The sequence below is a fragment of the Miscanthus floridulus genome, chromosome 2 (assembly GCF_019320115.1).
Source record: "Miscanthus floridulus cultivar M001 chromosome 2, ASM1932011v1, whole genome shotgun sequence".
NCBI lineage: Eukaryota > Viridiplantae > Streptophyta > Magnoliopsida > Poales > Poaceae > Miscanthus > Miscanthus floridulus.
The window spans coordinates 71,303,387-71,373,654 of record NC_089581.1 but is presented as its reverse complement, the minus strand read 5'-3'; the positions used below and the strand labels follow the sequence as shown (position 1 = coordinate 71,373,654).

The window sequence follows — 70,268 nt, the reverse complement described above, 5'->3', positions numbered from 1 at the left end:
TCCTTGTCCGGTCACCATTTTTCCTTTCCACCATTTATATTTTCCAAGTGATAATAATACAGTAATATATTTTCTATCTCTCGTGAGTGATAGACAATCACTCGACTTCTACCAGAGTCCTATAGCATAGCAATCTACCCGATCCTATCATACTAGTAAGACTCATAGGATAAAGATATATATATATATATGCAAGTGGGTTTCATTCAACTCCTTAAAACTTAATGCACAAATATAATTTAAACTGCAGAAAAGTAGGGGTTATGCATCGGGGCTTGCCTGGGTAAAATATAACCAAAAAGTTAGTATCTGCATCTTCAGATCATCCACCATCAACCAAATAGAAAGCTCCCAAGAATTCCTACAAGTTTATATTTTTATAATATTAAGTATCCTAAATTAATTATATAGCTCCCAAGAATATTATCCAACTATGTGAACAAAACATACTAGTAGATATATTATGATTTTAGGAACTCAACAAAACTAGTTTCACTATTTTTGGACAACTACACAATTTTATATTGATTTTACTAGTTTATTTCCTAAAACTATTTTAGCAATTACTTTACGAACTAAAGCGCCTGCGGCCAGCAGATCGGCCCGACGGCCCGCAAGCATGCGCACGGCCCAACGTGGAACGGTGCATGTGGTCTAGATGGCGTAGCACCAGGCCGGCCCAGGCGATGCACGGCCGACGGCCCAGGTGCGGGCGTGAACGGCGGCCCAGGTGGGGCACACGGCCAGCGGCCCAGACGCGCAGGCGATGGACATCCCACAGGTAGCCGTAGCCCAGTCAGACAGGCGCACGGCCAGTGGCCTAGGCACGGGCAGGCGCAAGACCGGCCCAAGCGGGCGCGGTAGGCTGACCCAGCTAGGGAAGCCCAGGGCGCCGTTACAATTTTGCAAAAATGTCCATAGTCTTCTACCTATTTGGTGCGCTACTATTCCTACGAGTCACTGACTTCGCATTGAGAACCCTAAAAAATCCTCTATTACAATTTTCCCACCTCCTCACCTTCTTCACAAGCAGAGCAGGAGCAGAGGGGCACGAGACGGCGTGACCGGTCAAATCCTGGCCACCAGCGCACCCGCCGGTGGGGGAAAACGGCGTGGAGCAGCGGCGGACCACGGTGTGGCCAGGCGCTGTGGCACGGGCATCAAGGAGCAGCGGCTCCAGCACGGGACTAGGGCATGGGCATGCGGGAGGGTGACGCTCCAGGCGTGGCGGCTGCACATGCACACGGGGAGGAAGGTGCGGGGTAGCGGCGGGCTGTGGAGGGGTAGCACCATGTCTTTGGTCCAGCACATCCATAGGGCGGGCGATGGCGAGGTGCGGCAGGGGGCGAAGCCACGCGCGGGTTTGGTGAGAGGAAGGATAGTGGCGTGGTGCTGCGGCAGCGCGGCACCGATGCTCGCACGACATGAGGCGTGGCCACAGTGGGGACTCATGAAGCGGGGAAGAGGAGGGGCGCCGGTGACTGTGGCACGGGTGCACAGGTTGCTCGGCAGGTGATGGGAGGAGACACGGGAAGGCAATCTTGCGGAGCCGCTAGTCCAGTGTGGACCAGGGCGGGGCATGGGTAAGCATGGGATAGGGGAGGTGGCGTGGTGCTGCGACCGACACGGCCGTAGATGCTGGTAGTCGCGGAGCTCAACGCGTGATGATGGCGGTTTGCTGCGGCCCAAACGCGTCGTGGGGCAGTTGGCCCACGCTGAGCCAAGGGACACGTGCGCTCACGAGGGGGAAAAGGAGAGGTGACTGGTGGGCAGCGCTAGTGCTACGTGGAGGAATGGAAGCAGCTACGGAGTGTGAGGAGGTGCCGTGGCGCATCCAGCACGAGAGCAAAAAAAGGGAAAATAATGAGGAAACAGCACGCATGCCAGAGCACGGACGTAGGGACATGGAAGGACGGCGCAGCGTGGCCATCAGCTGCATGCCTACATGCACATGGAATGTAAAAGGACATGGCAAGGGCAGGGGCAAAACCACGTGCGGCAACGTGAACAACGGCAACAAACGATAAGACAGTGAGGGAGGGAAAACAAGGAGTGGTTCGGCAAATGCAGATAGAAGCAATCAAACCAGAGAGAGAAGCAAAAGGGAAGGCTAGCGAGCATGGATGTGGATACATGAGGAGACTTTGCAATTGCAGAGAAACACATAGCCATGATGAGAACGAGACAGTGATCAATAGCAATGTCAGGCGAGTACGCTGCACGCCATGCTAGAAAAATAAATGAAGCAGCTAAGCAGCTGTGCTAGCTCATGTCTGTTACGTAAATGTAAACATGTCACTGGACCAGAGCTTTTCAACTGAGCGTGCTTATCAAAATAAACACGTGAGTATATATATATATACATTGTTCTATTTATTAATGGATTTTATTCTATTTATAAAAGTTGCTTTTCATGCTTAATCTAACAGAACAAACCATTTGCTTTTCATGATTTAACTAGGGTGTTTATTTGAGTCCACAAAACTAAGTCACATAGGATTCACTTATCACATCAAGTACGTTATAAATAAAAAATTTGAGAAACTCGTTTCAAAATTTTGACTTAGGCCTAAATCGCGGTGCTAAATGAGATCGTAACACCAGGGGTGTTACACTCCCGGTCAGAAAAGTGGGTCAGAGTCAGAAGCAAGTGTTGTCCCCTCCTTGGCTAGGCCTTCCGGTCGGAGACTAGATCGCTCTTTCGACCTATCGTTAGATATCTGGGCCGGCCCAGGAGTCACGCGTCTTTGTAATGCTGTCTGTTGGGCCGAGTTTTTGCTGGGAAGCGGGCCCATCGGGGACCCTGGGTTTATGAACCTGACATTATTGTTGCTCTTCTTGGTCATCCTTATGGTCTTCATGACTCCTATGCTTTGGTTGTCTTAATGGATTTCTAGGGTCATCATGAGACTTAGGAGAAAGAGCATAAAAGGGATCATTGGAGTCAAGAATGGGTTGAAAGATGGGTTTAGATGAGACAAGTAATGTGGACATAGAAGGGGAGAGGATAGGAATGGCTTCTAGATGGCTTAGCTCTCCTTCTATGGCATTACTTGACATGCCACCCTTGAATTCTTCCCAATGTTCTATATGGGAATAAGGACACTTTCTAAGAGATCCCTTCTTGAGAGGATTTAAATTATATTCACTTGAAGGTCTCTTGTGGAACTAGAAGTTTAAGTTTTTCTCAAAATCAGCATAAAAATCATCCTCACAAGAAATTTTAAAAGGTTGAATTTCTTCTTCTTTTGGATGATTTGGATTCTAGGGTATTGATGGTTCGGGATTGATAGCTAAATCTTGGGATTGGAGTGGTTGTGATTTGGCTATCAAAACTTCCTTTTCTTGTTCAGGAGATGATTCCTTCTCTTCATCGAGGAGTTTATTATGATTGCTAGTGGAAAGGTCCTAATGGCTAGAGGGGGGGTGAATAGCCTAATAAAATTTCTACAACAACACTTAACAAAGTAGTTAGACAATTATGAGGCGAAGCAAGTGTTGCGCTAGCCTACTCAAAAAGCAAGCCACCTACCACAATTCTAGTTTAGATAGTGTCTATTTACACAAAGGCTATGACACTACTCTATGTTAGTGTGTTCTCAAAGGCTAACTAAAGAGCCACACCAACCAAGCAAGCAAGCTCTCACAACTAGGTACACTAAAGTGCTTGACAACTAGTTTGCGGTAATGTAATGAGAGTGATCAAGAAGGTTATACCGCCGTGTAGATGAAGGAACCAATCAATCACAAGGATGAATAACAATGAAGACCAATCACCTCGGAATCAATGATGAACATAATGATTTTTACCGAGGTTCACTTGCTTGCCGGCAAGCTAGTCCTCGTTGTGGCGATTCACTCACTTGGAGGTTCACACGCTAATTGGCTTCACACGCCAAACCCTCAATAGGGTGCCGCACAACCAACACAAGATGAGGATCACACAAGCCACGAGCAATCCACTAGAGTACCTTTTGGCTCTCCACCGGGGAAAGGTCAAGAACCCTTCACAATCACCACGATCGGAGCTGGAGACAATCACCAACCTCCGCTCGACGATCTTCGCTGCTCCAAGCCGTCTAGGTGGCGGCAACCACCACGAGTAACAAGCAAATCCCACAGCGAAACACAAACACCAAGTGCCTCTAGATGCAATCACTCAAGCAATGCACTTGGATTCACTCCCAATCTCACAAAGATGATGAATCAATGATGGAGATGAGTGGGAGGGCTTTGGCTAAGCTCACAAGGTTGCTATGTCAATGAAAATTGCCAAAGGTATGAGCTTCAACCGGCCATGGGGCTTAAATAGAAGCCCCCACGAAATAGAGCTGTTGTACCCCTTCACTGGGCACAACATGGGCTGACCGGACGCTCCGGTCATGTTGACCGGATGCTGGACCTCAGTGTCCGGTCGCCCAACGATAGCCACGTGTCGCAACTTTAACGGTAACTTGAGGTGACTAGACACTGCACTATAACTGACCGAACGCTGAGCTACCAACGTCCGGTCGTTTCCAGTAAGGTTCCAGAAACGCCTTTTGCCCACCGGACACGTCTGGGCAAGCACGACCGGCCCATGCCATCGTCCGATCAGAGACCCTAGCCTCTGAGTGTTGTCCAACAATAGGACTGGACTCACCTCGCCAGCGTCCAGTCAGTCCATGACCCAGCGTCCAGTCGATTGACCGACACTGGCATCTACGCTGCCACACTTGACCGGACGCGCCGGTTCTTCTAAGACCAGCGTCCGGTCACTTAGTGACCAGCAAGACTAACTCCTTTTCACCTCAAACTTCTTCACCCTTGCTCAAATGTGCCAACTACCAAGTGTAACACGTTGTGCACATGTGTTAGCATATTTTCACAAACATTTTCAAGGGTGTTAGCATTCCACTAGATCCTAAATGCATATGCAATGAGTTAGAGCATCTAGTGGCACTTTGATAACCGCATTTCGATACGAGTTTCACCCCTCTTAATAGTATGGCTATCAAACCTAAATGTGATCACACTCACTAAGTGTCTTGATCACCAAAACAAAATAGCTCCTACGGTTTATACCATTGCCTTGAGATTTTTGTTTTTCTCTTTCTTCTTTCCAAGTCCAAGCACTTTATCATCACCATGGCATCATTATCATGCTATGATCTTCATTTGCTTCACCACTTGGAATGTGCTACCTATCTCATGATCACTTGATAAACTAGGTTAGCACTTAGGGTTTCATCAATTCACCAAAACCAAACTAGAGCTTTCAATCTCCCCCTTTTTGGTAATTGATGACAACCCTTATACAAAGATATGAAATAAAATTCAATTGAATCCATGTTGCTTGTCCAAGCATATTTACCATGTGTAAAATAATATGGACAAGTTTCATGTACCCTAAATGGTAGCAATTGCTCCCCCTACATATGTGCCAAGAGTTTGGATTGTAGCTTGCACATATGCTTAGATAGGAAAAGTAGGAGACAATGTCTACCAAATGATGCTAAGGTATAAAAGATGGACCTTTGAAGCGTGATACCAATCGGAGTGCACCGTTATACCATCCTTACCATCATGGTTAGTTCTATACCACTTGGAAACATACTTTGAAAAGATACCAATTATAAAAGTTTACTTGGAAATGAAAGTTATCTAGTGATTTCATTTCATCATACAATCTTACAACTAGCATACATCACACAAGCATGGATATTTTAAATTTAGAACTTGTGCCATGCAAGCAAACATATGAAATGCACATTCAAATGCACCATACAAGTTTATGAGCTTGCTCCCCCTACTTGTGTGCTCAAAATTTTAATTCCTTTGTCATATTTCTCCCCTTATGTCAAGTTCTCCCCCTATCACTTGTATCTTTATCTCTCTCCCCTTTCACTTGTCTTTGTGCACTATTTCTCCCCCTTTGTCACTTATGTCTTTGTTTCACTTATATCTTTGTTTCTCTCCCCCTTTGTCATCAATGACCACAAAGACTTCAAACATAGATAGTACCACTTGTAGGGTCGAGATTAGCAATGTCAATCAATGGAGTGAGGATCATTTTTTAAATTTGGTCCAATCTAGATCATTTACCAAAGATATTTAACTCAATTTGATCTAAGGACAAGCTTCTTCACACCTCCAAATAAGGGTTATCTTGTACCATGTTGAGTTAAATACTTAGAGTTTATTTTCTAGATTAAACACTAGGTTTACAAGCCCACAAACATGTCATATGCTATCACTAGATCAAGTCAAGCATAGAAGCAATAGTGATACCATATAAACATCAAATTCATTTGATTTTCATGAATGAGCCTAATAAACTGGAACCACTTGAAAGGTCCTAATGAGATTGAAAATGTGACTAGATGCACTAAACATGTCCTTAGCAAGGATGTATGTCATGCCAATCAACTTTTACCTTGAATAGCTCGAAGGAGAGGCATGTCATATTAGTGGGGGGTGCATCAACACATATTTGAGTAATCCAATATGTTCAACTCATTCCTTAGCTTGCAAAACCTTTTCTCATCCAATGGCTTGGTGAATATGTCGGCAAGTTGATCTTTGGTGCCTACACTCTCAATGCAAATGTCCCCTTTTTGTTGGTGATCTTTTATGAAATGGTGGTGGACATCAATATGCTTTGTTCTTGCATGTTGAATCGGATTGTTGGTTAGTTTGATTGCACTCTCATTGTCACATAGCAATGGCACTTTCTTGAACTTGATTCCAAAGTCACTCAAAGTGGCCTTCATCCAAAATATTTGTGCACAATAACTACCGGCGGATATGTATTCGTCTTTGGCGGTTGATAATGCAACACTATTTTACTTCTTTGATGACCATGAAACAAGTGATCTTCCTAATAATTGACATGTGCCCGAGGTGCTCTTCCTTTCAACCTTGCATCCCGCATAATCCGAGTCGGAGTAACCAACTAGCTCAAACTTGCTCCTTTGGGATACCACAAACCAACATTTGGTGTATGCTTCAATTACCTCAATATTCTCTTTGTAGCATTTAAATGACTTTCTCTTGGTGAGGCTTGAAATCTTGCACACATGCATACACTAAACAAGACATCTAGCCTTGATGCGGTCATATAGAGTAGGCTTCCAATCATAGACTGATACAACTTTTGATCCACCATGTTTTCACTTGCATCACTATCCAAGTTGCCATTGGTTCCCATTGGTGTGCTAATGACTTTGCTATCAATCATGCCAAACTTCTTGATCATGTCCTTGATGTACTTGCCTTGACTTACAAATGTACCATTCTTCAATTGCTTGATTTGAAGACCAAGGAAGTAACTCAACTCTCCAATCATGGACATCTCAAACTCATTAGCCATCATTTTTCCAAACTCATCACAAAAATCTTGATTAGTTGATCCAAATATGATGTCATCAACATATATTTGCAACACAAATAGATCTTTTCCAATCTTCTTGATGAAAAGAGTGGTGTCAACCTTGCCCATTGTGAACCCTTTAGAGAGTAGGAAGTCCCTCAATCTCTCATACCATGCTCTAGGTGCTTGCTTCAAACCATATAAAGCTTTCTTTAACTTATACACATGGTTGGGCTTCTTATCATCTTCAAAACCGGGAGGTTGCTCAACATATACTTCTTCATTGATGTAGCCATTGAGAAATGCACTCTTGACATCCATTTGATAGAGCTTTATGTTGTGGGCACAAGCATAGGCTAGCAAGATTCTAATTGCTTCCAATCTAGCAACCGGGGCATATGTTTCTCCAAAGTCAAGACCTTCAACTTGTGTATAGCCTTGTGCTACCAATCTTGCTTTGTTCCTTACAACTATCCCATCTTGATCTTGCTTGTTTCTAAAGACCCATTTGGTTCCAATCACATTGTGTCCCTTTGGTCTTTCTATCAACTCCCATACTTGATTTCTTGTGAAGTTATTCAATTCTTCATACATAGCATTCACCCAATCAATATCCTTCAATGCTTCATCTATCTTCTTTGGTTCAATAGATGATACAAATGAGAAGTGTTCACAAAATGATGCTACTCTTGATCTTGTTTGTACACCTCTTGAAATATCCCCAATGATAGTGTCTAATGGATGATCCCTTGCAACATTGGTTGGTTGGAGGATTTGAACTTGATTGCTTGTGCTTGCTTGATCATTGGATTGAGATGATGTACTATCCACTTGATCTTGTTCATTGTCATGAGATCCACTTGTACTAACTTGATTTGTATCATCTTGCACATTTGAGTTAGAGAACACTTGCACTTGATCATCTTCATCATCATTCACTTGCCTAGGCCTTAATTCACCAATATCCATGTTCTTTATGGCATTTGAAAGTTGAATGCCTCTAACATCTTTGAAGCTCTCATTCTCTACTTGTGAACCCTTGGTTTCATCAAATTCAATATCATAACTTCCTCAAGAGTACCACTATCCAAATTCCAAACTCTATATGCTTTGCTTGTAGTGGAATAACCAAGTAGGAATCCTTCATCACATTTCTTTTCAAACTTGCCCAATCTAGTCCCTTTCTTCAAGATATAGCATTTGCAACCAAAGACCCAAAAATATGCAATGTTGGGCTTTCTACCATTTAAGAGCTCATATGGTGTCTTCTCTTTCAATCGGTGACAATAGAGGCGGTTGCTACAATAGCAAGCTGTGTTGATAGCTTCAGCCCAAAAAGTTGAGTCACATTGTACTCACTAAGCATAGACCTTGCCATATCAATGAGTATTCTATTCTTCCTCTCAACAAGGCCATTTGATTGTGGAGTGTACTTGGCCGAGAATTGATGTCTAATTCCAAATTCATCACATAACTCATCAATTCTAGTGTTCTTGAACTCACTACCATTGTCACTTCTAACTCTCTTGATGGTTGTTTCAAACTCATTGTGAATGCCTTTGACAAATGATTTGAATGTTGCAAATACATCACTTTTGTCCACTAGAAAGAATACCCATGTGTATCTAGTGTAGTCATCCACTATCATAAAGCCATATTTATTTCCACCGATACTAGTGTATTATGTTGGCCCAAACAAATCCATGTGCAATAACTCAAATGCTTTACTAGTGCTCATCATGCTTTTCTTAGGATGGGTGTTTCCAACTTGTTTGCTGGCTTGACAACAGCTACAAAGTTTATCCTTCTCAAACACAACATCTTTCAAGCCTCTAACCAAGTCATGCTTAACCAATCTATTCAATTGTTTCATTCCAACATGACCAAGCCTTCTATGCCATAACCAACCCATGCTAGACTTAGTGAACAAGCATGTAGATAATCTAGCTTCACTAGCATTGAAATCAACCAAGTATAGATTCTCATATCTAAAGCCTTTGAAGATCAAGTTAGAGCTATCTACACTTATGATCTCTACATCATCTACTCCAAATATGCATTTGAATCCAAGATCACACAATTGAGCCACGGATAGCAAATTGAAGTTCAAGCTCTCTACTAGCAACACATTTGATATGCTCATGTCATTGGATATTGCAATCTTACCAAGCCCTTTGACCTTGCCTTTGCTATTGTCACCAAATGTGATACTATCATAACCATCATTGCCATTGGTGTTGATTGAGTTGAACATTCTTGCATCACCGGTCATGTGTCGAGTGCACCCACTATCAAGAACCCAATGCCTTCCTTTGGCTTTGTAATTGACCTACAAAAGAAGATCAATTCCTTTTAGGTACCCAAACTTGCTTGGGTCCTTGAAGGTTAGTCACTAAGCTCTTTGGTACCCAAATGACTTTCTTCTTTGAGCTCATCCATGGTTTACCAATGAACTTAGCCTTCACACCATTTGTACCCTTAGTAAGCATATAGCATGAATCAAGCTTTATGAAGGATACATTAGCATTTTTGCTTTTGTTTTTGCATTCATGCTCCTTATGACCCACTTGCTTGCAACTAGTGCAAAATCGACTATTGTTCTTCACAAAACTAGTCTTGTGAGGAGCAAAGGCCGCTTTGCCTTTCTTGGGGGTATAGCCCAATCCCTCTTTGTAGAGAGAGGCTATTTGGCTACCCAAGCACATAAGCAAGCGGTCCTCACCACCATAGGCCTTAGCCAAGGTGTGAGTGAGCTTATTGACCTTCTTCTTGAGGTTCTCATTCTCAACCACTAGTGAGGCATCACAAGTGAGACCATCACTACTAGATGAGGTAGAAGTGGAAGTGCTACAAGAAGGGTTAGTGGGAGGAATAATGATAGGAATAGATAGTGATGTATCAATTAAATCACAAGTTAAACCTACATTGCAAGTTTCAACATGCTTCTTCTTATGTTGTTCATTAGGCAAAGAAGAATGAACTTTTTCAAGCTTCTTGTGAGCTTTGCCAAGCTTCTTATGGGCTTCCTCTAGCCTCTCATGAGTTGCTTTGAGCTCATTAAGGGCTTGCTTAAGGGCTTTTACCTCCTTATTCAAGCTCTTGCATTCCCTTCTCTTAATGTCAAAATGTTCTTTAGCATCTTCTAGCATGTCAAATAATTCATCTTTGGTAGGCTCATCATCATCACTATCACTATCATTTTCATTTTCATGTTCATTTTCATCATTACAAGATTGTACCTTAGTGGCCTTAGCCATGAAGCAAGATGGAGATTTGAAGAGAGAAGGCTTCTCATTGATTGCAATGCTTTAGCTAAGGTGTGAGTGAGCTTATTGTAACATCCCGGCCCAGGGCTTAACAGGATTAATAGGATACTCATACCAATAAGTTGCAACTTCTTTTTAGGAAGCCCATCTCTTAAGAACTCCAAGGTTAAGCGTGCTTGGCCTGGAGCGATGGGTGACTGACCAGGAAGTTCTTCCCGGGGGTGCACGAGTGAGGACAAAGTGCGCAGAAAAGACCTGTGTTGGTCTGTGAGGGCAGTCTATGTCCTAGGGAAGCCGCCAGATGTAAGCGGGCCCGGCCTCGGAGAGGCGGGACGTTACAGAATGGTATCAGAGCCGACTCTCATGGTTTCACGAGCGCGTGTGTCGCAGTTGCGCAGGCATGGTGCGCATGGCTGGTGTGGATCCGACGTGGTCACACAGCATGGCACATGCGCTGGCTCTGGACACATGGACGTGGCCAAGAGAGGATGCTCCTGGCTTGGGATTGATCGATGAGGACATCGATCTCTTAAGGGGGTGAGGATATAACATCCCAACCCAGGGCTTAACAGGATTAATAGGATACTCATACCAATAAGTTGCAACTTCTTTTTAGGAAGCCCATCTCTTAAGAACTCCAAGGTTAAGCGTGCTTGGCCTGGAGCGATGGGTGACTGACCAGAAAGTTCTTCCCGGGGGCGCACGAGTGAGGACAAAGTGCGCAGAAAAGACTTGTGTTGGTCTATGAGGACAGTCTATGTCCTAGGGAAGCTACCAGATGTAAGCGGGCCCGGCCTCGGAGAGGCGGGACGTTACACTTATTGACCTCCTTCTTGAGATTCTCATTCTCAACCACTAGTGAGGTGTCACAAGTGAGACCATCACTACTAGATGAGGTAGAAGTGGAGGTGCTACAAGAAGGGTTAGTAGGAGCAACAATGATAGGCATAGATAGTGATTCATCAATTATATCACAAGTTAAACCTACATTGCAAGTTTCAACATGCTTCTCTTTATTTTGCTCATCAAGCAAAGATGAATGAGCCTTTTCAAGCTTTTTGTGAGCTTTGCCAAGCTTCTCATGGGCTTCCTCTAGCCTCTCATGAGATGCATTGAGCTCATTAAAGGCTTGCTTAAGGTCCTTTAGTTCCTTACGCAAGCTTTTGCATTCCCTTCTCTTGATGTCAAAGTGTTCTTTAGCATCTTCTAGCATGTCAAATAATTCATCTTTAGTAGGTTCATCAATATCACTATCACTATCACTTTCATGTTCATTTTCATCATCATGTTCTTCATCACTTTCATCATCACAAGATTGTACCTTAGTGGCCTTAGCCATGAAGCATGATGAAGATTCGAAGAGAGAAGGCTTCTCATTGATAGCAATGCTTGCAAGAACCTTCTTCTTGGTGGTCTTGTTATTATCACTATCATCATCATCATCACTTGAGGAAGCATCACTATCCCAAGTGACTACATATGATCCACCCTTCTTCTTCTTGAATGCCATCATGTCCTTCTCCTCTTTCTTTTCCTTCTTGTCCTTCTTCTTGTTCTTCTTGTTGTCATCATCATTATCGCTATTGTATGGGCATTGAGCAACAAGATGATTTTTGCTTCCACACTTGAAGCATCTTCTTGACTCTTCTTTGTTCTTGGATGAAGACTTCCTTCTTCACCATGAACTTGTCAAATCTCTTGACAAAAAGAGCCATCTTCTCATCATCATCATCATCATCATCCCAAGATTCATCTTCTTCACTTGATGTTTCTTGCTTAGCTTTGCCCTTGGATGATGTGGCTTTGAATGCCATGCTCTTCTTCTTGTCATCCTTCTTGTCATCTTTCTTCTCCTTCTTTTCTTCCTTCTCATCATCATCTCTATAAATATCATCGGTCATTATATCTCCCAATACTTGGTTTGGTGTTATGGTGTCCAAACCACTTCTTACTAGAATGGTGACCAATGTGCCAAATCTTGAAGGTAAGCATCTCAAGAACTTATGGAAGAAGTCCTTGTCCTTCACCTCTTCTCCAAGTGCTTTGAGATCATTGACAAGCACTTGAAGCCTATGGAACATCTTCGGCACACTCTTATCCTCCTTCATCTTGAAGCTTGCACACTTCTCTTTGAGGATATATGCCTTAGCACCCTTTATGGCTTGAGTGCCCTCAAATGATTCTTCCAACTTCTTCCATGCTTCATGTGCCATCTCAATATTCTTGATTTGCTCAAATGTTCTTTCATCAATTGCATCATGAATAGCACTTAGAGCAATGTCATTGTTTTGGAGAAGCACTTCTTCGGCCGTGGTGGGATTCTCTAGATCACCAATCTCAATTTTGGTTTCTACCACCTTCCACACCTTTCTATTGATTGACTTGATGTGTGTGGTCATCTTTGACTTCCAATAAGGATAATTTGTGCTATCAAATTGGGGTGGCTTCTTGGTGTTGTTGATTTGAGTTATTTTTACACCGAAGGTTGTTAAGCTTCAAATCACAGTGACCTCAGCTCTAATACCAATTGAAAGGTCCTAATGGCTAGAGGGGGGGTGAATAGCCTAATAAAATTTCTACAACAACACTTAACAAAGTAGTTAGACAATTATGAGGCGAAGCAAGTATTGCGCTAGCCTACTCAAAAAGCAAGCCACCTACCACAATTCTAGTTTAGATAGTGTCTGTTTACACAAAGGCTATGACACTACTCTATGTTAGTGTTCTCTCAAAGGCTAACTAAAGAGCCACACCAACCAACCAAGCAAGCTCTCACAACTAGGTACACTAAAGAGCTTGACAACTAGTTTGTGGTAATGTAATGAGAGTGATCAAGAAGGTTCACTTGCTTGCCGACAAGCTAGTCCTCGTTGTGGCGATTCACTCACTTGGAGGTTCACGCGCTAATTGGCTTCACACACCAAACCCTCAATAGGGTGCCGCACAACCAACACAAGATGAGGATCACACAAGCCATGAGCTATCCACTAGAGTACCTTTTGGCTCTCCGCCGGGGAAAGGTCAAGAACCCCTCACAATCACCACGATCGGAGCCGGAGACAATCACCAACCTCCGCTTGATGATCTTTGCTGCTCCAAGCCATCTAGGTGGCGGCAACCACCAAGAGTAACAAGCGAACCCCACAGCGAAACACAAACACCAAGTGCCTCTAGATGCAATCACTCAAGCAATGCACTTGGATTCACTCCCAATCTCACAAAGATGATGAATCAATGATGGAGATGAGTGGGAGGGCTTTGGCTAAGCTCACAAGGTTGCTATGTCAATGAAAATTGCCCAAGGTATGAGCTTCAACCGGCCATGGGGCTTAAATAGAAGCCCCCATGAAATAGAGTCGTTGTACCCCTTCACTGGGCACAACACGGGCTGACCAGACGCTCCGGTCATGTTGACCGGACGCTGGACCTCAGCATTCGGTCGCCCAACGACAGCCACGTGTCCCGACTTTAACAGTAACTTGAGGTGACCAGACGCTACGCTATAACTGACCGGACACTGAGCCACCAACGTCCGGTTGTTTCTAGTAAGGTTCTAGAAACACCTTTTGCCCACCGAACGCGTCTAGTCAAGCACGACTGGACCCTGCCATTGTCCGGTCAGAGACAATAGCCTCTGAGTGCTGTCCAACAATAGGACCGGACTCACCTCGCCAGCGTCCGGTCAGTCCATGACCCAGTGTTTGGTCGATTGACTGACACTAGCATCTACGCTGCCACACTTGACCAGACACGCCGGTTCTTCTGAGACCAGCGTCCGGTCACTTAGTGACCAGCAAGACTAACTCCTTTTTAGCTCTAACTTCTTCACCCTTGCTCAAATGTGCCAACTACCAAGTGTAACACCTTGTGCACATGTGTTAGCATATTTTCACAAACATTTTCAAGGGTGTTAGCATTCCACTAGATCCTAAATGCATATGCAATGAGTTAGAGCATCCATCTTATCACTAGTGCAGCTCCAGTCTTTGTTGAGTTGGTTGATTACGAGTGCAGAGTCACTGTATGCCATGAGGCATTTGACGCCAAGCTCTACATCTATACTGTAACACCTCTGGTGTTTTGACCTAGCACTAAAACGTGACATGTCATCATATGCATTGCAAAGCATTCATAAAGTAGAAAATTTTGAATGCATACACAAAATAAGATTTATTTCATAAGTTGTTATTTTATGTGTGATGTGATTCAAACCCCTAAATAAAGATCATGACCACCAGGGTCAAATTTCATGTGATCATGTGAGGCCATGTGTCATTTGACTCAAATAACCCTAATGGGCCATGTTACTGGTCAAAAATCAAAGTTAAAGTAAAAAGGTAAACAAATCAAATTTTAATTCAAATTCAAATCGTAAAAGTCCTTTTTGCCCCTTTTGACTAATTCAAAATCCATTTGAAATTTGGGGTTGAGGCAAAAAGCAAAGTTGAAGATTATTTTATAAGGATCAACTTTGGTATTCAAAGTTTTTAAAGTTTACATATAAAATTTGGAGTAATTTTGAAATGATTCAAATACTCAAATGCACCCCAAATTCAAATTTCAAAATGGAGGCAGAATTTGAAAATGTTCCTTGAAGCAAAGTTGTAGAGTTTGAAAAGTTGAGCACCTTTCATTTTTGGAGATTTTCAACTTCTTTAGAAAAATTGAGAGTAATTTACAAAATTAACGTAGTGGCAATTCTGTAAATACTTCAAAAATCAAAATCAGCCGAGCGCCACCTCTCTGCTTGCCGCCGGCGTCACGCAGTTGTCGCCGCTGATCGATTTGCACCGCTTCCTCGCGCGTTGACATGCAGCAAGCTCCGTGGCGAGCTCGTGCGTGAGCTGTTGACGCCGGGCGCGTTCTCCCCGGCTATAAATAGGAGCACCGCCGCCGTCGCTCTCCGTTTTCCCCTCTGCTCTGCTCCGCCGCCAGTCAGCTCCGCCGCTCGCCATAGCCACCGTCGAACCACGTCCGTCGTGCCCAGCTATGCCAACACGATCGCCTCGGCCTTGCGCTCCTCTTTGGCTTGCTCACGTCGCTTGTGTTGGCCGGAATCGCCCGGCGCAACGCGTTCTTCCCCGAGACCGGCCAGAGCTCCGCCACCATCGACCTCGCCGTGGCCAGGACGTTCCAGTCCGTCTCCGTCTTCACCAAGCACACCGGCATGATCGTGGTGAGCTCCTGAGCGTGATGCTCGCTTCGTGTTAGTCTCTACTGCTTCGTTGCTGGGGTTACGTCGTGCACCATCGTGCCCACGCTGCCATGGCCGGCGTGGAGCTTCCTCCGGTGTGCCTGCTGCCGTTTTGAGGGCTAGGTTAGATTCACTGCACGTTGTAGATCATGTAGGTGCGGTCTGCCTCGTGGGAGCGTCACCGCCAGCGTGTTTTGGCCGACCGATGATGGCAGCGCCGACGTATGCCTTGTCTGTGTCACTGACAGCGGGGTCGGGTTGTCAGTGAGAAAGAAAGAGAAGAACAGTAAGGTTTTGATATTTTCTGAATTTTGAATAGTGCTAAAACTTTGGGAATTTGTAGGAAAATAATCATAACTCCAAAAATTCTGAAAAATTTTGTGTAGCTTCTGTACATATTCTAGTATGGTTGAAAAATATGAAACTTGAAATTTGAAAAAAAATTTAATGTTCAAATATTCAGTCCATTAATTGATAAATGCAATTTCCATGATTTTTGTAGGCCACTGTATAATTCCAAAAATTATGAAATTTGTTTTGGTACACTAATTTGTCATGAGGAAGCTTACATAAAATTTTGAGGTCATTTAGAACAAGTTCATTTTTGGGCTTATTTCCAAATTAATTCAAAAATAAATAAAAGCAAACCCTAAATGTTTGATTAGTGTTTAATCTTGTTTTGATCATGTTTTGTGATTAGTAGGGTTTCAAGATCAGTTTGGTCAAGTCACATGTGTGGTTCTTGACTGTAGAATTGCAAGTTGGTTTTGTTGGCTTGCAACTGTACCGTGAAAAAACGGTTGTATTCGAAGTGTTGTTATATTTCATGTACCATGACAGCATCATGTTTATATTATCATCATGTTAAAGCATATGTTATCATTTCATGTAGAACCCGAGAGTGAAACGATTCTAGTTGAGCAAGTTCTGGAAGAATCCCCGGTTGTCACGGGATTCGATAATTGTGGTACTGATCCGGAACCTGAGATCGTCAACGAAGGCAAGCCCCAGTTTATGCATTAAACCCTTACCTTGTTACTTTGAAAAGTTTATCACATATGTTACTTATTGCATTAAGTTGATTAATTCAAATGTTACCTACTTGATGCATTGCCTACCTTGTTAATTGTTTACCATCCTTGAAGATGTTTTCATTTACAAAGGCGTAGAATGCTTAGTATGCTTTATGATAGGCTTTCAAAATAAAAGTTTTGATATAATCAAAGATGGCATACTAGCCAAAGAAAGAAAGAAGGTTGAATGAACTAGAGACTAGTCGGGTGACTTATCTTGAATATTGGGTAATGTTGCCGACTATGTTGCTTAAAGGCCACTCATTGTGGATCTTCTAAATGAGACACTTTGTAGTACTGGTCACATACTCCGGTAAGCCTACTTTAGCTAATCCGATACTAAGACGAATGCCCATGCATTGGGAGTGGAGAGATGGTGGGAGTAGCGTGTACCCTCGTGGCTGGAATGTGGCCGGATTTGAGGTGTGTTGTGCTCTTGGGTGGCGTGGAGATGGCTTAGTATAGGAGGATCCGGTAGCGAGGTTGATGTATGCAAGATTAAGTTCTACATATGTCATGTGATAAGGAATCCCCAGCTGGGACTTGAATCAATTCGAATTGCCGGTGCTCCGCGGATATGGAGACTCGATTCATTACAGAAGCAATGCAAGACTGGTGAATTACTAAAATATGAGAAAAGAATGGAATGAGAAGGATTGGAATATGGGAAATGTACATTTAGTTGAGATAATGAACTAAAAGGACTTAGGGGTAAAACTTGAAAATAGGATAAGAATAGTAAGCTTTTAGCAAAGAACTTTTGAATCTTGCTACATCCTTACCTTGCCCCAACCCCTGCATCTCTAAAAGTCTTACACCCCTTTATGTCGAGTTAGTCTTGTTGAGTACTTTTGTACTCAGGGTTTGTTAACCCTTGTTGCAGGTGAGTTGCATGCGCAGGCTTGTTTTGGTCCCTGCTACATGTCTGTGTTTGAAGTCAATGACGATGAGGAGTGATGAATGGCCTTTGGACAAGGCACTAGTTTGTATGATAAATAAATTTAATGTAATATTATCCCGCTACTATGGTTGTATGACACTTATGGTATTGTAAGTTTGAAAACAACTGGTTTGTAAACTATGTTATCTTAAGACTTCCGCTATCTTTTACTCTGATGTATATATTTGAATAAACTGTTGTAATCTGCAATGTCTGTGATTGGGATCCTGTTTGAAAAGAGAATTGTGGATGATTCGGGTTTCCTGAGGACACCCGATAGACCTATTGAGTTGTTGGGAACTTGTGAACGCTATCCGAGGTCTGTTAAGACAATGATAGGTGCACGTGGGCCCGATTTCTTAGGAGGTTCTGCCACATATACGATGACCGTGTAGTGCCGCCTTATATTCTGTGGCATTATTGGATGCCCAAAAGTGGATCCGAAGGACATAGCGAAGCTTGTCCCTGGATGGAGAGATGAAGTATACACCTGCCCTGGCACCGTTGAGGTTTAGGGATCTATCAAAATACATGGTTTAGTGCTCGGGGTGGTCGATCGAGATAGGAGTCTGCATATCCGTCGACACGGCGATGAAATCAGTGAGCGCCTATGACTTGATCATCTAGCGTAACCTAAACTCTATGGTGTAGATGCTGAGCTCAACCACCCATTTAATGATGCATCTGTTGGCTTCCTTGTTGTGGAGGATGTCACCGAGTGGGTACTCAGTAACTACTGCTATGGGATAAGCTTTGAAGTAATGACAGAGCTTCTGGGATGTGATCAGGATGGCGTATAGTAGCTTCTGGACCTAAGGATAGCGAGTCTTACTCATTTAGGACCTTGCTGATGAAGTAGACCGGGTGTTAGACTTTGTATGCGTGTTTGGCCTCTTCGTGCTCGATGACGATGGCCATGCTGACCACCCAATTGGTCGCCACGATGTAGACTAGAAGGGTTTCGCTAGTTTGGGGTGTGGTCATGATCAAAGGTGAGGTGAGAAACCACTTGAGCTCAGCGAATGCTTTGTTAGCGTCCTCTGATCAGATGAACTTTTCTTGAGCCTTGAGTAGCATAAAGAAGGGGAGTCCCTTTTCACCCAGACGAGATAAGAAATGACTTAAAGCCGCCATGCCCCCCGTTAGCTTCTAGACGTCCTTAACGCAAGTCAATGGTTTCATCTTGGTCATCGCCTCTATCTTCTCTGGATTGGCTTTGATGCCACGGTGGCTAATGATGTTGCCTAGTAGCATACCAGATGGGACACCAAAAATACACTTAGTGGGATTCAACTTCCATCGATGCACCTTCAGGGCTTTGAAGGTTTCGATGAGGTCAGAGATGAGGGTATTGGCAGTCTTTGACTTAACCACCACATCATTAATGTAGGCCTCAATGTTCTTTCCGATCTGGTCCTTAAGGCAACGCTAGATGGCTCTTTGCTATGTAGCACCAGCATTCTTGAGCCTAAAGGACATGGTGGTATAGCAATAGGCGCCAAAGGGCGTGATGAACGACGTCTTGATCTAGTCTTCTTCCTTCAAGGAGATCTGGTGATAACCAGAGTAACAATCTAAAAAGCACAGGAGCTCACAACCGGTTGTGGAATCTATGACCTCGTCAATACGAGGTAAGCTGAAGGGGTCTTTAGGGCAGTGTTTGTTGAGATCGGTGCAATCAACGCACATTCTCCATTCTTTATTCTTCTATCTTACAAGAAATGGGTTGGCTAACTACTCTTGATGATACACCTCTTTAATAAAATCGGCAGCTAGGAGCCATGTTATTTCTACCCTAATAGCCTCCTTTCTATCCTACGCAAATCGTCGAAGCTTCTGTTTGATCGGCTTGGCAGTCGTCGAGACGTTTAAGGAGTGCTCGATCAGCTCCTAAGGTACGCTAGGCATGTCTACAGGTTTCCATGCGAACACATCGATGAGCTCCCTCAGGAAGCTAATGAGCATGTCTTCTATTTAGGATCGAGGTTGGCCCCGATCCCAGCAGTCTTGTTCCGATCACCAAGGACAAGGACCACTTCCTTCACCTCCTTGGACTTGGTTGATGCTCAGGTGGCCTCCATTATGGGGATCTCCAGCTCCTCCGGTGGTATCTGTTGTGAAGTAGTGAGGCAGTCCTACATGCAGATGGAGATGTCCGTAGCCTCGGCTAGTGCGAAGCTTTCCTTCTTGCAGGCGTAGGTGATGTCAAGGTTAGCATGCAAGGAGAGGATCCCCTGCTCCATCGGCATCTTCAACACCAGGTACATGTAGTGTAGCACATCCATGAACTTGGCGAGGGCTGGTCAGACAAGTATGACATGGTACGCTATGTTGAAGTCAGCAACTACAAAGTTGACGTAGTCAGTTCGGAAGTGCTTGGCGGTGCCGAACTGCACCGGCAGAGTGATCTGCCCCCAAGGTTGGGATGCCTTCCTAGGAATCATGCCCTAGAATGGAGAGTCCATGGGGGTGAGGTCTTCCTTCTTGAGCCCTAGCTTAGCTTGGGATCTGGTGAACAGGATGTTGAGGGCGCTCCATTCGTCGATGAGGACCTTCTAGAAATGCACGCCCTTAATGATAGGATCCATGATGAGAGAGAAACACCCTAGGTATAGGATATCTACTGTAACACCCTCTGTGTTACACTATAAATCTATTGCTAAAACATATCATGAGCATCATGGTTATGTGTTAATGCATGTGATTTAGTATGTAGATCAATTTTTGTCACTCGAAACGATCATCGGAAATGCGAAACGAAAGCTACATTTCAATGTCACGTTATATCACTTAGGGTTTTAAACAAATTTTTATTGAACAAAAATGCTATAGAACACATAGACAAAACTTTAATAAAGTTTGTAGTACAAACTTCGTAGGTGATGATGAAATACCTGTGATCGAGAAATGAATTCCTTAGCTAGCATAGTTGGTAGCTTGGAAATCGAAGTTGACGTGAATCCGAGCAAGACTTAGTCAAATTTCTTAAGTCAAAAGATGGTTCAACAAGGCCAAGTTTAGCAATTTTTGTAGGAGATTTGGGTTAAGTAATGGTGGGGTATTAGGCCTTGTTTCAGTAGTTTAACATCCCCTCTTGAGGATGCCTGAACTGACGAGTTTGATTTTTGGGGTGCTTTATAATGCGTGCATGGCATGTTTCTAGTCAGTGTCAGCGTCTGGATGCGGTCACTGCGCTCCGCAGCCATCATCACCTGCACGCGCACATGTCTCTACATCGCGTCGTCACCTCGCGTGCACCCACATCACTTGCGTCGCGTTGCCGCTGCCGTTGCTGCGCACGCCTACAGCACCGGCACATGGTCGTGTCATCGTCGGCTTGCCAGTTAAGGCGCTGCGGCCGCCCAAGCCGTGTGGACTCTGTACGTGCACGTGTAGCCCCCTATGTGACCTTGTCCTCTTCTATTGAAGTGGCAAGCATTGCGCTCCCCAGTCACCTCTGCCTTTAATGGTGTCGCACCGAAGTCACTGAGCCGTGCCTGGGCCAGCACGCAGCGCTGGTCAAATCCATGCAATTGAGTGCGTCTGATGGTTGAGTGGGATCCTAGCTACGCGCTGAGCTCGGCCACTGTTGCAATCGTACCATGTTGAGGCCCAATTTGAAGCTTCCCTCGCCATCTTAAGACCCCATGGCAGTGCCCGTTCAATTCACCTCGCACCATCCACCTTTGTTCAATCAATTGGCACTGTGTCTTTGCCCTATTCCCCTCCATCCTGTGCGCACCCAATTTCCACCACCACTGCCTTCCCGGTGCTGCTGGCTCGATCGTGCCACCACCGCCGTCGCAAAGCTTTCCATGTGCACGTGGCCAGACGCACCTGGTCTGTCCCCGGTCAAGCCACCACGTCTGGTAGGTTTTGGGTGAGTTGCTGATGCCCATTCTTGAGTTTGTTCACGTCGTCTATGCTTTGGCTCATGGGAACGTGGCCACCATCGTAGGGAGGAGTTCACCGCCATGGAGGGAGCTCGGGACAATGTCTACGTTCACCACTTCACTGCCCATTGCTTCAAGTTTGCACCTAGGTGAGCATCGGCTCGCTATTGGGGGCGGGGAGGGGCTAGTCTGGTCGACGTGACTGCCCGGTGCCAGCGCCGCCACGTCAGTGCGTGCGTGGGTGCCCGAGGGTATGGCCATGGTAAAGAAGGAAAGGGGGAGGGTCGTAATTGTAAGATAGTTGACTAAAGGAATAGTGTTATGGACCTCGGTTGGATTCAATATTAGAGCGAGGACATTTTAGCAAATGTACCGGCACGCGTGGGCCTCCCTATCGTGGGCCATCGTCACGCGGTTGGGCTGTGTCCACATGGGTCGTGCTGGTGGGTCGCGTGCGCGCACGATGTACGGGAGTGGGCCGCGCCGCTCGCTCGCGGGCCACATAGTGGATTTCAGTTTTTCATTTTCTAGTGAATTAGTAAAGGGTTATTCAATTTAGTTTTGAGCTAAACTTTGAAAAATTATAGTAAATTCTGTAGATGTCCAAAAATAGTGAAACAAAATTTGTTAGGTTCACAAAAATGCTATCTATCTGTTGGTGTAGTTAGTTTATAGTTATCTATGATAATGATAGATTCATTAATTCATTTAGAAGAGCTTAGTATTATTTAGCTTAATATTTGTAGGAATTTTTGTGGCAAATTGGTGATAGCTTTAGCCATGAAATTTTTGCTCACTGTAATTTTTGTAGCCCTTGAGTAGACTGATATATAGGGTAGCTAATACTCCTTGTTTTAGTATATATATAGTAAATCGGTATTAAGAGTAAGAATACCTTTAGTTGCTAAGATAGTACATGTCATGTTTCATACTTGTTAGTGGTAACAATAGGTAACTTAGCACCTTAGTCGGTAGAACTAGCTTGGTAGCTTGATAGGTGTGTTCGTATTTTAAGAGTTGTTGTTGTCGTATTACTAAGTGTTGCATCATCATTTCATGCATGTAGATAACGAGTTGGTAGAGTTTGTTCCTGCGGGCGAATAGGAGTTCAAGGAGATCATTGAGGAGTACAAGGAGATTCTCGTACAGGAGGGAGCCCTAGAGCAGTTTGTTGCTGACTCTATTGACACACTGCCTGCCCAAGGCAAGCCCCGGTGCATAACCCCTATTTCGAATGATCATTGAATGTGTATATATATATATGATGTGCATTTACGTTATAGACATTTCATGGAAACTACATGCATAAATATACTTACCTATGAGTCCTACTAGTATTGGTCGAGTAGCTGTTATGCTCAGGATTCAGTAGCGTGAGTAACCTGCTGTTACTCACAATAGGTGATTATTATCCCTCATGATAAAATGGTGGAAAGGAAAATGAAGACCGTGTAGGAATATGGTTTGGGTATTGGTGGGTGTAAGAGGTTGTGTCCTGTGGCCAACAGGGCATAGCTTGGTTACACTTTTTCCCTGTCTGTGTCGGTTAAGGACCGGCAGTTGTATTGGGTTCCAGGCAAGTCACAGACTTATTATCCTGAGCACTTACTTGGGTATGGGCGCAGGGAAGCCTTGTTGCTCTCTTGTCGTGGGTTTCGTCTCTTTCTGGACCGACTGATTGGAGGTGGGGATGGTGGAGGTCTAAGCACCGCACCGAGTCTAGGACTCAGGAGTGGGGGCTTGGACTCCAAGTTTGGATGGGGACCTAGATCCCGTGATAGGAGAGTGATGGGTTGGTCCTGCTTGTGCCTGGGGTACAAGCGGGGCGTGTGTTTCGGGATACCTAGCTAGGCACATTGATTCGTGAATTGTCGGGCAATCTAGTACGGCTTGTCTATAGTCTAGCACCGTAGTAAGAACTGAAAGATGAAAGGTGATGAAATGGAACTGTTTGTTCAACTCTTGCTTGAAAGTAAAACAGGTGCTTACATAGAATGGCTAGCTAATGAAATAATTATTACTACTAATAATACCATAAATAAGGATTCACTATTAGTATTGCTTTCTGCTAAAAGGAAACCAGCAAACCATAAAGCTTATCATATCCGTTGGAGTTAGGAAATTATTTCTAGTAGTCGGATAAGTCTTGCGAGTACACTGTGTACTCAGGGTTTATTTACCCCTGTTGCAGGTACTGCTTAAGGAGTAGTCGTTGTGTGAAGGATTCTTCTGGTGGGCACAAACGGATCCTTGTTTATTATCGATAGATGTTTATTTTATTCTGTTGTTTAATATTCCGCACTCTGAATTTGGTAATGTAATAATACATTTCTAAGAACTCTGGATGTATGAAATGGACTAAGTATTGTAACTCATTCTCAATATTGGATCCTATAGGAAAAATATGGATTATTTGGGCTCTCCCTTAGGGTGTGCTCGACGGAACCCGCCAGAGGTAGCCTGCTTTTGAGGTGCTTAGTGTCTGGTGGAAGACGAGCGCCTTCGAGGGTGTGTTATTTCGAGCGATTCTGCCACATCTGCCCACTGGTTGGCCCTGGAGAAGGTGATCGGGTGCTCCGACCAGCTCAGGTACTTTGGATCCGTGACTTTGTCGTCGTAGGAGGCGATCGACGTGATCTACCGGGCGGTGAGCTTCTGTTCCCGCCTATTCTCGGAGGTGGCCCTCCCACCAAAGATGGAGGCAACAGTCTTGGTGGCATCCTGGTAGACAGGGCCTACATCCTTCTCCCGTCCTCCGCCTTGGCCATCGTCTGTTTCATTGTCGTTGCATCGTGGCCTCTTTGCATCCTCCACATGGAAAGCCCTATTTAGGCCTTTACACTCTCCCATGGTATGCTTGGCGCCCTTATAGATAGGGCATGGACCATCTAGGAGCTTGGCGTAGTCAGCGTCGTAGGTGCGCTTAGCGCGAGGAGTGTTAACGGCATTTACTGAGTTTTTAGGCCTATGGCAGCGGTTCTGTCTGCCTCTCAAGCTCTCCAGGCGATCATCACGCCGGTGCTCGCGATCATCAGAGCGACGATCATGCTTGTCGTGGCGGTGATCGCGATCATCGTAGCGCTTTTCTTCATGATAGTCGTCATGATAGTGTTGGGGTGATCAGAGCGGGCTACCCTTTCGGCTTCCTCGGTGTTGGCGTAGCTATTTGCAATCTATAGCAGCTTGTCGATGGTCGTAGGCCTCTTGCGGTATAACTTTCCATGAAGTTGCTCGTGATGGAGCCCCTTGGTGAATGCGGCGATGGCCTCACCGTCGCTGATGTTGGGGATTAAGTTCCTTTTCTCTGAGAAGCACCTGATGAAACCGCGCAGGGGTTCCCCAGAGGTTTGACGAACCTTCTCTAGATCATACTTGGTGCCCAGTTGCTCACACGTAGCCATGTAGTTCTCGGTGAAGACCTTCTTGAGGTCATCCCAAGATCGGATGGAGTCTACCTGTAGGCTAAGGAGCCAGTTGTTCACAGATTGGTTGAGCATGACGGGCAAATATATTGCCATCACATCTTCACTTCCTCCTACGGACCTTACGACGATCATGTAGAGCGTTAGCCATTGCGCGGGGTTAGCCTTGCCGTCGTTGGTGTCCACCCCTAAGATCTTGAAGCCTACGGGCCATCGGATAGCCCGGAGCCTTACCATGAAGGGGCGAAGTCCAGAGGTGTTGGCAACGGGTGGTGCTTGGGCTGCACCGGGTGCTCCATGTTCGGCATCATATTGCTGCTGGCATTCCATCTCCATGTCGTGGCGCGCGGACCTACTGTTCTCGATGCGGTCACAGATGTCGATGTTGGCGTTGATGTGTTCACGAACGTCATACATTGTGGTTGCCCCCTCGGTTGCCTGGTGGATGAGGAGGGCATCCACCTTGGTCCGGATGTCCTTCATAGTTGCCCCTAGATCCTCTATAGAGGTAGGGGCCACCAGCTTTGGGTCAAGGGCGCTCAGAGCCCTGATGTTGACTTCCTCTATCGTGGTAGGAGCTACGGGAGCGACGGCTGTGAGTCGACACAGTTGAGAGTCGACACAGTTGAGTAAAGCGGAGCGGGGTGCCAGATGTCGTTGACTTGAACTTGAGCCGCTTTGACATGCGCTTGGATCTTCTCGACTTTCGGAGTCCATGGGAGCTTCTCTAGCTCGTTGAAAATGACAGCGAGATTGGCGCTTAGCGTCTTCTGTACCGGCTAGTTGCCTACCATGTCGAACTCATCCTCTAGATTGCGGCGCGCGTGGTGTAGGGCGTTAGGATCCCTGTCAGCTCCGTGGGTGGCTTCTTCATCTCGAAGATGTTGACGATCGACGTTCTTCGCCAGGCGAGCATTGCCCTCTTCGACGGTTTCGCTGTCCTTGGTGATGTTGTCGTGGCTGATATGAAAGATCTTGCCCCCGAATCCTGGAGGAAAAGGGGGGCAGCTAGAGACGGTCTCGGTGGTGCCCTCAGAGTATGTGTCAGGGCTCTCATCCAAGATGTTGTGGAGAGAATCATCCGGTACTTGACAAATAGCCACCATGTTGACCATAGGCGCAGGCTAATCGGCCGTAGGCAGATCAATCTTGTAGAGGTCGTCGACGCGGTCACGCTCGGAGTGGTTGATGAAAAGGTGGTGGACGGTGTTTTGGTCCGCAGATCCCGCACCCACCAGCCCAAAAGGATAGGGCCTCAGCATATTCTCCATCGGGGCTTCGTAGTCGGCTAGGCGTAGGCCGGTCGTTGGGAGTGGTCGACATCGCACCATACGCCCTTCTGGAGTTGCCGTGATCACTAGATCTGAATCTTGTCACCCGGATAATGTGGCCGAGCAGATTGCTCGGTCGTAGTGGCTCGGCGACCTTGGAGCGCAGGAGTTTCGCTGCTCGCAGTTAACCGATTTAAGACCGAGTCCACGAGGAGCTGACATTCTGCTAAGCGGTCTGTAACCCGATCGATAGATGCGATCAAATCGTCATTGCTGATGGATCTCCTAACCCAGCGACAGGGCACCGAGATCGGAGATATTGTTGAAGACGCTGGCATGATCGGCGCAGGGTGATTCTGCACCACCTCCACAATTTCCTCGACGCCATTGGCGCCGATGATCCAGTTCATAGATCTGACCGTAAAGGTTTGGCCTGACTTCGGAAGGATCGTGGAGCTCGGGAAGCGGACCATCTAGTTTGCCATGGAATCAGCACGCACACCCCCTACCTGGAGCGCCACTATCGACGAAATATGATCGGCAGTCTACCGAGAGGTATGCCTATGGTAGTAAATGAACAGGTGGAGGTGCGCGTGATGGGAACTAGATGGTGACACAGAACGTAGAGACAACAATTTAGGTAGATTTGGGCCATCAGCTTGACGTAATACCCTACGTCATGTGTCTTTAGTGGATTGTATTATGAGATGAGATGAAAACGAGAGGGTCCCTACCCGCCTTATATAGCTCGGGGGTAGGGTTACAGGTTAGTTAAATTTATCCTAATCGGTTTACATGATAGGAATTACAAATATTGCGGTATCCTAGCATATCCGAACGGATTTCCCTTGATCGCCAAGGATCTTCACGTAGCCTTGCGAGGCACGCTAACCTGTGTCGTGCTCCGCGTGACGTAATCTTGTGGCCTAGGTCTCCCCTAGCGGCTCGGCCCATGTGCAGCCCTGTGGGTATCCGGGGTTATACCCCCCACACTAATCCAAAGCTCAAGATGATTCAAGTGAAACCCACGTGGACATTAACATAAACAAGTCAAAAAATCGTATTGCATAACCGCTAGGAGATAATACAAATTGAACACTTATTATAAAAGGTGAGCTAAGATACAATGCAAATAGAACACTTATTATAAGGTGAGACATTAGTTACTCTGTTCTTTTTTTCCTCAAACACACATGCCAAAACCTATATATGAAGATGTCGTTTATTTCTGTAGGATGGAAGAAAACTGCTAACATTTAGAATGACACGCCACTTTGGAATGACGATTCCAATGCACATGCCCACTTGTCCTGTTAGCTTCGTTGAAATGCCAGGCTAAAAGATATGATAAGTTCAAGCGAGTAGGGCCATAAAAAGCAAAGTATTTACTCTCTGGCAAACTGCAAAAGCAAAGTTTTACAATGCACATGCTCACTATTGGGTTTTTCTTATTCTTAGTTCCAACCATTATATGGAAATTACACTCGAAAATGACAGAACTAGGAGGGTAGCACAACCACAGCCACTTTTACGCATCGGACTGGAATCCTTAGGGAGGGGAGAGGTGGATGGATGCATACGGAGTTCTGATTTCGTCCCTGTTTGCACACTATAGTATTATAGGTGGTATTAAGAAACTACAGTTTTGGTATTTATAGATGTGCAAAACCATAGTTTAGAAAAAAAGAAGAAGTCTAGAGTTGAGCAACTCCAAAAGACCACAGTTTTAGTGATACTATAATTTTTAAAACCATAAATTTTATTACATCCAAACACTTCATTTGTGCTCCAAAACCAAAATATTTACAAAACGTATTTTTTCTTCTAAATTCTAAAAATACTTTGCATCCCTGCATGTCCATCTTGCATTACTCGATTTTTGAATCATCATCTTCAAACAGGACAGCCTCGTCTGCCTGGGACAGCTATGATTGACCGCATCATCCTCTCACAAAGAGATAAAAAAAAGAGCACGCATCAAGGACAAGGCCAGCAGTTGGCACGATTATGCCTCGACCCTAAGGCCTTCCTAGGATTTTGAATTTTTTTTAACAGTATTGTAGCTGGAATATTTCGAGCGGTCAACGGAGCAAATGTGCATGCCTTGCTCTCACAGGAATTGTAGTCCACAACTGCAGGCTATACTACCACATGATTCTGAACAATATATCTTCAAACACCTGTCCCGCGATTGAGATGTGAATCTAACACAGACCTTGAGGTCACGATTCAGTCACTGTCTCGAGAGGAGAAAATCCTCTTCAGAGCATGGGGTAGCTCCAGCACAATGTCTGCGTATGCTGAAACACAGAATAGGGAGGGGGCAAATAGATCAGAACAGAGTTCAGCACAAAGCTATGTATGCTGTAAGGCAAGGTGGCAGGAAGCAACCTTCTGGTAGACACAAGGTCTTGAGTGCTTCCTCGGCGTATGAAAGGTGAAAAGGTACCGGTTGAGTGGCTTGAGCACTGCTGCTTCTTGTGGATATTCTCTTGGCCGAGCGAAGTGGCCAAGCCAAGACCCTTGCTTGACTCGGCAGGGTCTGCAGTAGATCCGAATATCGGATACTGATCGTAACCTTGCTGCTTATAAGTGGCAAACAGATCAATCTCTACAAAATGTGCAACATGCCACTTACGCATATAGCAACTTATAATCAGTATGCAATAAACATGCATGCTGCAAGATAACAAAAAATAAATAAATGGCTGCACTAGGTGTACATATTCGACGAGTGAGTGTACAAGCAACATAACAGAACTTATTGATGCAGATCCTAGCATTAGCAGTAATTAAATATTATCCTTACCACTCAAAATCCTCCAATACAAACTCTATCATATTGTAAGGAAGACTATGGAACAGCTCGCCAATTTGGTTCCCGTAGAGCTCCTTGATAAGACGAACCTTGAACATGAAATAGAAATTAGCAATCTACTGTCAAAGGCTGTATGGCCCATCTGTCTCCAGCTTCCACACTTGACGCTAGCTACAATCTTTACAGCTATAAATGCCTCAACAGTTGATTGGCCAAATGGTAGAAGCTACAAGGCAATGTCATGGCGCATATTCTCATATCAATTATTTTCTAATACTCAGGGTTTCAATATCAGACTGGAGCAGAACCAAAGTCAACCAGTAGCACAGATTGGTCAGTTTCTAGATGAGGTCATATATGAGCAAAATTTAAGACATGTCATAAAGTTACTAAATGCACATATATGCAAAACAGAAACAGCAAAAAAGAAAAAAAAAGTCCTAATATACATAAAATGCTCCCAACTATGGAGAAAAGAGATATCATATTGTAACTCCTTTTCTGAAAATGATAACTGCAATGTGCACAGCTCCTGCCATGCGCTGCTCTGGCTGACTGAGAGTTTGCAGCAAGACATTAGACTAGAGGGTTCAACTTAGGCAAAGACAAATGAACAAGAAGTGCTAGAACTAGAGTTGTCTCAAGCATTTTAGATTGGGATGAATACACCTAACTAGAGATCTTTGCAACAAAAAGTTAATTGATCATCTGTGATGACATCTTTGATGGTTTGGTTTCGTGATTATAAACCTTTTCACTTGTTACAAACCTAACTTCTGAAAATAACAATATGAAACATCATGGCTATGTTTGACTATATAATTAGTAAAAGCCACTATTGACCATCTTCTAAATGATAAATTGGAGGAATATACAGAAACATATTAAATCTTCAAACTCAGTTGAGCAACATGGAGACCATCAGATCAGATTCATTATGTCTCACCTAAACTAGACCAATGTTTAAAAACAAGATAACTGCAAGTCAAGTGCTGTAGCAGAGGTGAACAATAATTATGTTAAACTAATTTCTAGCATTACATAATAGAAGATAAGGTAATTTGAATTATAAAAAACACAGATAAGTTGTGTAGTGACTCCTACTAGCTGATACTGACCTGCTCTCTCCTGTCAATATAAGCCTGTAAAATTTCTTCAAGATGATCAATGAATTTCTACAAGGAAAAACAACTATGTTAGCATATGGAACTTTGTATTTAATTCATATGGTAATAGCAGAGCTGTGCGAAAACTTACAATGGAATTAGATGACAAGAGATCACTTTCTAATTCACGTATGGGCAGAAAGAAAGGTAAGGTGTGTTCAACCACAATCATCTTTTCCAGGAATGACTTGCTTTCCAAAACACAATGAAAAATTTCACAAGGCTCTCCTGCAAAATAGAATGACTGTGTTTATATACTACAGAAAATCACGTGTTTAGAGATTTGGGCGTATCATATCATGTCTTTTCATCCTTTTAAAGCTAAACTACCGCACTTAGCTTGTATTATCAATTATTATTCACAATACTATAGGTCTGCATAGTGCAAAAGATTATGTTATTGTTTATAGTAAACTATTTGTATGGGGTTTCCAAACTGCTATGTACAACAGGAATAAAGTTTTGAATAGGAGAAAAACCAAATATTTGTGTGAAAATGCAATAAAAAAAAAGTTATAGGTAATCACCAGCAAAGAATGTCTCATACTGTATGCCAATCCTCGCTCCATCCAAGCAATAGATAACCTATTAAAGAGAAGATATTTACTTTATTTGACAGATTAAGAAAAACTAAATCTAGCATGGATAGTCTTTACCAATGACAAGACTCATTCTGGAAAACAATAATAGCATGATGGTGCCCCAAAACAATGCATTTATGATAATTCATAAGGGCATCATAACCATATTTGAGGTGGAGTAAGGAAGCTGAAAGTTCCACAAGTTCTAGATACAAAAACAAAATTTCAGCTCATGAATCACCACTTTCCACACCAGCCAACACAAGCACTGGTTACTGGTTAGTATATATACTATATTGTGATGACAAGGAATCATATGATATGCCACTTCAACCCAATCCCAACTAATCCACATATCAGTCAACACCAAAGTCAAAAGGAACAATTAGTGCAAGAGGAAATAAAGGTTAACCAGGCAAATCAACAAGGAGAAAAAAAATCCTACCAAAGCAGCACCAACCTCAGCATACATGCTAACCAGATACAAAACTATATTAGAAAAGGCAATGATCTGGGGAGCAAATGCTACCTTATTTCTAATCCTATATGTAGTCCTTGATTGAAATGGAAGATCTGCTGGAACATTTACTTGATTGGCCATGGTCTTCCTATCAGCCTCCATATGGACCTGGTCTACGAAACAGAGCAAACTTAACAAAAACTCATAAATCACAGAACAAATAGTCTGTCTCATGTAACAAGAAAATTAAGGGTGCTGAACACACATTAAATACCTTCTCACGGATGGTTGCCAGTAAACCATCATTCCACTCATCATCATCTATTGAAATCTCTACAGAATGCCAAAAGAATGTGTCGACAATTCTCCAAGAGAACAATATGATTCACAGCACAACAATTTTGTGATGCTGGCATTAGAACGTTAAATGCTACATATAGTCAAAACCAAGTACAAGATTATTCCACCTCTTCAGAGATTACAAGAAACTTCAAGAAACAAACGACATATATTATCGACTTCTCCTACTGAGCTACCTTTTGGTAGTAATATCTTTTGATACATTGAACCTGTGTAGAGGTCATTCCACCAGAGCTCAGACTAAACTGAAACCTGCGACAAACATGACAAATATACCCTGGCCCTGTCCACCATAATGTGTTGCTAACACTTCCCTACACCCAGAAACACAGCTACACCTAACCAACAAAATTATGTTCAGAATTAACTTGAAGAGTTGTAACACTTGCTTGCAATGTTATATTCAGGCACTACTTCAAATACCTTTTAGCTTTATGAATGGATGGAAAACACAATTTTGTATTCCTACATAGAGAATTTATGTTATAGTTCTTGATCTCTGTAGTCTGTACCTGTGATCTACAGATCAAATCTGGCTAACTGAAGGATCCAAACCATCTAAAGAAAGTTATCAATTGGAGTACATTGACACAGTTTGTTCAACAGATCATGCTTTCCATTTATAACAGAAAGATGATTCTGTTCATCCAACAGCCTGCACCACTTCAGTTGTAGTAAACAACTCTCAAATAGTTAATTCAGAACAGTGGCAACGTGCCTCCCAAACCCAGAAACATTCAAAATGATATCATATGTAGTGCACAGTAAAAAAAAAAATCTAACAGTCTGTCCTGTTGACTGATAAAAGTTAAAAACTGATCAGCACCAAAGGGATGTACTGTCAGAACTTAATTAGCCAAACAAGAAAAGACTTAAGATTCAATTGCAGTGTCAGCACATGAGAGTTCAAACTTGAAACGCATGCCGGTGGTTATAACTAAACAGATATTCAACACACGATTGACAGATGTCTTTCCCCAAACTGTCCAGGATTTGTGTAGGTTAGCAGGTAATTCATCTATTTAACACTTACTCTCAGAACTAAATTAACCAATTTGTTTTGGAAACAATACGAAGCATAGTTAATAGCTTGGTCTTGCCATAAGTTCGAGGAGACCATTAAATATGCGGAAGAGTATTATTACTAGTTCACCCATGCCCTACATCCATATCTCTGTGCATATATATAAATAATAACATATATGAATTGACAAGCTTACTTATATAACTAGGTAACAAAGATCCATTCCAATGTATACCTTCGGTTTGAGCAGCACGTGCAGCCTCAAATTCTTTCTGTAGGCGCTCAAAAATCAGCTTATCAGAATCCCTAAAGTAAAAAAAAAACTTATGAAGTAGAATAGTAGTTTTACAAAGCATGAAATTGCTCAGAGAATGAGCAGTGAGTATAAAAACAAGCAGCAAAGGAAACAAGATGAAGGAAAAAATATATCCAGTAAAAACTACCCACAGCCAACTTTCAGAAGATTGTCCAGAATATTGCTAGATGTACATTAATATAAATATCCTCCAAACGTCAGAGTTTAGAGGGTATGCGTTTTGAGTTAAGAGTAGCGCACACTAGTACTCGTCTGACAGGACAAAGAATTTAGACTCTATTCTAGTAGTAGAAGCAAAGAATCTATATGGATTAAAGAAATATAGCTCAACCGAAACTTTTTCTCAAAACACCTGCCACGTGACATGTTCAAATATCAAACAGGAAGTAGTGGGAGCTTTCTGCAGAAAATCACATTCCTTGGGCTAAATGCCAATAATGTTAGAAGCATTAACCAAGGAAAAACAATTACCAACAAACAATAGCATTAGCATAGCAGCATTATAAATCAAACCAGGCTTATTTATATAACATAACTACAGTAGTGTTCTTTTTTATACGAAGATTTTGGATCACGAACTTCTTGAAATGAGCCAATAACACACTTCAGTACAGAAGACAACCCTATAATCCGAAGAAAGATGCCAAATCCATTTACATAAATTTAATACAGATGGTTCTACCAACCACTATAATTCATTTTTTATTACTTTTCCTGTTTCAATTGAGCACCATCGCAAGAGGTACACAGTTAGGAACAGATATAGAAAAATACAGTTGGATTCAGGTTTGCATTGGCTGTTAACAGTGAAGGAACAAAGCATAGATGAAATGGGAACAGAAGAGCTTAACAAGTAGCTCACAGTTTGCAAATTAGTTCTCAATTTGAAGAGTAACAAGAATCCCACTATCGTAAATTGTTACATGCCAAAGTACCTAAACAATAATTATCTTAAACAGTGAGCTGGTCTGCATCCATGGGAAGCTTTTGCAAAGTTAAAGGAGTACCGTGAAAGGCGCTCTTTCAGATCTTCATGCCTTTTGAGGATGTTTGACACTGCAAAACAAAATGATAAAAAAAATGAGTTAAGGCAGCACCTCTTGCATGATTTATGGCATTCCTATAGAATTATTAAGCATGTGAGGGGTAGAAAGTCCCCTTCATCACGACACAAAATAACGTTCGTTGGGACAGGAAAAAAAAAGTTCTTACGCCTTGCGCGTGTGGCCTCAAGTTTTGCATCGTCATCCCTTGCATAAGTCTGCGGTAAATAGAAGGATAGGCGGAAAACCTCTTAAAATCTCACAGAACATATTGAAAGAGTACTACAAAGAAACAGACAGGTAAATGACAACATACAAACAATCCTCAGATTGCCACATCAATTGAGTTCTAACAGAGGAATGAAAAATAAATAATTTAACACTGATATACATTCATATCTGTGCATGAAGTACACATACATTTCTGTACTGACTGTACAAGAACTAATAAAATCAATTTAGTTGCACTTCAAAGCACAAATTGATTTCCATAGCAATAGGTGTTAGTTAAACACCAGGAACTGCAGGCTGTTGCTGATATTGGCAAATCAGCAAAATTGAGTCCGGCACTGTAGCTCACAATAAGGCAGACCGCACTATAGTCAGACTCATGGTTTTTCTATGGTAAAAAGGCATCCTAAAAGTCCAATATAGAGCCTGAGTGGTCGAAAAGAAAATGCAAAACTAAAATACAACCATCGTATGGTTCACAATGAATGTAGGTACAGACTGTTCTTGCTCAACTCATCACGAAAACTACAGTATCTATCTGACGAACTCACGGCAAAGATAATGCGATTTCATTAAAAAAAATCTGGGCCGTTCAAATTTAGGTGGTCGACCTCACCTCCGTGGGGGCCATGATGAATCTGAGCGCCCGCGGCTGGGCGACAAGTTGCCCCTGCAGTAGGGGCCCCGAGACGGTATCTCCCTGCGACAGCGGCTAGGAGACAGCGTCTTCCCTTCGGCTGCTGCCCTGCGACGGCGGCCCGGCGTCCACGGCCCCGGCGACCTGCGACGGATGCGCAGCGACTTCCGGTGGGGGAGGAGGGGTGACTAGGCGGTTTTGATGCGACCCGATTCGCCGTTCCGGTCCGACGAGCCGGCTCCGCCGGCGGTTCCCTAGGGTTTTGCAGGAACGAGAGCGTGCGGCGCGAGCGCGATAGCCGATAGGGGCAGAGGGGTGGCATTTGCGTGTAATTTTCAACTGCGGGTGTGGGTAGTTTTGTTTGGTTTCCATTTCACAAGTCTACAGGAGTACTCCCCCGTCTCGGATGACGTTATGAAATAAGTGTGATCAAACTTTTCTAACTTTAACTAAATTTATAAATAATACGTATAATATTTATATCTCTAAATAAATTTAATATGACAGTATATTTAATGACTTATCAATGATATTAATTATATATTATAACTATTAATATTCTTTTATAAATAATTGGTTAAAATTAGAAAAAACTGACTCGTCGGTAAGCGAGAATCACTTCGGACGTGGGTTCGGCCGCCGTTTTGACTCTGCCCCCACTTCCTGACCCCGCCGGCCCTTGCCTGACGAGTGACGACTGACGACACCCCAATGGACTCTCCCGGCCGGCCCCGCCGCTCTCCGCCCGCCGACCGTTTCCTCGGCCTCTTCTCCTCCCCGTCCCACTCGCTCCCCGCTTCCTCGCCCTCCGCCGGGGACGAGCTCCTCGAGGGCGACCTCCTCTTCCCCGCGCCGCCCTCCTCCTCCTCGGACCCGCCGCCCGACGCCTCCAAGAATCCGGGCCGCGTCCAGGGCGGCCACCTCGGCCTTCTCGCCGCGCTCCACGAAGGCGACAGGAAGGTACGTGGGCGCGGCGGAGCTGCTGCTGCTGTGGCCGCGTCCACGGCCACGGCTGGAACCTCCGGGACGCTGCTCCGCCGCAAGGCGACCATCGCAGCGGCCGCAGCCGCGGCGTCATCTTCCTCAGTTACGTCCCCTACGTCCGCCTCGCTTGCCATCCCGGTGGCACCGAGGCCAAGGGACCCTGAGCTGCCGCCAGCGGCGCCGTACCACCAGTCGGCTCCCGTCCTGGTTCCCGTCCCTCCCCCCTGGAGTCGCGAGCGCAAATGGGACAAACTCGCCGGCGGTCCTGGCGACGGGGACGATGACGATGAGGAGCTCTTTCATGGGGACGCCGCCATGCTACCCCCGCACGAGATGGTGGCGCGCGCGTCCGCGGGTGACGGCTACGGTTCGCCAGGGAAACCGTCCTCGATGCTGGAGGGCGTCGGCCGCACGCTCAAGGGACGCGACCTCCGCCGCGTGCGCAACGCCGTGCTCCGGCAGACTGGCTTTCTTGACTGAATCCAGCAAAGGTGGTAATATGTTTTGTCCTGCATGATCTAGTAGGAAAGGTGGTCCAAACTGTTAGCAATTGTCGTGTTCTTGGAGATGCACCACTTGCCGTGACTTAATAATCGATTAGTAGTGAGGATTAGTGTTTGGTGTCAGGGAGCTCTCTTTCTGCAGCTAAGGAGAGAGAACAAAGCTTGAGAGGATGTTTGGTGATTTTTGTCAGTCCAAATGTCCAAGCCAATGCATTGTTTGCTGCATCAGAATTTTGCTTTATGAAATCTTGAGTTCAAATAAACTTGAGGATTTTGGTACTCTGCTACTTTTTTTTTGTTCAATTCTGCTCTCCGGTTGGAAGAGACGAGTGGAAACTATACCTGTATTTTTTTGGTTTTACGGGTGGTTGTTTTTTCTCATTGAGGATTGAAATTGGGGGATGCTGAAGATGCTCTAATTTCTTATTGCTCCTGTTCATATATAAGCTCTGATGGTCGATAGTCATTGTCTTTTTTCAATATAAATTAATCTCATCAACTATATGATACTTCCTCCATTCTAGAATGTAAAGCCATTTTAGTTGTCTTAAGTCAAACCTCTCTAATTCGACCAAGTTTATAGGGAAAAAAATAGCATCTACTGACTCCCTCTGATTCTTAGGACAACTAAAACAACCTACAGTCCTACATTTTGGGTTAGAGCGAATAGAAGCCAATAATGATTATTGGATCTTTCATCAAAAAGGAAAAAAAAAGTATTGTAATATTTGACTCTTAGCACACTTCCATGGTCTGAACTGCCCATAGTGATGTTCAAAAGACGGACAATAGCCAAATGGTTTCAGATATTCTTGTGAAGTGATTTCAGTTTTGAACTAGGAATGAGAATCACCTGAACAGGTGTTTCACAATGGTTCTAGTTCATTTCAAGGAGAATATGGACAATAGCCAAATGGTTTCCTAGATTCTTGTGAAGTGATTTCATTTCAGCAGAGAAACGTTTGTAGAGAGAATATGGATCTAAAACGTTTTTAGGAGAATTTGGATCCTTACCAAATGCACCCATAAGTTTTTTTCATACATCTACATGATCTCAGTTGAAACAAGGGCAGGTAAAATGCTTGTGTACAAGGACAGGTGAAACAAGAAACTTGTTGTTAGCTTGTGGCCCAAACTGTTTGCAGTTTTCGTGTTCTTAGATCATCTCTTGTCATAACTTGAATAAGCGATGAGTAATGAGGATTAGTGTTTGGGGTTAACGGCGGAGGGAGCAAAACTTTAAGAGGATGTTTGGTGATTTTTGTGGGTCCAAATGTCCAAGCCAATGCATCGTTTGCTCACATTTCCTATACGTCTGAAATTGGCACGATGCACTAAACGGCCAATATCTGCATCATTGGCCGGAGTTGATATATATAAGCTACGTTAAGAATACCAGGGTGAACATAAGGATCAAACACATATAGTAGAGAACAAAACATGAGAAGCAATAAAGTAAGTACCGTGGCAACGCAGGAGGCAGATTTAAGAATGACAATATTTGATTTGCTTGAATACCAAATTTTTTGAGGCCCTGTTTGGTTCTTTTTTAGCTAGAGCATTCGCTTCTTTTGATATTTTATCAAAAGCTTCCATTGCATTAGGGATATCCAAGTGTTTGCACTTCTTATCGGTCAAGATTTGGCACAATACGCTAGACCGTAGGACCTTTGGAAGAACCGCAAACTCAACCAATTGATCAAGCTGGCGACAAAATTGAAGCTAGGCCCTATTTGGCAGGGCTCTCTCTAGCTCCGGCTCCGTGAGGAGCTAGAAAACGTGGCTTCTTTAGGCTCCAGTTCATTTCACTATAAGAGAGAAAAACGGCTCCCTGCTACTGGTTTAGAGGAGCCAGAGCCCTAGAAGCCTTGCCAAACAGGCTCTTAGTGGCCATGGGGTCCATATCTCCATAGTCCACGCCTATATCAGGCAAGCTCTACCTGAACTTATCATATGCAACGGAGGCAAGAGTGCACAACATGGACATCTCTTCTTCGCGCTGCTCCCGAAGGTCGGCATATGTAATCCATTTGCATGGTAGTGTTAGAATGGTCAATCCAGCTCATGTCAAGAAAATTTTTGGAGACAGATGCATCAACCCTGGGGACTGCTCTTACATCGATGGAGATAGACTGAAGCCCAAATGGGCTTGTTTAAGCTGATACGGGAATTTATGTTTTCTAATTTTGTGCATTGTATATGTATAGTCTCTATCTGCTCTAGATTGTGTAATAGGGTAGCAGACAGCTTAGCTGCTTATGGGGCTTGTAACTTGCAGGCTGATTCACATGTGTACTTAAGCCAGGTACTAGACTTTGTAATGGCTCTGGTGTCCGACTTGTCTGGAGCCAGTGTTTAATGAAAACTTCTGTTTTCTGTTCAAAAAAAAAATCACTGCTGGCTATGTACCTAGACAAGCATTAAAAAGTTGATTTATTTTTAGTAAGGAAGTAATTCCTAAACCCTAATTGACAAGATATATAAATACGAAAATTGATCCATGATTGTTTTCTAGAATAACTTCAAGAGCCTCTTTACATTCATTTTTTATTGATAGGAAAAGATATTTTGGTAAAAAAAAATCTCTCGGATAGCTTCTTTAATTAGATCTTCAAATATTGACATTCTGATTTCTCAATCCCTATCCCATGTGTTCATCTTCCCCCACTTCAAAGGCTACGGCATCATCAATAGTGCCCAAAGCTAGTGCTCTTTAGGGCGTTCCTCTTCCTCCACTTCAAAAACTACAACATCATCAATAGTGTCAAAGCTAGTGCTCTTTAGGTGGAGAAGTGTCACACCCAATTTTAAGGATAAAATTGAATGCACAATACTCATGTGTGTCCAGGAATCAGTCATACACACAAGTCGACAAATCATATAAAGTATCATCACGGTGTCTCTTACACCACAAATAATAACATTAAGCAGTCTTACACAACACAGCGGAATAGAAAAGGATAATACTCTCGTGGAACACCATCACAGGGGAGGTCAACTGGTTGACCACAAGCCTAAAAATCCTCGGGGAATTCCTCATACCCGTTGTCATCTGTTACCCATCCAGGATTTTTATCCAAATAAAGAAAATAAACAAGTGTAAGTACATTCCGTACTTAACAAGCTAACATGGGGTTATGAAGCTCAATAAGGATTGACTCTGGTTTACTGCGGTTAGCATTTTAGTACGACAAGCTTTTATTATCAGATATTATCAAGTTATGCTTAAGCTCCCATTTAATTCACATAAGAAACATATATCAGGGTCAAGTGTACCATATATCATCATTGAACAACTTTAAATGATCATCAACAAGTAACCAGTTATTCTATGAGTTTTCCGGGCCGCTCGTGACCGTGAGCGCGGCTGTTATAACAGTTTGTTACCCTCTGCAGAGGTGGTGCACATTCACTGCGAGTCGTGATCCCCATATGCCCGGGTTAATTACTCCCATATCACTACCAAGGTGAGCGGACATGGTACACTATGAAGCCATTTCATAGGTTTCCCTAACAAGTTAGGATCGCTAGGTTTTCTTGGCAGGTAGATGTAGGAACCCCCTTTCCTATGGCACATATCCATCGCGGCTATACTCATAGGAACATAGGCAGCCCTATACCCAACGTGGCAAGCCCTATTTACGCCAAAAAGGTAACCTCTAACTAGCTAGAAAAGATCATATTACTGAGCTAAAGTCAAAGCCATATGACTCTCCCGGTTGTACTGTCAGTCCCAGCTTTTGCCGACAGATAAGTCCTTAAGGAGAGCTAGGAGCAACATGAACAAAGGTCATTTGCACCTTCGCCCTATGGAACAGTTATTATGAATCATGTTAAACTCTTAGTTCTATAGTAACATTCATCATCATGTATATCAAGTTTAGTTAGAGCTCTAGCAATCTACCCATATGCATTTAACCCATAGGAGACAAGACACAGGATAAACAATCACTAGGTTGTCCTTACGGTTATCAAAATTAGACACATGCAAATGAGTAATTGATTAAAGTGAAATAGGACATCAAGGAAGGCCCATGATATACTTGCCTTGGTTCACAAACTCGTGCTAGTCCTGCTGGTCGTCGAATAATTCTTGGTCTCCAACGTTTTCCTCACCGTCTGAACGTGACCAACACGGCAACATATAACATTCCAAAAGCATTCATGCAAAGCAAACATTCCTATCATTAGAACAGTACACCAACAGTATTGAAAACAAGATAAAATGTTTGTAAACATAATCTACGTCTCGCTACGATCACGTCAACGCGAAGTTCACGAAAAACGGAGCTAAAATGCGAAAGTTATGATTTAAACGGGTTTTCCTATAGCCATATATTTAATTAAATCTAATCATGAAATTAAAAAGTTTCAAACTTGACTAACAGTAGTTCCAACATGTAGCTTATGAAATTACGAAGCTAACGCGATTTGAATGGATCAATTCAGAGCTAAAACGACAATTTTATAAGTGAAACAGTTCAAATGGCATTTCTGTAAATACTAAAACGTATTTTTGACTTAAACCGTGAAGTTTACGCTTTCCAAACGAGATTGCACATTCGGGGAACTACGCCTTGGACTGCGGGTTAGGACTTAGAAAAGTCCAGGGTCTCTTTTACAAAACAGCCACGCGAAGGGGTATCGGCTGATCTCGGCCGTCGGATCATGGATGGAGGGCTCGGATTAGACTTGGGGAGGGAGAGAGAAGAATTCCGGCCAGGCACAGTGACGCCGGCAGTGAGGCGCCATTGCCGGCTGCGTGGAGGTCTCGGTCGCACTCGGTTAGGGGCTAGGGTTCGCCAAAAGAGAAACCGAGAGCACCGGTGAATGCAGGGGAAGAAGGGGGGTCTCGGCCATGCCGATACGGCGGTCGGGAACAGCGGGTAGCGCGGTGGCCGCCATGGCCGGTGACCACGGCTTGCGGAGCTCGCGGCCAGGGCTCAAGAAGCCAAGAAAAGAGAAAGTAGAGGTACCGGGAGATAGAGGGAGGCCAGGGGGTTCTCACCACGTGGAGGAAGGAGGACGGGGAAGCTCGGCGGCGGCGGTCCATGCAAAGGAGAAGACGGCGGATCCCGGCAACCACGGAGCGGCGGTTGCGGAGCTTCCTCGGTGCTTGGCGAGCGCGAAGAAGAGCCAGGGAGGCAGCAGGGTGCGCGGGGGATGGCTCGGCTGCTATTTGTAGTGGCCGGGGCGCGAGGGGGGGCACTCCCACGATGTCGTTCGTGGGTGGCGGTTGCGGCCAGGCCGGGCGCGAGCGGTTCCGAGCCGCGCGAGGAAGAAGGCGGCGCCGACAAGCGGGGCCCGGGCGTCAGCGGCAGGGCACGGGGGAGGCGCGGCGGTTGCTGGCGCGTAGTTGGGCCGGCGGGTCTTGCTGGGCCGAGCGGCCAGGGCGCGCGGCTGGGCTGGCGGTTGGCGCGGTGCTGGGCCGAGCGGGGAAAGGGGAGAGGGCCAGCGGGCCGAAATCAAGAAAGGGGGAGAAAAGAGAAAAAGATTCTTTTCTTTTCTACTATTTTCCAAATCCCTTTTTAAAATTCAAATTTCAATTCTTTTTGAAATATTTAATAAATTCCAAGCGTTCACAAAATGATATGCAGCAGCATGTATGCATCAAAAAGTTTCTAACCTTATTTTTAAATTTTCATTCCACAAAATTTATTATTTCCCTATCTTTTAATGCACACCCATTTACATAAATAAATCATATTTACTAATTTTAAAAGAATACAATTTTTAGGATGTTACAAGAAGGTAGGTTAACAAATGCTTTGCCATTAAGCTTCTTCCTCAATCAACAAGAATGAGGTTTGGATCCAATAAATAATTGTAGCCGTGACACTAAATATATGAGGTCTATTTGGACCTAAATGATGCATTATGCCAAGTTCTAGCACCATGTACGCAAAAACTACCCCTATAGGTTCGCGAATTACACAAGTAGCCCTATAGACTGTGCCGTCATATCTCGAGATTGACGAAGTCGTCACAGACGCCTTCACTGAGAGCACAACACCGTTAAATTCTGGAATAAATCTAGAAAAATGCGGACACCCGTGCAAGTCGAGGACTTGAACCCGAGTGGACAGGTTCCACTATAAGGAACCTAACCAACTGAGTTAGGCTTAGTTTGCTGTCACTCTAACATATAACAACTCCTTTATTGCCATCTAAAATTATAGATTTTCCTCGCTATCATTTATTTATAATTTTTGATCCCCTCATTGCCGTTACCGTTCTATGGACAAACCTTATTATCTTGATTGCCATCCATATAGATAATTTATTCTCTTAAATACCATTAAGAGAACAAAACAGCGTTATAAGATATTCATTACACAAGACTAACTCCCACGAGCACCGTTGATAATCAAATTTGATCACTCTTTATAGTTTGAGCACGGTAGTATGCTTAGATAATTTATTTTACCAAATTAATTTAATTTAAGTTTAATTCGGTACTATCTCTACGTAGATATTTTTATTTTTATCTCTCTATTAAAAAGGAAAATTTGGCATCCTTAGCTGTTCGAAGTCCGAATAAATAACGCATTCTTCCATATTAATTATTAAGCATGATCCATCTCCGACTACTTACTAAAAAAAAGTCTTCCTCGATGAGGCTCTTCATGACCTTTGTGAACATTATTGAAATTCGTAGCTTTGCCCATGAATTAAACTTAAATTCAATTAACCAGATTAAATAAACTGCCTAAGCATACTATCAAACTCAAACTCAGAATGTAAAAATGGAGTTAGTCCTATGTAACAAGCACCTTGTAACGGTGTTTTATTCTCTCAACGGCATCTAAGGAAACAAATTATCTATACCAATGACAATTAAGGAAATAAGGTTTGTCAATACAACGATAATGACAATATAAAAAGTTTTAAAAATAAATGGATGGAAATAGAAATTCTCTTATATAGAAAACTTAAGCCCGAAAGACGTCACCGGCCCACTGCAGCTAGCGACACGCCAGCCGCGTGGGTGTGGGAAACTTCCAGAGCGACTCTGGCATTCTTCCCTCACCCGGTCACCCCCTCTATTCTTCGCTCGGGGTCCACGTATTGCGGGCCCCCCTGTCAGATCTCGGCGCCTGGACGGTTAACTCCACGCACACCGCTTCTTCTTCCCCAGTTCAAGTGCCACACCGGTAGTCGCCTTCCCATCTCGCCGCGCCATGGATTTCTGCCGCCACCTCCTTCTCGCCGCGGTGCTCGCGCTCCTCCTCGCTGGCTGCGCCTCTGCGGCGAGCCGGGGCGCTGGTTCCTTCGACCCCTCCCGCGTGGTCCAACTCTCGTGGCGCCCCAGGTGACGATCTGATCTCCCTCGTACACTCCGCTCTCTCCTTCCCCAAAACCCTAGGTCGTGCGGGAGTCTGACGGCTGTGTGATTTCGTGTGGCTGTCAGGGCGTTCCTGCACAAGGGTTTCCTGTCGGATGCGGAGTGCGACCACCTCATCGTGCTGGTGAGTGCCGGAGGCTGGGCGGATTAGCTTGTGATGTTTGGTTTGGTTCGTTCGTTCGTTGGTTGATTGATTCGGTGTTTGATTGGTTGAAAGGCCAAGGACAAGCTGGAGAAGTCTATGGTAGCAGACAACGAGTCCGGTAAGAGCGTCCAGAGTGAGGTGCGCACCAGCTCCGGCATGTTCCTGGAGAAGAAGCAGGTGAGCAGATGGCACTCCAATCGATTTCACTTTCTTTCCATCGTCATCTTCTGGATTCGAATGGTTTGGATATATGGAAAGGAGTATCATGTAGATTCTTTGCCCGTGTATGAAGTAATCGAAGGTAATGCTTGTACATTCACGGTGGTCTCCACAAGCAATTGAAATTGGTTAAACTGTTAAGCAACAATTGCAACTTACTTTGGGTATTGCAATCCTGAAATACGAGGGAAATTTATTTGCTCCTTGAATTACTGATAGTTCTACATGGTTCTTAGGTTAAGACTTAATACTTGACAGTGGCGATCTATGGGTTAATGCTTCAATTAAATATTTGTTGCTATAGCTCTTTTGTGGTCATTTGTGAAGTTTGATTGTTTCTATATGGGCTCTGGAGATACTGTAGCATGGCTAAGTTTGATTTTTACTTGTGGCGCTCATACATAATTTTCATGTTGGGTTTCACTATCTATACCCAATAACTTCAAGGATTAACTTTTTTTTAAAAAAAAAATATTTAGATACAGTGATCCATTCAACGGTGATGTTTGTAAGCATCTGTACCTTGTAGTTGCCTAGAGCAAAATATTATATTAATTTATAGTTGCCTAGACCTCTTTATGTCTTACACACTGTGAATTAAGGCCAACAAAATTGTTTCATTTCTCTTTATTAAATGTTTGTTTGTTTTACTGGATGCTTAATTATATTACTCTATATTTATTTCAAAATTATATTACTCTATAAACTTGATTGAAATATGCATCTTAGATGTGAACCGTAGGACCATATTATCTCATATGTACACAAAATCACTAATAGATTATTTGTTCTTGCTGGGTTCCGTCTTCACTAAATTTGTATCCCATTTTTTTTTATCTGGGGTGCACACTTGGTGCTCTGTGGGTGCCACACTGTTGATCCAAAAAGAATACCATAAATTTTGCATGACTACACAACGTAATGTTGTACTGCATCTGTGATGTTCTTTAAGTTCCAGTTTTTTAGAATAGTGCATCATGTACTTGTCGGGTATTGATATTAGGGATACCCAAAGCAAGGAAGTTAGAGCCCACGCTGACTTCCTCGGATGGCTCGAGACGTATTAAAAGGTCTCGCCCGACCCCAAGGTCGCGGGCTCCATCTTGGCCGACCTTGAGGCCGCGGGCTCCGTCTCGCCCAACCCCTTGGGTGCGGGCTCCGTCTCATCCGACCCACCCCAAGTACGCGGGTTCCGTCTCGCCCAAAGTCGCGGGCTCCGTCTCGCCCGACCTCGAGGCCGCGGGCTCCGTCTCGCCCGACCCCAAGGACGCGGGTTTCGTCCCGCTGGGCTCTGTCTTGCCCGACCCCAAGGACGCGGGTTCCGTCTCGTCCGACGGGGACCCATACCACCGCCAACCACTCCAGGTCCAAGCGTATGAGCCTGTGTCAAAACTCTGACGCCAGGGAAGAGGCTGGCACGCCTCGATGTAATCCGTGGCCATGACGGGCCATACCTGGGGATTCACATCAAGAACAGTGTCTAGCGTGCCGGTGCTGTTCTACCTAATCCTCGTACGGACGCTAACAGATGCGTCAGTTCACCACGACGTTCGCCGGGACAGAGTGAAACTCCATGACCGACAGATGACGCCTGCGCATGGCGCCAGTGACGAACAGGGCCGCGACATGGAGCCGTCCCTGTTAACATCTACAGGATTGGCGGGACCCGCATGAAGGAGAAGGACCCGACAACTCTGGAAGCCTTCTTCTCTCTCTCGTTCTTCTCCTTTTCCTTCTCTGTAATCCGCGCTTTCCCTTCGCCTATAGGGGAAGCAGGGCGCCCCATGAAAGGGGTATCTTGACACAAGAGCACGACACGAGCACACGGCTGAGCGGCAAGCGAGCTCTCAGCACCCGTTCACTCCTTCCACCAGAGACTTGGGATCCTCTCCCTCTCGCCTGTTTGTAACCCCTACTGCAAACCAAGTGTCGATAACACGAGCAGTAGTGAACTGGACGTAGGGACGTTCCGCCCGAACCGGTATAAACTCTTGTGTCCTCCGAGCACAGCATCCGAGCCAGGCGCGCAAATACAAATTTACTCGTCGGTTGTCCGAAAACACCGACAATACTTCTCACAATTTTTCCACAAATGGGGCATTGTACCTTAAACGTATGGCAGGAAACTTGAATTTTATTGGGTGGCATAGTAGGAATGGTTATTATCACACACTGTGGTGTCCCTTGATGACCCGACAAGTTTTGGTAGGTGTTGTCCCTTGATATTTGGGTTAAGATGATTGGATTTTGATCTATGCCATCTTTGTTCTTTGAGTTTAATCTGCCGAATTCTTTGCACTAGACAGTAAGATTTAGAATACCATGTTTGGATGATGTACTGTTCTACTGTAGTTCGTTTGATGCCATTTTGTTTTTGTTGTGCACATTGGCTTTATTGGGTTCTGGTTCAATGTCTGAATTGTCCATGAAGTTTTGGTTTTGTTAGTGTAGGAATTGGTCGCAATCATCCTTCACATATATGCATGTTCAACATGTGTTGTTGTGTTTAACAGCTTACGTGGTTATTCTGTGGCCCTGTTTGACACAGGTCCTGCTCTGACATCCATGCAGGATTTAGAGTTTGGAGTTTTCAGGGTAAAATAGAGGGATTAGACATATGTGTTTAATCCAAAACAATAAAATATTTCTTAATTAAAACCTTTAGTGTGTCCACAGCTCCAGCTCCAAGATTTTCTGGAGCTGGGAATGATCAGCTCCAAATATTCTTGGATCTAGGACTGGCCAACTCCAAACAGTCTTGGAGCTGGAGCTGTGCCAAACAGGCCCTATATGTGTGCATTATCAATTTGTCTTCTCATTTGATAAACCTGTTCGAGCTGTTGCTGAGTCATGTTCCACCTATGGGCATCAATGTCTTAACTTCATTTATTCTCATGCATCTTACTGTGATTGTTTAGGACTTGCTAGTTGAACTTGAACCTGAGCTATCCCCCTAGGTTCAGAACACCATACACTCTGTCATGTGTGATCTGTATTAATTAGATGGCCCTGAACCAAAGCAGCATGCTAATTGCTGATGACTGGAGGCCACACAACATGGGCAGGGATAGATGGAAGATACTAGGAACTATGAAACATTTCTTGATCAACGAGTAGAGGTACAAGCCCATCCTTATATAGATGGGATGACTGGCCTTTTAATGAGTTTGTTAACCTCTAGAATTAAGGAGAGTATCAACCCATTTCGGTTATAGGTGCATTAGAAGTATTAGGCTAAAAAAATCAGAAAAAGTCCTGAAATTATCAAAAGAATAACAGGTCCATTGAAAATTTAAATTAGTACCACTGTTACAAATTTACCTAACTCCGAGTATAATAGTGCACAGTTCAACCCCGCCTCTATCACTTGGACTTGCACTCCACCTTAGAGTTCAAACAGACCCAGGACAAATTGGGTTTCCACTATCCACACATCCACATATTACTTAAGTTAAAGTTGAATTGCATACTATCTAATATCAAGCAAGTTTTGTTCACTATCATCAATGAAAATTCAATAAACTGCATTGTAATTGACTTGTACATACTGAGCAAAGTAGGAGATGCATCTTGAGCACCATTTGACATCTTCATCTATTAACTTCTGAGATACGAATTTCGTGCAAACTGAAAAAGTAAATCATAATATCAATGGCTGAAGCAATTAAACAGCTAGAGATTGCCTTGTTGTACAACAACAACAACAACAACATAGCCTTTCAGTCCCAAGCAAGTTGGGGTAGGCTAGAGTTGAAACCCACCAAGAGCCCCAAGTCACGGTTCAGGCACTTCAATAGCTGCTTTCCAAGTACTCCTATTCAAACATCCTAAGCTTTCAAATCTCTTTTTATTGCCTCCCCCCATGTCAATTTCGGTCTTCCTCTACCTCTCCTCATATTATTAGCTTGGCTTAGGACTCCATAATGCACTGGTGTCTCTGGAGGTCTCCTTTGGACATGGCCAAACCACCTCAACCGATGTTGTACTAGCTTTTCTTCAATTGGTGCTACCTCTAGGCGATCACGTATATCATCGTTTCGAACTCGGTCCATTCTTGTGTGACCGCAAATCTATCGCAACATACGCATTTCTGCAACACTCAGTTGTTGAACATGTCGAATCTTTGTAGGCCAGTATTCTGCTCCATACAACATAGCCGGTCTAATCGTCGTTCTATAGAACTTGCCTTTTAGTTTTTGTGATACCCTCCTGTCACAGAGATTGCCAGAAGCTTGTCGCCACTTGATCCAATCTGCTTTGATTCTATGGCTAACGTCCGCATCAATATCTCCATCCCTCTGTAGCATCGATCCCAGATACCAAAAGGTATCCTTCTTAGGCACCACTTGACCTTCTAAACTCACATCTCCCTCCTCCTGTACAACTCCGCCAAAGTCGCATCTCATGTATTCGGTTTTAGTTCTGCTCAATCTAAAACCTTTAGACTCAAGGGTCTGCCGTCATAACTCTAGTTTTCTATTTACTCCCGCTTGGCTTTCGTCCACTAACACTACATCATCAGCGAACAACATACACTAAGGGATATCCCCTTGTATGTTCCTGGTAACCTCATCCATTACCAAGGCAAAGAGATACGGGCTTAAGGCTGACCCTCGATGAAGTCCAATTTTAATCGGGAAGTAATCTGTGTTACCATCGTTTGTTCGAACACTAGTCACAACATTGTTGTACATGTCCTTGATGAGGGTCACGTACTTTGATGGGACTTTATGTTTGTCCAAAGACCACCACATAACATTTCTTGGTATCTTGTCATAAGCCTTCTCCAAGTCAATGAAAACCAAGTGGAGGTCCTTATTCTGCTCTCTAAACCGCTCCATAACCTGTCTTATTAAGAAGATTGTTTCTGTGGTTGACCTTCCGGGCATGAAACCAAATTGGTTTGTTGATATCTGCATCGTTCCTCACAGGCGTTGCTCGATGACTCTCTCCCATAACTTCATAGTGTGGCTCATCAACTTAATTCCCCGATAATTAGTACAACTTTGGATATCTCCCTTGTTCTTGTAGATTGGTACCAATATGCTTCTTCTCCACTCCTCAGGCATCTTGTTCGATCGAAAGATATTGTTGAACATCTTGGTTAGCTTGTTGTACATACATTTAAAAAAAAAAAAAAAACTAAAGATTGCCCTATTGACATGCTCTGTTTTACTGCATCTTACAAAAGTAGGCAAAGACACTATGTTGACACCTTTACTAGCAAATCAGCTTGCATGAAATTTGATTGGAGGTGTAGCTTTGGTACCATGCTTTTATAGACAATTCTTGCTTCTAATCTGTAATTGTGTCTGAATGGATCAGCGACATTGTTTTCTAGATAATCTAGGAGGAAAAAACTAATCAAATTGTTCACTGGCTTTCACCTAATGACTGAGCTAGCACACATTAGTTACAAATAACTTGATCCTAGTGATATCATCACCTTGAGGCGTTTGGAGAGAGGAAGATGGGCAACTTGTTATTTGGACTAATATTCAGGGCTATGAGCCAGTGAAAAGTTCTTTACTCTTTTTTTTTGACAAGACAGCTACAGTTGGACTAGAATAAAGGTGTACACATACTTCATCGGTTAATTTTTAATTTAATGCATCTGTACAAGAAATACACTTTAAAAGGATAAAGCTTGTTTTCTGTTCCTTCCAAATGGAGAAGTTGAATTGTGACAAAAAAAAGGACCAAACGAATTATAGAACATTACTCTCTGGAAGGAAGATACTTTAGCTGGCTAAATGCTCTTGCTTTATTCTGAGTGCAAATCTCGAAAGCTTTCTACATACATTGGCCCTTAAGGTAGGCCTCCACTAGGCTTTTGAGAGACTCAGCTGACATCTATGACATTAGCATAGAATCACAGTGTGATGATAAGGCAATGAATTGGTGCCCCGGTCTAAGTCTGAAAGTTTGATGATCTTGGTTCTGAACCAAAAGATTTTGGGGGCAAGTTATGTTCAGTGACTAAGTCTGAAAGTTTGATGACCATAGGATGCACACAATTGGGACTTCTCTCCCACAATATATTACTGTTAGGCTAGCACATATAGCATATTATAAACATGATGGATTATGCTGAACCACAATTTTTACAGTGCAACTTAAAAATGCTATGCTCTACCTTTATACATTTCAACTGTCTATATGAAATATTTAATCAATATAATTTCATTTTTGTACCTAATGTCTCTGACCTGAGATGTCCAATGAATTTATCCTCTATGCATGTAATGTGTGTTTATCCTCTGTGCATGTAATGCACAATAATAGTAGGGCCATTTTGTTTTCTGCACACTGAATGTTCTGAAATTCAGTCCCTCCCACTGTGTGGCGTGATGAATTTCAGTCTCTCAAACATAGCACCCCTCAGATCCAAGAATTCTGATACAGGGCAGTAGCACAAGGTAAACTTCACTGAAGGAATCACTCATATATTGCTGGGATCTCACTCACAAACTCGGATTACTTTTTTTTGAAGCCTCTCATCTGGGTACAGTTGTAGCATCTGTTCATTCACACACACGCATGCATCCAAGGACACCACACGTATACGACTAGACCTACAACTAGACACAGAGTAGAAGACCGCATCCTTCTAGAGATCACTGAAACCATCAACGGGAACATCATAGTCCCTTTGTGGCATCACGCGAGAGGCTGTAGATTTTTATTTGGGAGCAAGTCCTGCTAAGAGACACATGTTCTATTCTAGGAATCGAACCGCGCCGGCTGCTTGGCCACTGCCACCGCTAGCCACTTGAGCCTTCGCTCGGTCTCGCAAACTCGGATTACTAACATGTAAGACATAATCTGCTGCTGATCTCCCTCTCTGGGTCAGGCATTTGGTCAGCTCCTGGTTGCTGTAGAGTGTAAGGCAATAGGAGCTGACCAGGGTTCTAGTTTCCAACCGAAGCCTTGAGGTGTCATGGCTTATTTGGAATTTGGAATTTGGAATTAGTAATGTAATGTAATGTAGAAGATCTATCTCTTGGCTGGCAACAATTACCTATGTATATGACGATATGTTAACATAGATATTCACTTGGCAGGATGAAGTAGTAACGAGAATAGAGGAGAGGATATCTGTTTGGACATTTCTTCCACCAGGTACCTCGAAAGCTTCAATTAAATTACTCAAAAGCATTTCCTTCCTTTTAATTGTCAACAATCTTAACTCTATGCTTCTGGCATGCTCAGAGAATGGTGAATCCATTCAGATATTACACTATCAGAATGGTGAGAAATACGAACCCCACTATGACTACTTCCATGACAAAAATAATCAAGCCCTGGGTGGCCATCGCATTGCCACTGTGCTCATGTACTTATCAAATGTTGAGAAGGGTGGAGAGACCATCTTCCCCAATGCAGAGGTAGTTACTTATCCCTCCTGTGTTACTTTCTTAAGAGTGCCAGTTGTAATTGTAATAACTCCAACATTCCACAGGGGAAGCTATTACAACCCAAGGACGACACATGGTCTGATTGTGCAAGAAATGGATATGCAGGTATAACAGTGTTTCTTGTAGAACTCGAGTTACATTGCAGATCTGCAAGCTATATATATCATCTTGACCAGTTCTTACCTGATGTGACTATGGCCCATGTCCCTTTTTATTTGATATAATGTCACTAGTAGTTTCTTAGCAGGCTTCCATAGCTTTATCATGCGTGTACCTTCCACCATGCATATTTACTCTGATGTCTAGCTGCTGCTGGTTTCCATGTGCAGTTAAACCGGTAAAGGGTGATGCCCTGCTGTTCTTCAGTCTCCACCCTGATGCAACAACGGACTCTGAGAGCTTGCACGGTAGCTGCCCTGTCATCGAAGGCCAGAAGTGGTCCGCAACTAAATGGATCCATGTGAGGTCGTTTGACCACCCTGTCAAGCAGCCGGGTTCCTCTGACGGATGCGAGGACGACAATATCCTCTGTCCCCAGTGGGCGGCCGTGGGTGAGTGCGCCAAGAACCCTAACTACATGGTGGGGACCAAGGAAGCTCCTGGCTTCTGCCGGAAGAGCTGCAAAGTATGCACAGAGTAAGGTATTAATCCACTGTCTGATAAGTATCATGGCATGTTACATACTAGTTGCTGTTCCCATTACCAGGGTTTAGATACGACTGAGTATAGCATGTATAAGTGCAACCCGGAAGAAGGAATCGTAAGAGCTAGAACTCATGCCTTGTCCAAAGTTAAAAAATGGTTACCTTGTTAAGTTAAGCAATCTAATCAATGGCAACGGTTCGAGCAATCTTGCTTCCTTCATTTGGCGCGATATGTGTCATGGAAAGCTTTCCTTAAGATTGGAGGTTGGGGCAAGGATGTGCTTTGTGGTGTTTGGTGTCCTTTTACGTGTTGAGCTGTGCTCCAGTTGCCTACTGAATTGCAAAACGTCAGCCTGTTCGGCCGGGGCTGAAACAATCGTATACGATCGTGGATTATTGAGAAAAATACTGTTCTGACCGGAAGTCGAACGGGCTACGTATAGGCCTGGGTGGCCAAAGGTTGTGTGAACTAATCTACCAAACGAAATAACTTCGCCTTTATGTTCTTAGCTGTTGGGTGCAGAAAGATGCACGTTGCTGACACGAATGAGAAGAGTCCCTGCCCCCCTTTTTCACTTCACCTTGTGTGATCTTGCATTCAATTCCGGTAGGTACATAGCCATAGTACAATATATTACCGTAGTAGAGGTGACCAATACAATACAAAGAGAAAAAAAATACTACTGCCCATTGACGTGCATCATCATCACAATGAATTTAGTAGCAATGACACACCACAATAACCCAATTTTCTTTCCTTTTTTTTTAATAACCTTAGCTAGCAACCTTTGGCTTTGGGGTGGCGACGACTCCGTCGTTTCCTGCAAGCGCCCGGTACTTGTCCCTCCTGGTGAGGCTTGTGCACTCGTAGGAGAGCGTGGCGGCGATGAGCCTCTGGATGTAGTTGGCCACCTCGTGGCTGGTCCTGCCGCCGGCGCAGGTGAGCTCCGGCGGGAGCTTGTTGAGGAAGGTGACGACGTACGCCGGGCTCGGGTTCATGAAGAAGTAGAACGGGTCCATCCCCTTCCAGCCCCTGGCCGTGGTGCCGTGGAACATGCTCATCCGGTTCTCCATGGCGACGGGCACCACCTCGTGGGTGAGCTCGGCGAAGAGCGCGGAGAAGCGCAGCAGGAAGGGCTCCCGGCACGTGGTCCCCTCGGGGCAGATGACCAGGTCGCCCTCCGCCAGCAGGTCACGGATCATGGCGGCGTCCGACGCGCGGTCCCGCGACAGGCGCACCGTCCGGATGGGCGACAGGAACTCGGAGAGGCGGGAGAGCGAGTAGGTGACGGCCGCGACGGGGCGGCCCAGCGCGGCGGACAGGAAGATGGGGTCCAGCAGCGTCCGGTGCGAGCAGGCGAAGAGGACGCCGCTCCGGCCCGTGGCGCGCTCGGCGCGCGGCGGCGGCGGCGCGCCACGCACCAGGACGCGCACGCCCAGCGCCCAGAAGGCGTAGTACACCAGCGGCATGGGCAGCAGCGCCCCCGCCGCGATGCGCAGACAGGCGAGCGCAAGCCCCACGGGGAACCAGAGCACGACGAGCAGCGCCACCAGCGGCGTCGGCCGTCGCACCAGGCGGCCGTCGTGGAAGATGACCGGACGAGGCAGCTGGTCCATGGGCAATGGCTCCACCGGCGCGCGCGGTACGATGTACGCCTCCTGCATCCATCCATGCACAGCGCAGCGCAGGCGCGGCGCCCACAACTTTGCGTTAATTGCGAATTAAGAAGAGGGCATGCATGGTCTCGTCAGCATTAAAAGCCGTACTGTGCTAGTGCTAGCACAATGAATGAATGAATATAAAAATCGAAGATGAGTGCAGCTAGCAACCACCGTGCGCCATCACTTGTCAGTGCTACCCTATGCTACATTTAGCGCGTGTTCAGTTACTATCTAAAATCTCAAAAATGCTACAGTACTCATCACATCGAATCTTGCGATACGTGCATGAAGTATTAAATATAGACGAAAAAAACTAATTGCACAGTTTGGTTGAAAATTACGTGACGAACGTTTTAAGCCTAATTAGTCCATGATTGAATACTATTTGCCAAATAAAAACGAAAGTGCTACAGTAGGCCAAATTCCCAAATTCACCCAACTAAACACACGCTTAGGCCCGTTCGGCTTACGTTGGTCCCGTTTGCTGATTTGAAACTTAACTGATTTTGTGAGAGAGGAATACTATAGCGGCTGTTGATGAACAGTATTTTGTGAGAAGGAGCAGCCGGCTGGTCTGGAAAAACCAGACCAGCGAACACAGCCTAATCCGTACTATTCAGCTTGTTTTTTCAACCGAAACAATGTTTTTCTCTCATAACAATTCAGTTAGAATAATGTTTTTCAGCCAATTCAGCTAAGTTTCAGCAAGCCGAACGAGGCTTATCAAGTGCTCTAAAATTGTACACTATTGCATTAGTAGTGGAATGAGCTTCGTCGAAATTCCTGTTCTCATTGCCTACTATTGGAGACAATAGCCAAGGAAAGGACAGGGGCACAGGGCATGACTACTTGCTGCATCCTACCGAGGACCTTTTGTTCAGTTGTTAGTGCTATGTTTTCAGCTTCGTGTTCCTAGTGCTCGATTAGTTCCCGACTAAATTTCTAAAAAATACTATAGCAACTATCACATCGAATCTTGTGATACGTGCATAGAGCATTAAATGTAGATGAAAAAAACTAATTGCATAGTTTGGTTAGAAATTGCGAGACGAACGTTTTGAGCCTAATTAGTCCATAATTAAACACTAATTGTCAAATAAAAATGAAAATACTACAGTAGTCAAATTTTCAAAATTCATGAACTAAACAGAGCCACTTCCATTTCCGAGCAAGTGTAAGATGGAGCAATATTTCGTCTAGTACACAATTAAAGGAGCTCGATCGGCAGGACAAGCTTTTGATCCCGGCCGATCCATGCCATGCACATCAGCACATGCACATGTGTGTCCATCGAAATCTCAGCTCAGGACAGACAAGCAACAGTAGCGCCCTGCTATCTTGCTAGGGCTAGGGACTATACAGCCGATTCGGTTGACTGGCTCGTAAACGATCATAAATTTTTATTTGAAATAATATTTTTCTCTTACATTAAACCAGCCAACGGTAATAATCCAACAACCAGCTACAAACCAGCCAACCATCCCAACAGGCTGATGGTTAGTTAGATTCACCTAAAAGGTTGTGCTGGCATCGCCTGGGCTGTTTGGTTCGCTACCGTTCACCGTTGGTAGCCAGCCAGGCTGTGGCGCCGCCACAGTTTTATGGCGAGGGAAAAGCTCGCCGCACTTGTGGCCTAAACCATCACATGAATGAACTGTAACGTTGCGTGGCCGCCTCAACTTACGTGGGAACCAAACAATAGCCTGTTTTACGTGGCTGCCGCATCCAAGGCGTGGCGAAGTCTGGCGGGGAACCAAACACCCGTGCGGCCAAGTCTTCGCCAAGATTTTGCCATATTATAGTTACACATGCATGCATGTTTTACACGGAAACCGAAACTTAACAATCCAAGTTTCACCAACGCAGCTGGTCGGCCGGTTCGCTGGTTAGTTTCTAGGCTGATTTAGGCTAGCAGGTGCTGATTTATTGTGGGAGAAAAACACTGTTAGTTGACTGGTTTGAGCTAGTGTACGTACTCAACTAACGGCATGCCGTGTGTACGTACTCAACTAACGGCAGCCTACACGAGTCTGCTTTGTGTGTGCTGACAGTTTAGGCAATCGTCTTAAGCCCTCTTCGCTTGTGCTATTCAGCCGGTTTTAATTCGTATAAATTAATTGTAGAACAGTATTTTTCTCTCACAACAAACCAGTCGTACAAATCAGCAGAAGTCGATTTAATACCAGCCAAACAGAAAGACTCAAAAAAATTTAGGTTACTCGCATGTATGCGCGTTCGGTGGTACTGCACGTTTTCCACGCACTAAGCCTCCCAATCTCTTCTTTGCATGTGTACAAGCCGTATGGTGTGAGTGTGAAATGTACGGGTGCGTCCAAGTTGTACCCGATAAACAAAAGCTCTCTGTCAGTCCTAACTACCGGCCAAACGTAACTAACGCCAACCAAATAACTAAATCAAAATCGATAAAGGGCCTGTTTAGTTCCTAAAAAATTTTGCGCAGTACTCATCACATCGAATCTTGCGGCACATGCATGGAGTACTAAATGTAGATGAAAAAAAAACTAATTGCACAGTTGGGTGAGAAATCGCGAGACGAAACTTTCAAACCTAATTAGTACATAATTAGACGCTAACTACCAAATACAAACGAACGTGCTACAGTAGTCAACACTCAAAAAATTTTGCATCTAAATGCGCCCTAAATATATATATGAGCGTTGGCTGCTGCTGGGCAGCATATGCGTGCCATGCCGGGTCCCGGCCCTGACCACCGAACACTCTTTACTGCACAAAGATGTGACCCAACCAGATTATTAAACGTTTGCATTATTATATATAATCGCATATCTGAGTGCTCCAACTATATATGTGCGGTGTGTAACCCTTTTATTTAGTACTGGTAGTTGTGGGTGTGCTACGTACCAGTATGGAGAAAGGTGTATCATAATCATATCATATATCCATGCTGACTTGCTGACGTGAACAACCATGAGGTGTAAGCATGCATGTTTAAGAGCATGTTTGGAGCAGTATGCTTTGAACCAAATACAACCTTCAGAAATTTGCAGGAACAATTTGCTTGGGTATGTTTGGAACGTGAATTTCTATCTTCAATTCTGTACTTTTTCCTATATATGTTTTTCTTTGTACACATGGCTCACAGGGAAACTTGATAGTGTTAGTTTGTTCTCTAAAACTAATTTCTGTCAGGTTAAGGGCGGCGCAAGAACATTTGGGCTTGTTCGCTTTGCAGAAAAAACAAGTTGAAACACTGTTCTAGCTGATTTGTTGTGAGGAAAAAATACTGTTTCGACTGAAAAAACAAGTCGAAAAGTATAAATTATAAGACAAGCGACCATGGCCTTAAAGTTAGTGGCCTCTACATACATATTAATTCAATTCAATTCGATATCGATTTACAAAGAAGTTGAGCACTTTCTTTTTCGTCGTGCCAGCTAGGGTCTGTTTGTTTGAACTTATCAGTCAGCTTATCAGCTAGTATCTACAGTATTTTTCTCTCACAATAAAACAGCTTCAGCCGACTTATCAGTCAGCTTTAATACCAGCCGAATAGACCCTAACTCTGATCCACACCACAACAGTGCCATATATCTCCAATTTATGGCGGGAAGATGCAAATTAAAAACCCCATGACTGCAAACACATGCGTGCGATGCAACGCGGTTCGCCCGGTACCACATCCACATGTGGTGCCATATATAGCTAGCTTATTAAGCTAGTTTGTCCAATCACACATTCGCTCCACGGCCAATAAGTCTGTGCAGCCCGATTTAATATATATTTTTTCACATAGGCTCCGTTCGCTTCGCTAAAAAAAACAAGCTGAAATACGGTTTCGGTTGATTTGTTGCGAGAGAAAAATATTGTTTCGACTGAAAAGATGATAAGTGGTTCAACTGCTGTAGAAGTGTGTGTGTGTGGGAGGGGGGATCACTTATTGGCTGTATACTGCTTGTGAAACTCGTGCATTCAAAACATTTGAATTCCATGAACGAAAGGAGAAAGGTGAAGAACATATGTGTAGCTGGTGCTTGTACGAATACGGAATCATCTATATTTATATATGGAGAAGAGAAGAGAGTCACTGAAGGGTACGTTGCCATATACGGAGTAATACGGTAATACGGAATATTTGGAGAGTTAATAAATATACAGTGTTGTGACAACTGGTGTCCTGCAGGCCGTACCTTGCACATGCTCATGAAGGCGTAGTCGGAGCGGCTGTCCCCGAGTCCGACGTCGGGCGCGTCGCCGCCATCGCCGTCGGCGGTCAAGATCTCCCTTAGCGCCTCGGCCTTGCGCCTGCCGACGAGGACGCCCCTCACCATGCCCGTTGCGCGGCCGCGCCACGTGGCGAGCTCGGTGCCCGCGACGGCGTCGGCGCCGAGGCAGTCCCTGAGGAAGGGCTCGGCGAAGTCCCTGGGCGTGGCCGTGAGCACGACGCGCCTCCGGGAGCACGCCGAGAAGACGCGCCACGCGGCCGGGTGCACGTCGGCGGCGTAGAACCGGGGAAGCACGGCGCGCGCCGCGGACTCGACGTCGCGGACACGGGCGCCCGCCGTGGCACCGAACACCAGCACGCGCGCGCACGCGGACTCCGACGCCAGGAGGCGCAGCGCGGCGGCCAGCGGGGACAAGAGCAGCAGGAGGAGGAGGCGCGGGACGCCGCCGGTCTCGAAGGCCACCAGCGCGTAGTACGGGAACGCGCTGCGGGAGCGGAGCAGCGTGCCGTCAAGGTCCGCCACCACGGAGGAGTGCGCGCCGAGGCCCGAGGCGTCGCACTTGTCCACCGTGGGGAACGGCTCCACTCCGGCAGCAACCACAGCCTCCACCGCCTCCTCCATGGGACGGATGGCTCTCTATCTGCTGTGGCACGCGCGTGTGCGAGCTCTCACTCTCTCTCGCACAGCGCACTGCGCACGGCGTGCCAGCTCGAGCTCGATCGCCCTGGCATGTATATATAGGGGGTGGTGGCGCCAAGAGCGGGTGGTGGCGCCCGTGCCCGCGTTTGTGGCGAGGTGGAGCGGTTATGGTTGGTTGGTGAGCGGTAGGGATGGGCTATCATTTCCATTTCATTACACTAATGCCCAATGCATGCATGGTTTACTGTTAACTAGTAGTAATACTCTACACTCTACTCCAAGGGGTGGCATCACCCAACTTCATCACCCCTTTGATCAGCGACCATTTTACGATCGATGGTTGCAATGCGAGGACGAGTGCTACACTGGAATCATACTGTAGCTGCAATTTATGCTCTCATCTATCGTGGAGGTCTTATCGGTTTTAAGAGATGGGGGCATGTGGTCCGACGACGCTGAATCGGAATGACGGGAGAGGGACCGTGCGATAGACTCTGCGATGCTCGGAGGGACAGCGTTGGCACTAAACGCGCTCTGCGAGCACACAACTTGCAAATCTCAAGCATTCTTCCTGCATCACCTAGAAAACAACTTGGTTAGGTCAAGTGATAGCTTGTGCTTATTACTTTTGGTGATATTTTTTCTGGATCGGACGTTTGGCCCGTTTTTCATTAAGAGGAACGATGCACAGAGGTTACACGCACGGTCGGTCAGTAACAGTGGCGAGGGACCATCGTTGCCAAGCCGCAGGCTCCTAAACTACCATATTTTCATGACAGTATTACATTGTAGCCGAATTTTGTGACCAAAAGGAAAACACAGCTACCAACGTGGAGATCCCCGCGCTAATCCAATCTTCGATCAGCTTCACGGAGCATAGCCTGATACATAGACTGCAGGCTTGCCGACGACCTCTGAAATGTTCCGTTGTTCCTCCTTCCAGACGCACCGGGCGACGAGCAGCAGCACTGAGGCAAACGGCGGGCGTGCATCCACATCAAGCCTTAGCCGCTGCCTGATCCACCACTCACCAAGTTCCTCGTCGCCAGCCCTATAGGAGACAGAAGCTCGAACCACAGTTGCCTGGTCACCACACAAACACAACCCAGGAACAAATGGTCCCCGGTCTCAGGCGCCTGATCGCACGAGACGCTGTCATCGTCGTCCTGAAGACCATGTCTCTTGCGACGTGCCGCAGTCCACAATCGGCGGTGAAGAGCAAGCCAGAAGAAAAAATTGACTTGCCGCGACACCCAGGAGGCGTTGTCGACCCGGCGAAGAACGCCCAGTAAGTAGAGGATGCGGAGTATTTCCCATCCGCCGACCACTTCCAAACGAATTGATCCGACCAAAGAGGATCAAGAACCACGACCCGCAACAGCTCCTAGACCTGCAGATATTGACAGAGGACCTGGGTGGTTAGCGTTCAAGTGATATCACACGCCCATCGATTTTGGAACAGCGCCTCCTTGATGCTCCTCTTCTTCCCATTCCTGGACAATGCCGCAAACAAAGCCGGGGCGCACCGATATAGAGGCCCAACCGACGCCCAGCTGTCAGTCCAGAGTCTGGTAGAGGCACCGTCACCCAGTTGCACGGACATGCTGACGGCACACATTGCAGTAGCTGGGCTCTCAAGCTTGCACGGTAGAGCCACCCAGCAACGGTCTGGCTCCATCCTGCTGAGCCATTCCCAGCGCAATCTCAAGGCGAACACAAAGAAGCGCAAGTCAAGAACACCCAGCCCTCCCAAACTCGTTGGTCTGCAAACCGTTGGTCAAGCCACCTTACATTTCCCTCCCATTGTCGATTCCGTGCCGGTCCAAAGGAACGCCCGGCGGCGCTTATCAATCTGGCCAATTTCCCATGTAAATAGAGTTTTTTTTTTTAATTTTAACACTTTTTCAAACTTAATTTTAAATCTAACACTCTCGATTTTTTTTAAACTAACACTTTTGGCCGCGCCTATTGCCTTGGCGCGGCCAAATACCTATGCCGCGCCATGCATGGTGGCGCGGCAGAGGGCTGACGTGGCGGCGACCAGAAGCGCTGGCCGCTGACGTGGCAGGGCTTTGCCACGCCACCGATCTTGGCGCGGCAGTGCCGCGCCCTCATCCATGGCGTGGCAGAGCCGGGTATAACCTCTGCCGCGGCCCGCGTGCCCGAGTAGTCTCCGTTCTCCGAGTAGCGCAGCAAGGCTGGCCGCCGCGCCCGCCTTCACCCGCGCCTTCCCGCCGCCGTGCACGCCGTCTGCTGCGTCCGCCCACGCCAGCCAGCCCGCCCGCCCCAGCAAGCCAGCCGCGTCCGCCCGCCCGCGCCAGCCAGGCCGCCGGCCGCCGGGTGCAGCTGCCGCACCCGCACGCCGGCGCGCCTCCCCCTCCGGCCAGAACCTCCGGTCACGCACGGCGGCTGCCCTGCGCCCGCGCCTCCCAGCCCGGTCTTACGCGCTGCAACGAGGTACTCCACTAATATAGTTAGCACAGTTAGTAAAGTTAGTAAAATTATTAAAGTATAGTTAGTATAATTAGTAAAGTTAGATAGTTTAGTTAGTATACATAATATAATAAGTTAGTATAGGTAGTAAAGTTAGGTAGTTTAGTTAGTACAGTTATAGTATGCCTTGTATAGATGTTAATATTTGATTAGTTAGTATAGTTATAGTTAGAGAATATATTAATGTTAGTATGGACATTACGTACGATGATTTCGATGACTTAATGAAGTTTCTTGAAATGCTTCTGCAGATGGATTGTTGTGTTAGAGTTTTGTACGGAGGAAGTGTTAGGAGAGAGGATGGTATGTTTGAGGATATGGAAGAAGAATTGGAATGGTTTGATGAACCTTCTAGCTTCAACGACCTTTGTGTCCGTTTGAATATAAAGTTTGGCGGTGATTTCACACTAAAGAGGAGGTTTGATACTAGGAAGACTAGGGCACACTATGTCCTCATGCCCTTGCGCGACCCTGCTCACTGGTCCCGCTACACTAGGGTTCTCCAAGGTTCCAATGTGCCCATAGCTGAGGTGGTGGTGGAGAATGGGTACATGATACATGGTGTTCAGGACGGCCCGTCCATTGAAGGTTTTGAAGGCAATGAAAAAGAATTAGGGGTCGAAGGGGAAGCAACTCAGGATAATATGGATTTGGACGGTCAGTTGACGCAGGAGCAGTTTCATTCAACTACAGTAGGCTGTATAAGCAATGACTTCGATGTGAATGAGTTCGAACGGGAAGAGGAGGAGCAGGAGGAGGAGGAGGACCGGATCGGTGATGTAGTTAGCAGTGATTCAGACGATTTTGATGATGACCAAGGAGGTACAGATGCTATGGCAACAACGGCTGATGCCATGCCAGTACTAGTACATACTATGCCATTACCAGTACCAACTGAGGTTTTGCAAGGTGTCCATGCTCAGGGTAGACTAGTCACATATTTGGCTGCAGATGATATCCCTTATGATTCATGGGCTAGAATTAGCGAAGCGCAACAGTATGTTCCACCACCACCTTACACAGCGACTGAGCTTGAGCAACAAAGGTCCAAGAACGTACCTTTCAGGGGCGTTCCGAACTATAGGGATGTCAGCATGACGGATATGGCAGTTTGTGATACCGGTCTCTAGATGTGTAGGAATTCATTGTATAACCATGAGACAGAAACCCTTAGAAAGGGGATGATATTCAACACAATGTCAAAGATGAAACTCTTCCTTCAGGACTATGCTGTGTACCACCATAGACCGTACACCATCACTCATTCGGACCAAGAGTTGAGGTACCACTTGATATAAAAAAATGGTTGTCTGTGGAGGTTAAATGCACGAAGGAGACAGAGTGATAACAAGTGGAGGATAACTAAATTTGTTGAACCCCACACTTGCCTAGACAATAGGGGGAAGGAAAATCATTAGCAGCTCACTGCACGTTACCTTGCCCATCGTATATTGGGGCTCATTGATGACAACAACGACATCTCGGTGTCTTCTTTACAATAGTCCATATCTGGATTCGTTAGGTACGATGTGACGTACAAAAAGGCTTGGCGTGCTAAGCAAATTGCTCTGGCGATTCGATGGGGTACTTGGGAGGAAGCGTACAACAGGGTGCCCCGCATCTTATGTGCAATGCATTATTATAACCCTGGCTTGAAATGGTTTGTGGACACCGGAGGGATATTTTTTCGGGACCCATTGAGACATGTCCTCTATCGTGTGTTCTGGTCGTTTGCGCAAACGGAACATGCATTCCAGTTTTGTCGGCCAGTCGTACTTGTTGATGACACTTTCCTGACAGGAAAGTACAGGGGCACCTTGATGATGGCTACTGCTATTGATCCTGAGGACCAGATAGCACCCGTGGCATTTGCTTTGGCAGAGGGAGAGAACAATGAATCATGGTCATGGTTCATGCGGCTTCTACGTGTGCAAGTGCTTGGCCCAACTCGCACTATATGTTTGTTCTCCGACTGCCACGTAGGGCTTCTTAATGCTGCAGCTGAGCATATAGATGGGCTCCCACCTCTAGTACATAGATGGTGCATGAGATACTTTGCCGCTAATTTCTGACGGCGTCAGCGGAAGCAGGAGGTATGTGACAAGGTAAAGGCTCTATGTTGTGTACGTACAGAGCACCAGTTCAAGGAGACAAAGAGAGAACTAGACAAGATGGTAAATACAGCGGGAAAGGCCTGGTTAGAGGCGCAGATGGAACAGAAGGCTCAATGGGCATTAGCATATGACGAGGGGGGTTTCAGGTATGGCATCATGACCACTAACTCCTCGGAGTCCTTCAACCGTGTATTCATCGGAGTTCGATTGTTGCCTGTGTCTGGAATTGTTGAGTTCTTCTTTCATAAGTGCAACGAATATTTTGTGAAGAGGTGGGAGCTTGCGCAGAGGAATATAGCTGAGCAGGGGCGTTTTGGAAAGGCCGGAGCTGAACATTTGAAGGAGGCCGAGGAATTGGCCAAGTAGCACACCGCCAAGCCGTATGGACCCCGCCGCCATATCTTTAGTGTACGGAGCAAGGGTGGCACAAGCCTGGGCGGCGAACGTTATGGTGGACGAAACTACCGAGTTAATCTTGAAAAGGTAGAGTGCAGTTGCAACGTCCCTTAGATCATGCATGCCCCTTGCTCTCATATGATCATGGCCTACAGGGTTCGCGGGTACAACTATGAGGATCTGCCATATATGTCACCCTTGTATCTCCGTTCGAACACTGTTAGTATTTGGGAGATGAGCTTCGAGCCATACCTTGACCCAACACAGTGGCCACCTTATAATGGTTATGACTACATGCCGCATCTAGATCTAATGAAGGTAGGAAAGGGTAGGAGGAAGAAGAAATAACTGAAGGGGGACATGGACGCTATGAGAGGGTACGGCGAAGACATGTACGGCGGGGGAGACTTCAACGAGACCCATGGCAGGAATCTTTGCTCCGTTTGAAAACAATCTGGCCACAAGGCTAGCCGGCATAGAAGACAGCATGTGATTTCATATTGTGTTCGTATTGCATAACAAGTAGTTTAAATTTTGCAATGCTACATAATGTTACTCTGAAAATTGTTAATTTGAATACTCCAACCCTTTGTTTATCATTTTGTAACAGGATGGCCCCTCCCACGCCGCACCAGCTGGTCCCCCTTCTTGATGTGGAGTACGACGACCCCCTTCTTGTACCGGATGACGAGGTTCATTACGTCATGGGACTTAGTTCATTACGTCCAACTTATGTCAAACAAATATTGTCGTCGAAAACTTGTAGACTCATAAACCAATGAAAATATTGTATGGCAACTTATCGTCCATTTATTTGCTTCATGTTTGTTTTATACAACACTTGTAGTTTTGTATAGCACATCCGCCTGTAAGCCCATCTCCGCTTGTAGTTCTGTAGTTTTGTACAGCACACACGCGCCATGGGCTATGGCGCGACAAATGATTATGTCCGTTTTAGAATTTTTTAACGCATGATACAAACAGATGTGATCACTTAAGATCGATCATGGGTAATCCGAGTACATCATACATGGGTACAATACATCGTTAGTTCAAATGGAATATAAGACAACACAATAGAATTTCTACTACATGGCTACATTGATCATTAATAAAGCATGGAACTAATAGACGGCGCAATTAAAAACCCTTAGTCAGAAACATACTGAGTAAGCAACTCATCGTCCGAGTACCAATCCTCAACCACAACCCTGTTGTTGTGGCTAGGCTCACCTGCGTTGCTCTGACCTGCCTGTCGCCTATAGTAAGCGGCCTCCGCTTCATCTGTAGCCACTGCGGCCTGAGTGAAGAATGCGTCGTCATCCTCCTCCGCCTGTAACCCCACCTCTGCTAGAGCGATGAGCTCGCTCAGTCTGCCAGTGTCGTCCTCATCCTCCTTCGCCTATAAGCTCGCCTCTGCTAGAGCGATTAACTCGCTCAGTCTGCTAGTGTCATCCTCATCCTCCTCCGCTTGCAAGCCCGCCTCTGTTATAGCAATTAGCTCACTAAGTCTGGCAGTGTCGTCCTCATCCTCGTCCCCCTCATCAGACAACACAATTGGTGATTGAACGGTGCGACCAGCTCGCTTTATGTGCTCATCTAACTTCTTTTCCTCGTACCTTGCACGAGCCACCTCTGCAGCATGTTCCTCACTATATCCAATCCCTTCATGTATAAAATGCAATCAGTTAGCAACGTGATTATATTACATTTACAATCAGACAATGAAAATAGGCGTTCAAGCACTCACTGCCATATAATGCAGCAACATGCTCGTTCAAGACCTGCATATGTACTCTTGTCTCCTCCCTTGCCTCCTTCCTTGCCCTCTCCTCCTCTAACGTCATCCGTCTCTCTAATCCCCATTTGTTAAGCCCAACATCGATCGGGTTATAAATACCGCGCTGTCTAGCAAACTCACGTATCTTTTCTTTGTGATGTTTAACGAATAGGTTGACGTAGTTAGGTCTATATCCCCTCTTCCTTGAAATTAGTTGCCTCTTCTTCAGTTCATCCAAGAACTTAGCTTGACCATCGTAATGTTCCCACCTGTATTTCCTAGTGCTCTGTTCAAAAGAAATATTATATCATATATGTCTTCGCAAAAGAAACAAAATACGATTTCATGTTTACCACAAAAATAACGAACCTCTTCGTACTCAACCATATGACTGCAATAATGGCCTATTCCAAGCTCCGAAGGGACTAGACCATAGTTAGAATTAACACCACATTCGCACTTGACTGGTGGTGCTTTGTAAATTAACCTTTCTTTCTTCTTTTGTTTTGCTTTTGGAGGTTCTTCGGGGCATTTGTTCTTAGGACCATACAACCACTCATTGAAACGACACTTCGCCATTGAATACACCTAAATAACGTGACATTAGTACATGACACATATAGCTCAACATTTCAACACATACACTTTGCACTTACTTCATGCTTGTTTGGACACACAAACTCCAACGTATTGTCAGGGTTTATCATGGCTCGGTCTCCACAATGGCACAGAGGAGGTTCCTCGAGTCGTCTAACTGCGGCTAAGTTCTTCTCCTTAGCCATCATTGGAGGGGGGTTAGGGGGAGGTGGAACCCACTGCTCGAAGTGCTCTCGTGGATGTTGCCCTCTCCACCAATCGTCAAAAAGGAAGTACCTGGGGTCAAACTTGTCTGCACCGTCGATCCACTAAAAGAAAAAGCACCTCTCATGAGCCTACACAACAAAAATTCAACACAATATTAGTAACCTAGTAATACAAATGAAGAAGAAAAATATACAGAAACAATAACTTACATTAAAACGACTGCACGTGTAGAAGCAACGAGCCGCTGTGTCCGGATGTCTCGATTGAAACACGTCGGCCGGACGACCATAGTCATAATTAGGGATAGGGAGTTCAGGAGGGACGGGGGCATCTTTGCTAGACTCGTCGGGGTACATTTCTCTAGGACGACCCCATTTTCGCCATAACTGCTCCCGAAACATGTCTTCCATCTAATAAAACGGTTCAAATTAAACACCAATCAAAACAACGCAAATTAATGCAAAATGTAATCATTTGCAATGCAACTAAAATATTATATACAACAATTATAGCAACAAAAATATACATGGCAAACATACTTCTAACTAAATAATTAACCTTAACATTGACAAACTCATACTAATATCTTCACCATAGTTCCCAAACATAATTTTCCTACTAACCTTAACTCCCATTCATAATATCCTATCCACCATTCAAACGAAAATAAAATGTGCGTCATTACCTTGAACTAGGACGAGGAGGGAGGGAGGCGGCCGGGGAATGGAAGGAAAGGGAGGGAGGCGGCAATGGAGGGCCGGGCTACCGCCGTTCGTGGCACGGCGTGCTTAGATGAGCGGAGGCTGTTTTGCTGCTCGGGCAGCGGGACTAGCCGCGACGGAGGTTATACCCGGCTCTGCCGCGCCACCGATCAGGGCATGGGACTGTCGCGCCATGGATCAGGGCGTGGCACTGCCGCGCCAAGATCGATGGCGTGGCAGAGCCCTGCCACGTCAGCGGCCAGCGCTTCCGGTCGCTGCCACATCAGCCCTTTGCCGCGCCGCCATGCATGGCGTGGCATAGGCATTTGGTCGCGCCAGGGCAATAGGCACAGCCAAAAGTGTTAGTTTTTTTTAAAAAAAAACCAAGAGTGTTAGATTTAAAATTAAGTTCAAAAAAGTGTTAAAATTAAAAAAAATTCTAAATAGACAGCAAGCAATGCTCATATGTACCGGGATAGCCAAGAGTGTCACCTTCGTTAGCAGCACACGACCAGCATGTGTGAGAAGGCCAGACTTCCAGGTTGGTATTCTTGAGGGCCTGTTTGGAACGAAGGAATCCAAAACGCATGAATAGGAAAAAATGCAGGAATAAGGTATGATGAAAAGTAAAAAACTACGGGATTTCAAAACACAGGAACAAAAAATTTAGGCTGTTTGGAACACAGGAATTTATAACATAGGAATTGTAACATGTTAGGCAAATATGGGTACTAATTACGATATCTAACCTCCACGTTTCCTACTGTACAGGCTACAAATAACTAATCTACTCCACTCAGATGAGTTGAATGGCATGGCTGCCTCGGGCTTCCGCGCAGGAAACAAAAACCAGAGGTGGGAGCGGATGTTTATTTTCCTGTGAAATCTCGTTGCTGCTACAGTATTCCAGAGGAAAGGAAACTATGAATCCTATGTTCCAAACGCAGTCACCGACATTCTTTCTAGAGGAATGAAATCCTCCAAAATTCCTATGAAAAAACTACGTTCCAAACATGCCCTGATGCAATGACGTCAACCAGTGACTGCTCGTCGACTCGCTTGAGCCTCTTGAGCGATAGGGAATCCCAAGATACTTGCATGGGAAAGGTGATAGGATGCATGGGAACACCTATTGCATGGCCGCCATCATCTCATCAGAACACCTAATCAGCATGGCCACACATTTCTCAACATTGGTGACGAGGCCAGATGCCCCCACGAACAACTATAGGATTTGGTGCAAGCAGCTGTGATCATCCTCGCATGGGGCGATGAGAACCACTAGGTCATCGGCATATAGCGATGCACGATGCGTGATTGCATGGCCAGGCAGCGGCGTAAGAGCCGCACGACGGTCGGCTTCCCTGATTAGAGAGTTGAGTGCCTCCATGACAATGACAAAGAGCATTGGCGAGATGGGATCGCCTTGCCTTAGCCCTGGATGTGAATGATCCGTCTCCCGGCCCTTATGTTCAGTAGCACTTTGGTGCTTGCGGTGGATAGTAGAATCAAAATCCAGTTCGTCCAGCACCGGGGGAAGCCGATGTGTTGCAGCACCTCCAACAGGAACGACCAGGTGATGGAATCGAAGGCCTTCACAATGTCGACCTTGAGAAGGACTGTGGTGAACCTTCTACAGTGCAGCCACCGGAAGGCCAATTGCACTGCCCTGAAGTTGTCATGGATTGAACTATCCTTGATGAATGCGCTCTAGTTTGGCGCAATGATTAGTTTTAGTTTTAGTGCCAGGCATCTAGCCAGGCTCTTGGCAAAAATCTTGCTGAAGCCATGTATTAGGCTTATGGGTCTGTAGTCCTTCATCCACGTTGGGGACTGATTTTTGGGTAGCAAGATCATCAGTGCGTATTTAGGAGATGAAAGCTCCTGGCGTCCAGCGACCACAACGCGTTGAACACGTTGACAACATCAGGCTTGATGATGTCCCATGCAACTCTATAGAACAGGCCTGTTCAGTAATCTGCTGCTCCCCTGTGTGAACACGCGGCAGGGGCAGGTGTCGAAAAGGGCTCCCAGCTGCTGCACTGTAGCCGCTGCAGGGGCAGGCGCTGAATGGCTCCCCTGCCGCACCGTAGCCACAGCAAGGGCAGGCGCCAAAGTCAGCCTTGCTGTTATATCTAGTCATTGTAGCAGCATGGTAGCCTGACATATCTGTGTACTAGGATTAGATAGATAGAGTTGTATATATAGCTTCCCACTACAACTCAGTAAAGAAAGCGAGTTCAGTTTTGCCATCTCCTCTGCAGAGTTTCGGACTAAACGCTGGTGTTTGTGCTGTGTGTGTGCTCTGTTCTCCCTCCCTTCTTCTACCTCTACCCATAGTGTGTGGTCGCCAACGATAGTCTATAGTCGGCAATGCTGGTGAGTGGTCGACTCACCCGTGCCGATGATCTAGAGGGCCAATAAGTGGTATCAGAGCCATACAAGCGTTGTCGTCGGAATAACTGCTAGTGATGACGGACGGTTTGGAGATGGGCGACAGCAGTGGTGCTGCTGTGGCTATCCAACCATGATAGGAGGTCATTGTGCGCATGGTGCAGGAGGTCAGTGGCACCAGTTGGCCGATGCTGACTCGCACCAACTACGGTGAGTGAGCGGTGACCATGGAGGTCGAGCTCAGAGCTTGATGGCTCTGTAATGCTATTGATAAGGGCACCGACAACAAAGAAGATGACATGTCAGCGTTTGAGGCTATCCTTGCTACTGTGCTGATAGAGTACAGTGAGTCGTTGGGGGCGAAGAGCTCTGCTAAGGAGACGTGGGAAGCCATTGTGGCAATGCATGTTGGTTTCGACCACGCAAAGAAGGCGACTACCTAGCTGTTGAAGCAGGAGTACGCCAACCTCAAGTTTAAGGATGGTGAATCGGTGGAGGACTTCTCCCTCCGCTTGCAGTTGCTCCTCAGCAAGCTGAGCAGCCATGATGTCACCATCGACGAAGAAGAGGCGGTCTCCAAGTACCTCCACTCCATGTCAGCGAAGTACTTCTAGATCGCTCTCTTTATAGAGACGATGCTGGACTTGTCCACCATCACCATTGAGGATATGACTGGTCGGCCGTGGGCGTGGACGAGTGCCTAGAGCAGATGACAGCAATGACGGATAGCGGTAAGCTGCTGCTGACAGAGGAGGAGTGGGCTACCTAGAGGAAGA

At 45.2% G+C, this 70,268-nt stretch overlaps 4 protein-coding genes across 6 annotated transcripts; 2 read left to right on the top strand and 2 right to left on the bottom strand.

Moving 5' to 3' along the window:
• Positions 1–28,120: 28,120 nt before the first annotated feature.
• On the bottom strand, positions 28,121–35,390 carry LOC136539100 (uncharacterized). Of its 2 annotated transcripts, none has more exons than XM_066531037.1 (12): positions 35,026–35,390; positions 34,348–34,396; positions 34,143–34,191; positions 33,055–33,125; positions 31,701–31,768; positions 31,505–31,603; positions 30,922–30,979; positions 30,486–30,622; positions 30,347–30,403; positions 29,220–29,317; positions 28,802–28,992; positions 28,121–28,710 (listed from the first exon to the last, which is right to left on the bottom strand). In XM_066531037.1, the coding sequence occupies exons 1-12, from the start codon at positions 35,038–35,040 to the stop codon at positions 28,640–28,642; spliced, it is 963 nt and encodes a 320-aa protein (XP_066387134.1). In that variant the 5' UTR covers positions 35,041–35,390; the 3' UTR covers positions 28,121–28,639. The 2 variants fall into 2 exon arrangements, with proteins under 2 accessions (XP_066387134.1, XP_066387135.1); XM_066531038.1 differs by having other exon boundaries at positions 31,710–31,768.
• Positions 35,391–35,746: 356 nt separating this feature from the next.
• Positions 35,747–36,802, top strand: LOC136539099 (protein S40-7-like). The gene has a single exon (XM_066531034.1). The coding sequence runs from the start codon at positions 35,758–35,760 to the stop codon at positions 36,508–36,510; it is 753 nt and encodes a 250-aa protein (XP_066387131.1). The 5' UTR covers positions 35,747–35,757; the 3' UTR covers positions 36,511–36,802.
• A 6,778-nt stretch (positions 36,803–43,580) lies between these two features.
• On the top strand, positions 43,581–52,578 carry LOC136525949 (probable prolyl 4-hydroxylase 7). 2 transcript variants are annotated; one of them, XM_066518768.1, is made up of 7 exons: positions 43,595–43,845; positions 43,945–44,002; positions 44,096–44,200; positions 51,307–51,364; positions 51,455–51,630; positions 51,705–51,765; positions 51,990–52,578. In XM_066518768.1, exons 1-7 carry the CDS (start codon positions 43,715–43,717, stop codon positions 52,298–52,300), a joined length of 900 nt encoding a protein of 299 aa, XP_066374865.1. In that variant the 5' UTR covers positions 43,595–43,714; the 3' UTR covers positions 52,301–52,578. The 2 variants fall into 2 exon arrangements, with proteins under 2 accessions (XP_066374861.1, XP_066374865.1); XM_066518764.1 differs by having other exon boundaries at positions 43,581–43,845; positions 51,307–51,630.
• Positions 52,579–52,912: 334 nt separating this feature from the next.
• On the bottom strand, positions 52,913–58,880 carry LOC136525939 (glycerol-3-phosphate acyltransferase RAM2-like). Its single transcript, XM_066518759.1, has 2 exons — positions 58,136–58,880; positions 52,913–53,963 (listed from the first exon to the last, which is right to left on the bottom strand). Exons 1-2 carry the CDS (start codon positions 58,790–58,792, stop codon positions 53,079–53,081), a joined length of 1,542 nt encoding a protein of 513 aa, XP_066374856.1. The 5' UTR covers positions 58,793–58,880; the 3' UTR covers positions 52,913–53,078.
• Positions 58,881–70,268: the final 11,388 nt, after the last annotated feature.

Bases quoted from the DNA above. Each gene is read 5' to 3' on its own strand.
- LOC136539100 (XM_066531037.1), bottom strand. The intron at 30,980-31,504 runs GTAGCATTTGCT...TCTCTTTAATAG, and splicing joins CATATAGGATTAGAAATAAG to GTTATCTATTGCTTGGATGG. The intron at 29,318-30,346 runs GTCAGTATCAGC...TTCATGTTCAAG, and splicing joins ATATTGACAGGAGAGAGCAG to GTTCGTCTTATCAAGGAGCT.
- LOC136525939 (XM_066518759.1), bottom strand. From the start codon at position 58,792: ATGGAGGAGGCGGTGGAGGCTGTGGTTGCTGCCGGAGTGGAGCCGTTC. The intron at 53,964-58,135 runs GTACGGCCTGCA...GGATGGATGCAG, and splicing joins CCTTCATGAGCATGTGCAAG to GAGGCGTACATCGTACCGCG.
- LOC136525949 (XM_066518764.1), top strand. From the start codon at position 43,715: ATGGATTTCTGCCGCCACCTCCTTCTCGCCGCGGTGCTCGCGCTCCTC. The intron at 51,631-51,704 runs GTAGTTACTTAT...AACATTCCACAG, and splicing joins CCATCTTCCCCAATGCAGAG to GGGAAGCTATTACAACCCAA. The intron at 51,766-51,989 runs GTATAACAGTGT...TTCCATGTGCAG, and splicing joins TGCAAGAAATGGATATGCAG to TTAAACCGGTAAAGGGTGAT.
- LOC136539099 (XM_066531034.1), top strand. From the start codon at position 35,758: ATGGACTCTCCCGGCCGGCCCCGCCGCTCTCCGCCCGCCGACCGTTTC.